Source organism: Lampetra planeri, chromosome 19 (genome assembly GCF_965212315.1).
Source record: "Lampetra planeri chromosome 19, kcLamPlan1.2.h2, whole genome shotgun sequence".
Classification (NCBI taxonomy): Eukaryota; Metazoa; Chordata; class Hyperoartia; order Petromyzontiformes; family Petromyzontidae; genus Lampetra; species Lampetra planeri.
In genome coordinates, this window is record NC_136125.1 from 7102564 (window position 1) to 7171805 (window position 69242).

The window sequence follows — 69242 nt, forward strand, 5'->3', positions numbered from 1 at the left end:
GAGGATGAGGAACAGGTGTGATGAGGGGGAGGATGAGGAACAGGTGTGATGAGAGGGAGGGTGAGGAGCAGGTGTGATGAGAGGGAGGGTGAGGAACAGGTGGGGTGAGACGGAGGGTGAGGATGAGGTGTGATGAGTGGGAGGAACAGGTGTGATGAGAGAGAGAGGATGAGGAGCAGGAGAATAAGGCATTCGCTGTATTTTCCCAAGATATAAAAAAGTCTAAATATGGCCCCGATGACGTCTGACATCCAAAGGAACGCGCCTCGTTACGGGGATTACCCTCGGGATGCAAATCCTGGGGCACGCTTCGTCTTCTGAGTCAATGTCGCGTTGATTCAGCAGAGAGCTTACGGCGGCCACTGAACGGTGGATCGTAAAGTTGAAAGAGAGAACGCAAACAAAGGAACGCCTTTACGATTCCTCAACGCCCACCTCGAGTCGCGTGACGCGTGCAACTGGCGACTCGTGGCGCTCACTGTGTGGGCCAATTGGCATCCAGGGGGGGGCAGGGGGGGAAATTTCAAAGTTAATCGTTACCGAAATGCAAATTCTGACCTCGTGCCTCCCGTGTGGGGAGGCGGGGAGCGTGAGGAGGACGAAAAGTATGAGACGAAGAGGTGAGGAGGAGGAGGGGGAGGGGGAGGAGGAGGGGGAGGGGGAGGAGGAGGGGGAGGGTGAGGGGGCGTGATGTCTCTAATGCCACGGATTACGAAGACCAAGGAACAACACGTGCAATGATGACATCTGACAAGTGCGCTTAAGAAAGGGTGGACGTGCGCACGCTCTGAATTCCACTGAAAAACAGAGGCACGCGTGGATTGAGAAAGAGAGAGACACGCGTGGATTGGAGGCATCGTATTGACCGGGCAGATCTGTCAGCGGCCTTTGGGCAGGACCGGTCCCTAGACGGTGACGGTGGCCAATGGTCGAGACTCACGACGGAGTAGCAGCCAAAGGAGGCAACGCGCCCGAGAGGATGTCCACCGCATATATAAATATATCGATGAGACCATCTCGTGTGCAGACGGGTCCGAGATGGATTGTTGCGTTGTCAAAACCGTGCGTAAAGGCGACGGCGTGGGGGTGGTGGGGGGGGAGGCGTTCACCCAGCAGTGGATAGACCATGGCAGCCGATTTATTGGAGGTGGTGGTGATGCAATGCGCGTGATTGTGTTACGCCACAGGTGGCGGAGAGACGGGGTCTGTCACGCGGGCGGAGACGCCAAGGGCGACCCCAGCCTCTCCCTCTGCCCGAGGCGGATTCCTCCTCGGGGCTGAGCCGCGGTGACTGCGCCCTCATTCCGTTTGCGTGGGGGTCACAATGCGTGGGGGGGGGGGGTCACAATGCGTGGGGTGGGGGGGTCACTCACCCCCCCCCTCTGCGTGGGAAGGGGGAATTTGATGATGATGATGATGATGACTCTCCATCATCAGCACATGCTTCTACTGCTGCTGCTGTGATCTCACTCCCGTGGCGACATCAGCTGAGCACGGGGCTGGGCTCTTTACGCATTACGCAACATTCGTGATCCATCAGCAGGCATGCTGTGTCCACCACTGGAATAAACACTCCCATGACGCTGCAGGTAATGCTTACGGAAGCTTCACCCTGATCCAGAAATGTTGATGCTAATAAATGATTAACAACAAAGATAACGAGATACCGATGACGACGATGCCGACAACAATCGCTGCTGGCCAAGATAATTATTATTATTATAATAATGATGATGCTGATTATACTGCTGCTGATATGACGATCATGCAAATTCGCCACTGGGCATGCGCGACGTCACAACACGAGGGAATTTCGACCTCGCGTCACCCTCCATCACCGCTGCCAGCTCTGCCACTCATCTCCGCGGAAGCGGACAACATTCTGGGATCTCGCCAGCTCTCTCGTTTGTTTATAGCAAGGCTCGCGACCGCCTCGTTGCATCACGATTCTCGCTCCGTGGCTCCCCCAACTCCCCGCCATACGGGAGTCTCCGCAGCTCGGTCGGCTTTTGTTCTTTGTGTCTTCGATCTTAAGAGTGAGTTGTCGTTCATTGAAGGCGTCGGTCGCGGCTGAACGCTCGCCTTGCGGTGACGATTGCTGAGTCGATATTTCAGATGCCACTTTTAGTCCACGCTGCTTTGAGGTGTATCGCATTCAATGGAAAGGCTTGGCAGTATAAACAAACCATCATTATCATCGTATGTTGATGATAATTATGATGACGATAATATGCTGGTAATGATCATTATGTATGTATGTTGAACTTCTTTCGCACCGTATGTAGCCAACAGTGCTAACTGGAGGTGCGGGGGAAGGACAACAAACTAACGCACGCAAAAAAGGAGTTTAAAATCTAGATTCAAGAGTGCATAGTTCAAGTGGCTTCTTAATAACGGAGGGAACTACGTTCCAGACGGCCCTTCCTGTTGATGAAGGTTGAGCAACACATGTTATTGATCACGGGTTGATGACACTGTAAAAGAGGAGTTGGAGACGACCCAACCACCGCGTCTCAATATTCACGGCCCACTCTGACGAGCAGAGGGAACAGGCCCCAACGGGAGGTTGTCCGTAAAGCGGAGACGGAGCCGTGAATTGTGATCTGTGCAGGAACGGGGAAGAGTTGGTATCATCGATACGGACTCGGAAAAATCGGTTTGTCGAAAATTGCCATCCCTGATTTTTTATTTTACGCATTCGGATTTTGACTTCCAACGTTTTTGCTGCCTTGTTTAAATTAAAGTCATTCGAATGATCATCTCTCGTGGTGTGTTTCCATGTATTGTCGCAATATTAACGACGACGATGCATGACGGTTGGTGAATAACGATTGAGCTATGGATATGCGAACAGATGACGGCGAATACATTCGTCTAGAGACTTAAATGGTTAAATTCCTGACAATTTCACAACATTTGTGAAAGTGCATGTATATATATGATGACCGCTTGTATGTCAAATGTAGTCTATTTTTGTATCAAGGCAGGGTATGACATTACCTCGAAGCCTCCGGGCAGAATGGGTGTTGTAACAGGTGGATATTAAGTCCGCACTTTCCTGTGACACCTTTTCAAACCAAGGCAGGGTAATGGGCACCACCGTGACGCCTCCAGGTAGGATGAGAGTTTCTCAACATCCTGTGGGCGATTCGCGGGACCTCTTCGTTACCCCCCTCCTCCCCAACGCCCCAAGTGCTGACTTCCACAATAAAGGTTATGCTGCGTTAGAGAGCGTCAACATAAATGTGTTTGAACGCTGAATTCCTTGCGACGCGGGTAGCCACCAGCGCCGACTGCGATTGATGGATGTGTTTCAGGGAGGGCGAGGGGGTTAGTTGCCGTCGTTGTTGTTGTTGTTGCGTGGCTGTGTGTTAAGTATAAAACATGTTTCCCATAAACGTGAATTTCAATAGGGGGCAAAACAACGATTGCCTCGTGGTGACGAATCGTCGGCGAATGATGCGGAAAACTCCGGCAGCAAAAAAAACAATCAAATTTTTCGCACTTCACGTTCGAAGCGGACCGCGAACCTCAAATGATTTGCGCCGCCCTCCGTGATCACCCCCCCCCCCGCCCCCCCTCTCCTTCGTGATCCGTGGATCAAAATAAATCACCCGAGAACCCGGCAGCGAGTGCAGTTGATGCGAACGCTGCCGTCCGCCGGTTCGGGGCCGGGGAAGGCGAAACGCGCTCCGCACCTGGCAGGGACGCCGAGTTAGCTTTGCCGGTCGCAGCCACCGTCGGTGACGGATATCTGAATCGACAAAGCGTAGGAATGCCTCAATTGAGCAGTGTAATGACACAGGAATTAAAACGATTGCCTTAATTAACAAGAACGCCACCGGGCAAACTCCACGCACCGTGGCGCGCCACTCCCAATCCACATTCGATCGGCCGACTCCACCTCGGCGGAGTATCCCAGCATCGAGTGAACAACCCTTTATCAAACACGCCGCGGGCACCTCTCACCCACACGCCCACCCAGCCACCCAGCCACCCAGCCACCAGTCCAGCCACCCGTCCAGCCACCCAGCCACCCGCCCAGCTACCCAGTCACCCACCCAGCCACCCACCCAGCCACCCAGCCACCCACCCAGCCAGCCACCCAGCCACTCACCCAGCCACTCACCCACCCAGCCACCCACCCAGCTACCCAGTCACCCACCCAGCCACCCACCCAGCCACCCAGCAACCCGCCCAGCCACCCACCCAGCCACCCACCCAGCCACCCAGCCAGCCACCCAGCCACCCACCCAGCCACCCACCCAGCCACCCAGCCACCCAGCCACCCACCCAGCTACCCAGTCACCCAGCCACCCGCCCAGCCACCCAGCCACCCACCCAGCCACCTACCCAGCCACCCAGCCACCCACCCAGCCACCCACCCAGCTACCCAGTCACCCACCCAGCCACCCACCCACCCGCCCAGCCACCCAGCCACCGACCCAGCCACCCACCCAGCCACCCAGCCACCCACCCAGCCACCCACCCAACCACCCGCCCAGCCACCCAGCCACCCACCCAGCCACCTACCCAGCCACCCACCCAGCCACCCACCCAGCCACCCAGCCACCCACCCAGCCACCCACCCAGCTACCCAGTCACCCACCCAGCCACCCAGCCACCCACCCAGCCACCCACCCAGCCACCTACCCAGCCACCCAGCCACCCACCCAGCCACCCACCCAGTCACCCACCCACCCAGCCACCCACCCAGCCACCCACCCAGCCACCCAGCCACCCACCCAGCCACCCAGCCACCCACCCAGCCACCCACCCAGCCACCTACCCAGCCACCCAGCCACCCACCCAGCCACCCACCCAGCCACCGGCCCAGCCACCCAGCCAGCCACCCACCCCCACCCAGCCACCCACCCAGCCACCCACCCAGCCACCCGCCCAGCCACCCAGCCACCCGCCCAGCCACCCACCCAGCCAGCCACCCACCCACCCAGCCACCCTCCCAGCCACCCAGCCACCGGCCAAGCCACCCACCCAGCCACCCAGCCAGCCACCCAGCCACCCACCCAGCCACCCAGCCACCGGCCAAGCCACCCAGCCAGCCACCCACCCCCACCCAGCCACCCACCCAGCCACCCACCCAGCCACCCAGCCACCCACCCAGCCACCCACCCAGCCACCCAGCCACCCAGCCAGCCACTCACCCAGCCACCGGCCCAGCCACCCAGCCAGCCACCCACCCCCACCCAGCCACCCACCCAGCCACCCAGCCACCCACCCAGCCAGCCACCCCCACCCAGCCACCCACCCCCACCCACCCAGCCACCCAGCCAGCCACCCACCCAGCCACCCAGCCAGCCACCCACCCAGCCACCCCCACCCACCCAGCCACCCAGCCAGCCACCCACCCCCACCCAGCCACCCACCCAGCCACCCAGCCAGCCACCCCCACCCACCCAGCCAGCCACCCAGCCAGCCACCCACCCCCACCCACCCAGCCACCCAGCCAGCCACCCAGCCACCCAGCCACCCCCACCCACCCAGCCACCCACCCAGCCACCCACCCCCACCCAGCCAGCCACCCAGCCAGACACCCAGCCAGCCACCCAGCCACCCACCCCCACCCAGCCAGCCACCCAGCCAGCCACCCAGCCAGCCACCCAGCCACCCACCCCCACCCAGCCAGCCACCCAGCCAGCCACCCAGCCAGCCACCCACCCAGCCACCCAGCCACCCAGCCACCCAGCGCCTCCAACCCTCGTCAATCTCCAAATGATCTCTAGGGTCGACCCATCCCATTTACCCCCCCCCCCCGTCCACCCTTTCCCACACCAGCATCATCTTAGATCGCGTAGGTATAAATGTGTCGTGACCTTCCACCACCCAACACAGTCAATTAGTAAGGGATTTGTCACGTAAACAAAAGGCAAAATAGTTACTACTTCAGCCCACCGGTGTGTTGGAGAGTAAATCCACAACATTTATAATTTTAGTACTTACTGATTGGATGTGTCGGGTGGTGGAGGGGATACGCCACATTTATTACCTACGCGATCTAACCCAAAAACCTTAATTATGAATAATATTGGTCGCAAAAGCCTACGTGTTAAACTGGAGAAGGGTCATTGCCCGAAACGCCGCCTATAATTTATTTGTCCGATGTTTAGGCCACGGTGTTATTGAGACGGGTCGTGTTGAGTTTGTTGTTGTTGTTGTTGTTAATTGTGCACAACTGCCTTAAAAGGGAATATATCATCGGCGAGGTTTCGAGCAACGAAGTGAATTCACTGCGGGTAGCCCGTCGCCGTGAGTCGGAGTGATCGAGTATGCGAGGAAAGGTCGCAGACGATGGAAAGAAATGCGAACGCGCAGTTGATGCGGGAGAGGGCGCCAGCTCATGATGACAGGCATCTTCAGGATCGTAAAGCTGATTCGGAATTATGAGACGCACCACAACTCCCCCCTCCCTCCCAAAAAAAGTGTGCTCAATAAAGTTATTATACAAATCTGGTCACTCACAAACACACGCAGCAACCGGATTATAAGACGCACCTCCAAATTTGTGCCCCGGTGTCAATAAAGTTATCATACAAATCTGGTCACTCACAAAGACACGCAGCTACCGGATTATAAGACGCACCTCCAAATTTGTGCCCCAGCATCAATAAAGTTATTTTACAAACCTCTTCACTCACACAGCTACCCGATTATAAGACGCATCCACCCACAAACGTGTGCTTTGAATGACATGGGGGGAAAAGTGCGTCTTATACTCGCCGATTTGAAAAACGCCATTGCCCTCTGTGGAGTGGTGGGCATAGTGCAGTTCATTTGCACGATCTGGGTTTCATTGCCGGGCCACGGCTAACACCAGTGGCGAGTGCTACCTGGCCAGGTCCCGAGGATGTCTTCCCCGTCACTGGATTGGAAACCCATTTCTGTGCAACTGCTTTTGTGCGTGTACCGTATCTCGTCGTTCTGTACCCGCACCTCTGAGGAGCACAGGTGGCTAACGTCCGGTGAGCAAACAAGTTCAAGGTACGGTACCGTACGTACACGGACCGAGGTGGTGAAGTATGGACAATTGGTGGAGCAATTCTAAGGGCCGACGCGACGATGGGAGAGAGGGGCGATAATCCTGCAGAGGATTATAAGTCACAGAAATTCTAAGTCGTCTTGTGTCAATCGCCCCGTGATTATGAATACGACTGTCATCATCATCATGCAAAGGGTTTATATATGATGTCGGGCATATGTCAGTGTAGTTGGGCTGGACACCAGATGATAACTTAAAAGCCACGTTTATTATTTTTCAGTGAACAACATCACGGCATGGGCATAAAAACGCACGTATCTTACAAATTAAATTAATACATTTTTACAAAGCGCAACCTTGTCTCACTTCGGCCGTCCTCGCCCTCCACATTGGCGACCCGACAAAGGATCGATTCACGATTATTCAACAGCTACGTACGCCAAATCGGAGTGCGCTCACGCAGCCATGCGACCTATTCGCCTTTCCGCGAGGGCTGCGGCGACCGACGGACGAACGCGTGGGTGCTCGCGGTGGCATTCCAAGGCAAATGGGTTTTGGTGGATCCACGCAAAGAGTCGATGCTCCCCAAGCCCCGCTGGGCCACGCGCAGAGGGAGGCCACGACAGTGGCATTAGAGGAAGAGGGTTCACGAAGCCGTCTGTGCAACGCTCTCTCTCTCTCTCGCATGCCAAACGCACAAGGTGCCTCTCTCGTTTGTGCAACTTGCGAGTTCATATCACGAAGCAAAGGCACAGCCCTGCAATTGTTCACACCCACGTCACTGCTGGAGGAAGAGGCCTCCACTAGAGGGAGCTCAACAAATCAGAGCCCCCTCTCTCCCCCCCCCCCCCCACTCTAGGAGAGGGTACCTTGGCCTACTCTTCCACGTTGGCCAGACATCTTGGAGGAAGCAAGAGTAGCCACATTTCACCACACGAGAACGATGCTGATCGCTTCACTCTGGGAGTCAATACGGTAATGAATTAGAATGCATGCGAGTGTCAGGTAAGGCAACGTGAGTCTATGTAGTTATGCAATGGAAAGCGTACGATTGCACTAATACAATGCGAGAGTCAATGCAAGTTTAACCGACGCAGTGCCATGGAATTCAATGCAATGTGAATCGATGCAATGTGAATCGATGCAATCTGAATCGATGCTATGTGAATCGACGCAATGCGAATCGACGCCGGGCGGTTGGTGTCCAGTTCTCGGTGGTCAAGCGACCCCGCTGGGTCACGCCACCTCCGACGCTCCGTCCTCCTGGGAGCCCGCGACACCCGGGTTCGAGTCCTGGTTGAGAACCTCGCGATCCTCCTCTTTCTCGTCGTCGTCGAAGCCGACGTTTGTGAAACCGCCCCTGGGCGCGGGCTGCAGTCGAGCACGCACCTCCTCAAACATCGTGAGCACCTGCACAAAGATAAAGACAAAAGGGTCCCCCCCTCAGTGTAGTCTACATAGAATGTTGGGTCAAGTGCTCTCGGTGAGCACTTTGGAAGGCCGTCACAGCGCACGAAGGGGGTGGTGGGTGGACGCCCGACGGGATTTGTCTCGCCAGTGCTGATGTTTACAGGTATTAATCTTTAAGGCCGAGTCGACCTAGGGGATGTGCAAGATCGGGCGAGAAATTCGCTTGGCTGCGAGCGGGGTATCGAGATCGAGTCACCGGGTTCGTGGCACGGTGCGCTAACCGCTGCGCCACCACTCCCCACACACAGGCACAGAGTGACATCGTCAGTAACAATATTCTATTTTATCATCATCATCATCATCATCCGCGATCAATCCGCTGCTGAATGAAGGCCTTCTCAAGCCGTTGCCATGTCTCACGTTTCACGCGATGCAATGATCGGTCGAGGCATTGCCTCGTGGCCTTCGAGCATTGCGGGAGAAATCTGCGGCAGCCGCGCGCACCGAGTAGACATCCGCGGAAGCCGCGGTGTGCTCACCTTAGACTTGGGCACGAGGCCGACTCTGAAGAACTTGATGGCGCCCTCCTCGATCTTGGTGCAGTCCACCACGGTGGAGGCGATGTTCTCCGGGGAGGGGCCATCGCACAGCACCCCGTCCACCTGCATGATCGACATCATCGTCGTCATCAGCATCTATTCAATCAAGAAAGTCTACCCGTACCGCCGGTACCGCCACCATAATCATCAACATCACCGAGTAAGTCAAGGGAGACTACCACTACAACCATCGTCATCATCGTCAAGACTGCCACCATCACCGTTGTCATTATGGGAGCCTACCACGACCATCACCCCCCCCCACCCCCCCACCACCCCTTCCACCACCACCCCCACCGCCCCCCCACCGCCACCCCACCCCCCGCCCCGTACCTGTGCCCCCAGCTTGGCGTACACCTGGTTGTGATGAGTCGTGTCCGCTTCCCCCGTGGGGTTCGCTGACGTCACCGCGATGGGGCCCACCTGGGGGAGGGGGGAGGGGGCACGGGACCCGCGTTAGTGGGGGGAGGGGATCGGAGGGAGCGAATTTGGGGATCAGGGGGTTAGAGTGGGGAGGGGGGTGCGGTGGATGGGAGAGGGTGGGGGGAGCACGCAGGGAGAATGAGGGGGGGGGCAGAGCAGAAGGAGCAGGGGATGGGGGGGGGTAGGGACGAGGCAGGGAGGGCGTGGGGTGGCAGAGTGGGAGGCAAGGATCAGGGGAAAGGGATCCGGAGTGAGTGAGAGACGGAGGGAGTGAGGAGAGGATGACAACAGGGAAAGAGGGGATTTGGGGAGCAGGGAGGCAGGTTTGGGATCAGGGGGAGCAAGCGAGGGAGGGAGGGGTGGGGGGGGGCTGTCACCAGGTCGATGAGCTGCGTGGTGACCGTGCAGTCCGGGTAGCGCACCGCGATGCTGTCCGGAGTGCCGATGAGCGACGCGGCGTCGCCCATGCCCAGGCTGTCCACCCACTCCCCTGCTCGGCGACAAAAACAAAGACCCCCCGCGTAGCCTTAGCGGACTCTTGGGGCAAGTGCCGCTAGCGAGCGGCGACTGCAAAGGCCGCTCCGCTGCTGGGAGACGCGCACGCAGTGGCGTCCACGGAGGAGATGGAGCGGCGAGGGCGGCTCGCGTGATAGGCGCTGCGCGGATCGTCGCATCGCGAGAATGCGACAGACGATGACAGCGGTGGTTAGATCGTGCCTGCTGATGAGTATGCCGCAGCTGATGATGGTTGTGCCGATGATGACGGTGATGCTGATGACGGTTATGATGATGCTGCTGGTGACGGTGACGCCGCTGGAGGTGGTGATGATGATGATGATGAGGTTTCTGCGCACGCAGAGCCGTACCCCTCTTGATGACGAGGCTGACGGACGAGGGCCACGCGGCCTCCATGAGGCCCCAGAGCAGCGGCGAGAAGAGGTGGCGCACCGGCTCCAGCTGCCGCGTGCCCGAGATCCACAGCGACATGGGCCGGTGCTCCGCCTGCTTCTTGCTCCTGCCGAGGGACGGGGGGCGAGGTGAGGCGAGATGAGGGAGGAATGGAAGCCACAAGGTGGTGCACTACTCGCTCCGAGAGTCCCCAAAGGTGGTTGTTCGTCTTGTGTCGCGATGCGCTCAACTCTCTGTCTCAACTCTCTCTCTGTCTCAACTCTCTCTCTCTCTGTCTGTCTCAACTCTCTCGATCTCTCTCCCATAACCTCTGCTCCTTCTCTCTGCCTCTCCTGACTCTCCCTCTACTCTCCATTTTCCTCTTTCTCCCATCTCCACTCTCCACTCTCTCCTCTCTCTATGCCCCCCTCTACCCCCCCCCCCACCCCCATGCCGCGTGTCTCCCCGCACCTGTACGCCTTCCTCACGGCCTCGGGGCGGTTGCACGCGGCCACGAGCACGTACACGGTGTCCGTGGGCACCCCGCACGTGCCCCCGTTCTTCATGATCTCTGCGGGGGGGGGGGGGGGGGCAGTGGTCAGGGTCACAGCGCGAAGGGCAGGTCAGTAGTAGAACGGGCAGCGCGAACGTGCAGAGAGAATGTGTCATCGTCGGAATCTTTATTTAGACTGCACGAGGAATCCGATGAGCTGTGAAGCTCTTTCTCACAGATGTCCAGTATGGGCGGGTCAGCAAGTTACGACATCATCCTGACCACTATCATCAGAATTATCAGGATGATAATCAGGATGGTGATCATCATCCTGTCACTTTCGTGATCATCATCCTGATCATCAGAATGATCACAATCACCATCATGGTGTTATGCGCACAGTGGCAGTGATCACGGTGTCGCTCACATCTCCTCCCATGCCCATCCCTCCCTCGCATCCCCCACTACCCCTCCCCCCCCCGGTCCATTACCTGCGATCTGCTGCACGGAGGAGGCCTTGCGCGACGGCAGGTGCGGGCAGGAGGCGTGCGCCGCGCCCGCGGGGCCCCCCAGCTGCATCCAGGGCTTGCCCGCGGGCAGCGCAAAGCGGTGCAGCGTCTGCGCGGAGAGCGACGCCGCGAAGCAGTAGCAGCTGACGAGGCCGAAGATGACGGTGACGGCCTCGTCGTAGCGGCGCGGCAGCGCGCCGAGCGCCTCGAGCAGGAAGCTCACCATGATGAGCTCGAAGCAGAGCGCCGACGCGAACCACATCTTGCTGAGGAAGACGGCGCCCAGCGCCACGAACAGGTTGAGCACCATGAAGCAGATGACCCCCGCCGAGAGGTCGAAGCCGCGCTCGCCCGCGGCGGCGAGGCCCGCGTAGCGCGTCACCCCCCAGATGAGCCACATGAGGCTGTAGAAGACGAACGCCGTGCTCTCGAGCGTCTTGCCGCGCGAGAACGAGATGGCGCCCGCCGCGAACTGCAGCAGCCCGCCCGCCACCACCACCCAGGGCAGCACCAGCGTGCTCAGGGGCCCCGCCGCCGGGTCCGCCGGCGCCGCCAGGGTCATGCCGAAGGCGGCCAGGGCGTTGCACGCGTGGCCCAGCGACTCGGCGTCGGTGTAGCGTGAGTAGCCGAGCACGGGCGCCGCCGAGTCGTCGGCCCCGGCGAAGAGGTCCGGGCGGACGCCGATGCGGAACAGCGCCCTGGTGAGCAGGCCCTGGCCCTCGGGCAGCCGGTGCCGACCGCCCGCGAGGTTGAAGAGGCGCACGAAGAAGAAGGCGAGGGCGGCGAGGAAGACGGCGACGGCGGCGCGCAGCGACGCGACCCCCAGGAAGCCGATCGAGTCGGAGGCGACGGCCACGCAGGAGGCGGCGAGCACCAGGCCCACTGCCACCTCGGCCAGGCTGCGGTCGGCGGCGGCGAGGGACGCGACGAGGAAGAGCGCGGCGAGGACGACGGGAGCCGGGGGCGGCAGCAGGGAGACGGAGCCGCCCAGGACGCCGCCCTCGCCGTGCCACGCCCAGAGGCCCAGCTGCAGGCCGGCGCCGCTGCTGACGAGCGACGCGAAGGCGAAGAAGACGCCGCCGAGCGCGTCGTTGGAGCGGAACGAGAGCACCGAGACGAGCAGCTGCAGGGCGAAGGCGGCGCCCAGCCACGGCACCTGCCCCCCGCTCAGCTGCGCCGTGATGCCCAGCGCCCTGCAGCCCAGGACGCTGGCCGCGAGCGCGCACGCCGCGTACCCGGCCACCGCCGTCTCGTTGGCGTCTCCCGGGACGCGCTTCCTCCTCGCCGCGGCCTCTCCGCCGCGGGCCCCCTGCTTGTTGGAGCCGGCCGTGCCGGGCAGGCCCAGCGCGCCCCTGCTCAGGTAGTGCGCGATGCGGCCCGCGCCGTAGTAGAGGCCCACCAGGGCCACCACGAGGTAGCTGGCGGCCACCCCGGAGGAGCCGAATCCCGGCGCGGCGGCGGGGCCCGCGTAGAGGAGCGCGATGCGGTGCGAGAGCGCGAAGGCCACGGCGCCCGACATCGCGGCGAGCAGCGTGGGGCCCTTGACGAGGCCCACGAAGCAGAGGAGCAGACAGGCCGGGGCGAAGGCCACGAGGCCCGGCGCCAGGGCCAGCCGCGTGCTGTGCTCGTCGTCGCCGATCGCCCCCTGGCCCATGAGCACCATGATGACCCCCTGGCCGGCCCAGAGCGCCGAGAGGATGAGGCAGAAGTTCACGAAGACCGACGCCTCGCACTGGAGCCTGCGGATGGCTGTGGGGGTTGGGGGGGGAATAGGAGCGGATGAGAATAGCGCAAGGGCAGCGCGGCGATAACGAGGCGAGCACGGGCAGAATGTGAGTAGTGCAGATGGAGGGCAGCACAGACAAGAAGCACACGTGTTAACAGCACGGTGCCATCACCGCACACACCGAGTTTTTAAAGTGCGGGCTATCTGACCTATTGGAGGTGGTGGGGAGATGTGGAGGGGAGGGGGAATGAATAGCAAGTTTCGATGTTATTTACTAGCAGTCCACACGTCCTTTGGACATGAAAGTCCGTCTGTCCATCTCTGCGCCCTCTATCTCAGCCAGCCAGCCAGCCAGCGAGCAAAACTTTCGTCTAGTATATTATGGGTATGACAATCCCCACAATGGCGCGCATGATGAGACTATGCGGTGACCATTGTCTATAGGTAGATGGGTGTAACGCACAGTTGAAAAAGAAAAAGAACAGGCTTCATGGCAAACATTACAGGAGGTGTTAAAATGTTCAAACACACCCATTGCAAAGCGTCAAGTCTGCATGAACGACACGTGCGTGTGATAAGACACGCAATCAAACGTGCTCTGACAATGTACGCGTTTGTCCTTGAAACGGATTGACCTAGACCAGCCTCCATTATGGCCTTGTCTCACCAGTGTTAGACCAGAGGACGCCGAAAGGCGAACAGCACAAGGGCAATGCCAATAGGAAAGCACCAACAGCTCGGATTGAGCAGTTACATCTATGGGACCCATTTTTAAATCCTTTATATTAAGTTCACTTGCTTGCTTGCTTGCGCGCTTATGACCGTGCAAATCTTTCGGTCGTTTTTTAACCCACTTCCCGTGATCCAATCGAGCTGACATTTTGCACACAGACTCGTTGTGCGTGACAATTTATTTTCGTGAAAAAATTTTTCAAAAATTTTACACTTTTTATTTTTTCCTAAAAAGTGTAAAATTTTTGAATTATTTTTTTTCACTTTTTAGGAAAAAATAAATTATATTTAATTACCAATTGCTTAATGGTGGCAGGCAATCATCTGACCCATAGGTGGCAGCCATCTCAAGCCAGAGGACGAGAGGACTCTAGCCGCCACGCATATAAAGGATTTATAGTAAAAAAACGTTGTTTTTACGGGTTAATTTTTTGCCGATATCGTGATGATGGAGTGACGCTGCAGTGGAGGTGGTTAGACACCAGGTGGCATCGCCTAACACGTTTCTTGCCACAATTTTAGAGGTGTAAAAAAAATACTGCGCTTTCTTTATTTTTTTCACGAATAAATTGTTGTTTATTTATGAAAAAATATATACTTCACCACGCTGGTCAGTGTCGGTTTGTTAAGTGGGGGGTTTGGGGGGGGGGTATGGATTGAATGGGACAGACGCTGCTGATATTAGTGGTGACTTGTGGCTTTCACAGCGCAGTGCGCCGATCACCACGCCACCGTCCATCCAATTGTTTTAAATGACTTGTGAACATTGGCTCTCAAACCCCCCTCTCCAAAAAACAAAAATCCCCCGTGTAGCCTTTACAGACTGCTGAGGCAAGCGCTGTAAGCGAGCAGCACTTGTAAAGGCCGGTACGGCGCAAGACGGGGTGGGGTGGCCAGCACCACGCCCGGCCGACTTTGTCCAGACGCAAAAAAAGAACAAAGCTCCCACGTGTAGCCTTTACAGACTGTTGGGGCAAGCGCTGTAAGCGAGCATCACGTATGAAGGCCGGGTACGGCACACGACGGGGTGGGTGGCCAGCACCACGCCGCACGGATTTTAGTGGCGAGGGTCAGGGCCTGGCGGGTTGAGGGGGTGGTGGAGGGGTAAGGGGGGACTGCTCCCCCACCCCAGACCACTTAGGAGCTTCGCCTGCCCGGCACCCTTCCTAATGACGCTGCTGTGAAGAAGGGGACCCCCCCCCCCCACAGTGAAAGCCAATAGGAGTTGAGATTGAGGCTCCGCGGGCGTGGCAAGGGCAAAATGTAAACGAAAGCCATGTAAATATAACGTGTCTAGATCTACAAGTAATATTTAAAAATACTTTTTTTAAAACACGCTTCAATGAAATGTACCCGACTCGTAATGGGCAGAACTCCACGACTCCAGGAAGTGGCCCCGAGGCTTACCATAACGTAAGGGGCCGTGGTGATTTACAGCCAACGTTAGTTGAGCGTGGCCAATTAGACCCAAGCCGAAACATTAAATATAAAATGAATGTTTAAAAATACTTTTTTTGGATATAATATAGTATTGTCATCAGTATGACATAAGTATACCAAGTTTGCAGTCGATACCACATTGGGAAGTGGGTTAAAATTGAGTTACAAGATTTGAGAATACGACAACAACAACAGAGTGAGTTAAATAAAAGCGTCTAAAATGATCTAAATCCTCCCGTAAATCACGTGACTTGTGTGCCCCCCCCCCCACTCAGAATCGCTCCCCTCTCCCCGCCGCCCACTGTGAAAACAGACGCCGCTCCGTGAAGCAGCAGTAGCAGCAGTGTAGTCGAGGCCCCGATGTAGCCTCCTCCTCCCTATCCTCATCTCTCCTGACCCACTGCTCCTCTCATTTCCCATCCTATTCCTGTCCAATCTCATTCTTCTGTCTTCTCCGTCCCATTCCTTCTCTCCGTTTCCACGGATTACAACTTCCTGTGACCCGACTGCCCTTCCCGTGGTGAGATTTCGGTAGCGCAACCGATTGCTGCTCGGGTGTGGAACAGACTTTGGTCTCCCCCCCCCGTCACCCCCCAACGGCAGCCCTCGCCCGCAGTGCGGAGGAGGAGGATGAGTGGGAGGAGGATGGAGGAGTGGGGAGGAGGAGGAGTGGGATGGAGGAGTGGGGAGGAGGAGGAGTGGGAAGGAGGAGTGGGAGGAGGAGGAGTGGGAGGAGGAGAGAGGAGTGGGAGGAGGAGTGGGAGGAGTGGGATGAGTGGGAGGAGGAGGCGAACCTGCGAATGCGAGGAGTGCGGAGACGACGAGCAGCAGCAGGCCCAGCGCCGTGGGCTCGAAGCGGCCCGGGGCGTAGCTCTCGATGGCGAGCAGCAGGGACCCTGCGGTGGGGGTGGTGGGGGGGATGGTGGTGGGGGGTGGTGGGGGGTGGTGGGGGGTGGTGCGGGGTGGGGTTGGTGGTGGGTAAGTGGGGTGATGAGGGATGGTGGGGGGGGAGATGGGGGGGGGGAGAGATGGTGGGGGGTAGGGGGAGATGGTGGAGGGTTGGTGGTAGGTGGGTATGGTGGTGGTGGGAGAACGTGGGGAGGGAGAACGTGAGGGTTGGTGGGGGGATGGTGGGGGGTGTTGGTGGGGGGGGATGGTGGGGGGGGATGGTGGGGGGGTGGTGGGGGGGTGGCGGTGGGGGAGAACGTGGGGGTGGTGGGGGTTGGGGGGGACGCCAGACACGCGGTGAGAGACGCCCACCCACACACTCCGCCAGTCGCCGGCATTCGCGGACTGCCGGGCTGAGCGCCGCCAGCCATCACCGGACACCGATGCTGCTGCTCCTGCTGCTGCAGGTTTACACTTTTCCGCTTCTCTTCGTTAGCAAGGGCGGCACGGCGCACGAGCTGGAGGCGTCGGTGTGACCAAGCACCACGCGTTCACGGCCGCCTTTGTCTCCCCAGTGCCGGTGTTTAGTACACACCGCAACGGCAAAACACACAAAGACAGAGATCGCCCGTATAGCTATAAGCGATTGTTGGGGTGTGGGGGGGGCAAGCGCTGTGAGCGAAGGACATAGGGAGGCCGACACGGCACACGAGGGAGTGATGTGGCCAGCACCACATCCGGCCACGTCTGTCTCCCAGTGGTGATGTTTAACACCGCCGAACCGGGTACTCGTTTTAGGCCGAGTCGACCTAGGAGAGGCCCAGGTAGGTTCAACTATTCGCCACGGTTTATTGGTGGCGAGCCGTAATCGAACTCGGGTCGTCAGGTTCGCGGCCGCAGTGCGCCAACCACGACACCACCGCTCTCCGTAACAGAAGTTGTTGTGGGTTAGATCGCGTAAACACAAATGTATCGTTAACGATAATTATAATAAATTTTGGTCGCGAAAGCCTAAGTGTTAAACCACCGCTCTCCAACCACCACCACCAAGCACCGCAACCATCAACAACAACAGCAGCAGCAGCAGCTTCTTACCTGCCGAGATGGACATGATTCCGACAGAGTTGTGCAGTTTTGGAGCCATCCTCTCCGCCTTCTGATCGCTCGCCGCACTCATAACTTCCTAAACGAGTTTATCGATACGATCTTATAATGAAGCCCGTGTCTTGTTGGTTTTCACGAATTACTCGTGAAAGAGCGTGTCCCCTGTGCCGCGTGTTTAAACCCTGTGCGATGAAAGTTCGCGGCGCTCTAGTTGAGCCGAGCGAGACGGCGGCTTGGTCAGCGGCGTGCGGAATGCGAGTAACTGATTCTCTCTCTTCGTGAGCAGCACCCCGAAGCCTCCGCCTCTATTTCTACACAGAGGAGGGCGGGGGCGTGGAGGGAGGTAGAGAGTGGGGGTGGGAAGGAGGTAGAGAGTGGGGCAGGGAGTGTGGGTGGGAGGGAGGACAGGAAGGAAGAGGAAGAAAGAAATGGAAGTTGGTGGTTGGAGGGAGGTGGTGTGGGCGGCGGTGGTGGAGGTGGGAGGAGGAAGCGGTGGGGGTGATGGCGGAGGGGAGAACGGTGGGGGGAGGGAGCAGTGAGTGGAGGTGTGTGACCTACGTCAGAGGTGAATAAGTCGATGGGCTCTGATGTCACCACCAGCCCAACCCCCCACCCACCACTCTCCTCCACTCCTTGCTCGCGTCCGCGTGCGAGGAATGTCCCGTGGGATTTCCCACGTGGGAATTCCTCGAGGGTCTTACTTTGTGCTGATTTATTTGTGTATTCGTGATGTCTCGGTGATGCGTCGTGGCGTGGAGCGGTGGTGCCGCGGACTGGCGCGCTCACGTGAAAATGATGAATGAACCCGGCCACCAGAGTTTGATTCGTGGCCACGGCTAACACAGTGGCGAGTGACTACTGAACCGGCCCTGACGCCCTCCCCCCCCTCCCCCACTTCATTGTCCCGCACTGACCCAGCGAGGTGAAGTATGGTCAAGTAACCGCCCACGGACTTGTACGGCGTGAGGAGGCCATCATCCAGAAGTGGATTGACAATGTGCCCTAATGATTAACAATAGAACGTATCAAGGACAACGTTCTCTTTCACAATATGTGCGTAAAGTATCAATAATAGTAACGTTGCCCGAAACGTCGCGTATTATACACGTTTTATTGATATTGAGGTCACACACAGTGTTGCTATTAATGACGAATATGTTGAGATTTTATATATATTGGTGGGGGGTGTTAATTGTGCTCGTGCATCTGACTGCCAACATAAGTAATTTCATTATCACCAGCATCAGCATCACCAGCATCATCACCACCAGCATCATCATCAGCAGCAGCAGCATCACCATCATCATCAGCAGCATCACCATCATCATCACCAGCATCATCATCAGCATCACCAGCATCATCATCACCAGCATCATCATCAGCATCACCAGCATCATCATCACCAGCATCATCATCATCAGCAGCATCACCATCATCATCACCAGCATCATCATCAGCATCACCAGCATCATCATCACCAGCATCATCATCAGCAGCAGCATCACCATCATCATCACCAGCATCATCATCACCAGCATCATCATCACCAGCATCATCATCAGCAGCAGCATCACCAGCACCAGCATCATCATCAGCAGCAGCATCGCCAGATCATCACAGCACTGGCTGAGTTCAGTCGGTTACTGCTCGTGGCCACTGACGCTGCACATTGCCGGGCTGGAACTGAACTCGGCTCGCTGCTAACCATTGCGCCACCGCTCTTCACACAGCCACGGACTTCACAGTCCTTTGGAGAAATGCTGCGTACAACAGACCGACGTTTCGCGCGAGAACCCTTCAGCAGCGCACATAGAGGGCAGAGAGGATCGACCGGCTTGACTGACTTTGGGGACCTGGGCTCAAACGTTCACGTTGTTGAGACATATTGAGCAATGAACGGTCTTGAATCGGCATGGCAGTTCTGCAGCACATCGTCAGATATTTGAGAGACATCATGAGCAAAACAAATCACCGAATAGCCTGACCGCTGGCTTGACGGACACGCGGCATGAGATGCGTCAACTGTGTATTTGGAGTTTGCATTCTCTCGCTCTCTCTCTCTCTTCCCGTGGACGTGCGGATTTTTCTCCGGGTTCTCTGGCTTTTCCGTCCACGTTTAGAATCAAAATTTGCTTGAAGTATTTGGCTGCTATCAATGTCCACGTGATAAGCCACTTTCGTTGAGCTATCATTTGTGGCCAGGGCGCTTCTGAAAAGAAGCAAAGTTGGTGGTTGGAGGTAAGTAACACAAACATAGTTTAGTTGTATTTGTATATATTTGAAGTGATGTATTTACCTTCCCGATACTTTCCACCCCTATCGTGTTTTTTTTCTCTCTCTCTCTCTCACCTATTGTTTGTTGTTGTAACGTTCTGACTTGCCCCGCGACTGGACATCCGTGAAAGAAAAAAGACAAAGAAGAGCTTCATAGCTCATCGGATTCTTCCTCCCAGCACAGTTTCAGATTATCCCAGTAGCAAAAGTAGCTACACATGCTACGGGCCCGCACTTCCAAGGGCCCCGCGCTAAATGCTTTCAAGCTATAAATTCCAGTTCAGTGATTCCGCACTTTCCCTATTACTATAGTACTATACCGCCTTCAACTTTTTTGAACGACTGGGTGTTTAAGGTTAGCGATTTTATCTGGCCGTATAGCAAATTTAAAAATACAATTACTTTACTGTGCAAGTTAAAATTTAGTTTTAATATTTCAAACACATGCCACAGGCCACGCGCGAGTTTAATCCGGCACTGCTCCCAGCCTAAATATTCCGATGATTCCGATTCTCGCGCGCGCGCGCCGGCGGTTTGGCCTCAGTCGACCCGCGGGCCACGCGGGGCTGGTGACGTCACAGCGCTCATCAGGAGACGCGTCACCGCCTCTGCCGGCCGGACGAACGCGGAAGAATCTCTCGTTAACTCGCTCGGCTCGGCGATCGGGCTTCAACTGAACCTACGTTCAGCGATAGTTAGCAGCAGTTGCTGTTGTTGTTTTTTTGTTGCTTGTTGCTGCAACTGTTGTTGCTGCAACTGTTGTTAACGTAGCGAGCCAGGGTGTTGAGCGGAGAGCGAGAGAAGCGATGTTCGCGCTCAGGGTGGCCGCCTCTGCCTGCCTGCGTGTGCGCGGCGTGCAGGTTGGAACACACCAGCGACAACTCCACGCTGCCTCTCTCTCTCTCCACTTGTGTCTGTCTCTCTGCTGTGTCCTTCTTGCTGTGTCTCTCTGCCGTGTCTCCGCTCTCTCCACGCTGACTCTCTGGTCTCCACCGTCTCTCTGCTGTGTCCTTCTTGCTGTGTCTCTCTGCCGTGTCTCCGCTCTCTCCACGCTGACTCTCTGGTCTCCACCGTCTCTCTGCTGTGTCCTTCTTGCTGTGTCTCTCTGCCGTGTCTCCGCTCTCTCCACGCTGACTCTCTGGTCTCCGCCGTCTCTCTGCTGTGTCCTTCTTGCTGTGTCTCTCTGCCGTGTCTCCGCTCTCTCCACGCTGACTCTCTGGTCTCCGCCGTCTCTCTGCTGTGTCCTTCTTGCTGTGTCTCTCTGCCGTGTCTCCGCTCTCTCCACGCTGACTCTCTGGTCTCCGCCGTCTCTCTGCTGTGTCCTTCTTGCTGTGTCTCTCTGCCGTGTCTCCGCTCTCTCCACGCTGACTCTCTGGTCTCCGCCGTCTCTCTGCTGTGTCCTTCTTGCTGTGTCTCTCTGCCGTGTCTCCGCTCTCTCCACGCTGACTCTCTGGTCTCCACCGTCTCTCTGCTGTGTCCTTCTTGCTGTGTCTCTCTGCCGTGTCTCCGCTCTCTCCACGCTGACTCTCTGGTCTCCACCGTCTCTCTGCTGTGTCCTTCTTGCTGTGTCTCTCTGCCGTGTCTCCGCTCTCTCCACGCTGACTCTCTGGTCTCCGCCGTCTCTCTGCTGTGTCCTTCTTGCTGTGTCTCTCTGCCGTGTCTCCGCTCTCTCCACGCTGACTCTCTGGTCTCCGCCGTCTCTCTGCTGTGTCCTTCTTGCTGTGTCTCTCTGCCGTGTCTCCGCTCTCTCCACGCTGACTCTCTGGTCTCCGCCGTCTCTCTGCTGTGTCCTTCTTGCTGTGTCTCTCTGCCGTGTCTCCGCTCTCTCCACGCTGACTCTCTGGTCTCCGCCGTCTCTCTGCTGTGTCCTTCTTGCTGTGTCTCTCTGCCGTGTCTCCGCTCTCTCCACGCTGACTCTCTGGTCTCCGCCGTCTCTCTGCTGTGTCCTTCTTGCTGTGTCTCTCTGCCGTGTCTCCGCTCTCTCCACGCTGACTCTCTGGTCTCCGCCGTCTCTCTGCTGTGTCCTTCTTGCTGTGTCTCTCTGCCGTGTCTCCGCTCTCTCCACGCTGACTCTCTGGTCTCCGCCGTCTCTCTGCTGTGTCCTTCTTGCTGTGTCTCTCTGCCGTGTCTCCGCTCTCTCCACGCTGACTCTCTGGTCTCCGCCGTCTCTCTGCTGTGTCCTTCTTGCTGTGTCTCTCTGCCGTGTCTCCGCTCTCTCCACGCTGACTCTCTGGTCTCCGCCGTCTCTCTGCTGTGTCCTTCTTGCTGTGTCTCTCTGCCGTGTCTCCGCTCTCTCCACGCTGACTCTCTGGTCTCCGCCGTCTCTCTGCTGTGTCCTTCTTGCTGTGTCTCTCTGCCGTGTCTCCGCTCTCTCCACGCTGACTCTCTGGTCTCCGCCGTCTCTCTGCTGTGTCCTTCTTGCTGTGTCTCTCTGCCGTGTCTCCGCTCTCTCCACGCTGACTCTCTGGTCTCCGCCGTCTCTCTGCTGTGTCCTTCTTGCTGTGTCTCTCTGCCGTGTCTCCGCTCTCTCCACGCTGACTCTCTGGTCTCCGCCGTCTCTCTGCTGTGTCCTTCTTGCTGTGTCTCTCTGCCGTGTCTCCGCTCTCTCCACGCTGACTCTCTGGTCTCCGCCGTCTCTCTGCTGTGTCCTTCTTGCTGTGTCTCTCTGCCGTGTCTCCGCTCTCTCCACGCTGACTCTCTGGTCTCCGCCGTCTCTCTGCTGTGTCCTTCTTGCTGTGTCTCTCTGCCGTGTCTCCGCTCTCTCCACGCTGACTCTCTGGTCTCCGCCGTCTCTCTGCTGTGTCCTTCTTGCTGTGTCTCTCTGCCGTGTCTCCGCTCTCTCCACGCTGACTCTCTGGTCTCCGCCGTCTCTCTGCTGTGTCCTTCTTGCTGTGTCTCTCTGCCGTGTCTCCGCTCTCTCCACGCTGACTCTCTGGTCTCCGCCGTCTCTCTGCTGTGTCCTTCTTGCTGTGTCTCTCTGCCGTGTCTCCGCTCTCTCCACGCTGACTCTCTGGTCTCCGCCGTCTCTCTGCTGTGTCCTTCTTGCTGTGTCTCTCTGCCGTGTCTCCGCTCTCTCCACGCTGACTCTCTGGTCTCCGCCGTCTCTCTGCTGTGTCCTTCTTGCTGTGTCTCTCTGCCGTGTCTCCGCTCTCTCCACGCTGACTCTCTGGTCTCCGCCGTCTCTCTGCTGTGTCCTTCTTGCTGTGTCTCTCTGCCGTGTCTCCGCTCTCTCCACGCTGACTCTCTGGTCTCCGCCGTCTCTCTGCTGTGTCCTTCTTGCTGTGTCTCTCTGCCGTGTCTCCGCTCTCTCCACGCTGACTCTCTGGTCTCCGCCGTCTCTCTGCTGTGTCCTTCTTGCTGTGTCTCTCTGCCGTGTCTCCGCTCTCTCCACGCTGACTCTCTGGTCTCCGCCGTCTCTCTGCTGTGTCCTTCTTGCTGTGTCTCTCTGCCGTGTCTCCGCTCTCTCCACGCTGACTCTCTGGTCTCCGCCGTCTCTCTGCTGTGTCCTTCTTGCTGTGTCTCTCTGCCGTGTCTCCGCTCTCTCCACGCTGACTCTCTGGTCTCCGCCGTCTCTCTGCTGTGTCCTTCTTGCTGTGTCTCTCTGCCGTGTCTCCGCTCTCTCCACGCTGACTCTCTGGTCTCCGCCGTCTCTCTGCTGTGTCCTTCTTGCTGTGTCTCTCTGCCGTGTCTCCGCTCTCTCCACGCTGACTCTCTGGTCTCCGCCGTCTCTCTGCTGTGTCCTTCTTGCTGTGTCTCTCTGCCGTGTCTCCGCTCTCTCCACGCTGACTCTCTGGTCTCCGCCGTCTCTCTGCTGTGTCCTTCTTGCTGTGTCTCTCTGCCGTGTCTCCGCTCTCTCCACGCTGACTCTCTGGTCTCCGCCGTCTCTCTGCTGTGTCCTTCTTGCTGTGTCTCTCTGCCGTGTCTCCGCTCTCTCCACGCTGACTCTCTGGTCTCCGCCGTCTCTCTGCTGTGTCCTTCTTGCTGTGTCTCTCTGCCGTGTCTCCGCTCTCTCCACGCTGACTCTCTGGTCTCCGCCGTCTCTCTGCTGTGTCCTTCTTGCTGTGTCTCTCTGCCGTGTCTCCGCTCTCTCCACGCTGACTCTCTGGTCTCCGCCGTCTCTCTGCTGTGTCCTTCTTGCTGTGTCTCTCTGCCGTGTCTCCGCTCTCTCCACGCTGACTCTCTGGTCTCCGCCGTCTCTGCTGCCGCTGTATCCGCTGCATCTCCCATCTGTGCCTCTCTTTCGTCTCTCCCCCGTGTCTCTTCGCTGTCTCTCACGCTCTCTCTGCTGTGTCGCTCAGCTAATTATTTCCCTGTGTCTCTTTCGCTGTCTCTCTCCCCTGTGTCCCTCTGCTAACTCTCCACCGTGTCTCCGCGCCGTGCCTCCCCGCTCTGTCTACCTGCAAGTCCGTGTCTCCGCCCGTGTCCGTGTATTCTACAGACCGTGCGTGAAGTATATGGGCCTTTGTGTGTGTGTGTCGGCACGGTGAGGTTCTAACCGAGCCTGTGTTGCGTCTCTTCGCCGCGTGTCCCTTGCCCCGTGTCCCCACTCAATCGGGCACAGGTAGAGTTCACGGGGTCACCAGGTAGAGTTCACGGGGTCACCAGGTAGAGTTCACGGGGGTCACCAGGTAGAGTCAAGGGGTCATCAGGTAGAGTCAAGGGGGTCACCAGGTAGAGTCAAGAGGTCACCAGGTAGAGTCAAGGGGTCACCAGGTCGAGTCAAGGGGTCACCAGGTAGAGTCAAGGGGTCACCAGGCTGCGCTCTCTGAAGGGTGTCGAGAGGGTTTGGTGTTGGTGGTGGTGACTGTGTTGGCACTTGACCCACGCGTGCCCCCCATTAGCTCGGTTGACTGCGCACGGTGCGAAAGAAGTTCAGCGAACGTACACATCTGTCCGTCTCCCCCACACCTCCACGTGTCCACCCCCTCTCCGCCCACCCCCGTGTCTCAGGCTGTCTCGGCGCCGTGTCTCCTGGCGGCTCGCCACCGTCTCTGCTCGGCCTCGTCCTCCTCCTCCTCCGCGCCCTTCGCTATCGACCGTCTGGACCACCTCGTGCTGACCGTGCGGAGCCTCGAGCACACCATCGCCTTCTACACGCGCGTGCTGGGCATGCACGAGGTCACGTTCAAGGTGCGTGCGCGTCTGTGTGTCTTGTGTGCGCGTGCACCTAGCCTGGCACAAGCGGTGTGGTGTGGCCGTTAGCGCGCCGTGCTACGAACCGTCAACGCCAGCGACGATTTTTTGAACCGGTCCTGGGCCTGCCCTAGATCGACTCGGCCTCAAATGAGTACCTGGTGCGGTGTGTAGTCAACATTGTGCCGTCGTCAGCGACGAATATTTAAACCGGTTCTGGTGGGGAGGGGAGTGGGAGGACGAAATTCAGCATTGGATCGATCATGCTCGATGATGATGATGGGAGTGGGGGGGGGCTAGGCGATAGGCTATGAAGGTGGGGGGGGTATTTAACTGGTGGGTGGGGGGGGCAGAGGGGGTGCCGTGGTGGCGAGATGTTAACTACCTCGCCTGGCATACAGGAGGTCATGGGGGTTCGATCCCGACCCTGACGCCTGCTGCTGTATATTTGGATGCTGTACATTTTTACAATCTTGATTTTTTCAAATCAAGATTGTACATTTGGAGTATACGTGTCTCTCTCTGCCCGTGGTCGTGTTGCATTTTCTCCCCTCCACATTCAGAGCCGGAACATGCGTTGCTGAAAATTGCCGCGGCTGCTGTGAATGTCCACATGATACGCCAGTTCGTTGAGCTATCATCTGTGATAGCCAGCTATGTAGCTCAGTGTGGCCTCACCTGGTAAAATAAACAAAAAATTGTTGGACTAGTTTTGAGTCGTGTTGGGGCGCCCATGCTATGCGGTGGAGGAGGCAAGTGGCTTGATGGAGGCGTTGTTGAGTGGGGTCGAGTGATAACTCGATTGCTCCCGATGGCGGCGGCGGTGCAGGGAGGTCGCAAGGCGCTGGGCTTCGGGAAGCACAAGTTCAACCTCCACGAGGCGGGGAATGAGTTCGAGCCCAAGGCCAGGCTCCCGACTCCCGGCTCCATCGACCTGTGCCTCATCACGCACGCGCCCATCGGCAGCGTCGTGCGGCACCTGCAGGTAACCACGGCAACGTCTTCCTCCTCGTCGCCGTCGTCGTCGTGTTCGTCAACTTCGTCATCGTTTTCTTGGTTCTTTCGGTAAAGTCACATAGAAAGGAAATAATAAAAATAAAACATATTAAAATAATTCTCACGACGTTTCGGCCACAACGCAAGCAGCCGTCCTCAGGTGAAAAGAACAGGTTGGTCGGAAAGACAGCGTCTGAAAGACCTGTTCTTTTCACCTGAGGACGGCTGCTTGCGTTGTGGCCGAAACGTCGTGAGAATTGTATTTTATTATGGTTTATTTTTATTATTTTATTATTTCCCTTCTACGTGACTTTACCGAAATAACCAAGAAGATGAATCCCTGCAGTCACGAAAGCTTTAAATAGAAAATAAAAATTCGTCATCGTTGTTTGAGTTTGTTGTCTTTCCGCTGCACCTCCGATTAGTGCGGTTGGCTGCGTGCGAAAGAAGTTCAACGTACATACGTGCATACGCATTGTCATTCCCGTAATAATCATCATCGTCGTCGTTATTGTTGTCATGACATTTTATAATAATTTTCAACATTATCGTTAATGTCAACTTCATTATCATCACCATCATCATCACATTCAACGTCAGCATCATTTCATGCAGCACCTTCAAGTAACACTACCTGTATCATAACACAGGTGTCGTGGCTCAACTCACTGAGATGACCTGCATATCACCAAAGCGCGTCGTCCCCACGTGTCTATCGCGCACACGCGTGTAATGCGCAGGAGTGTAATGCACACGCACACACACCCACCCACACACGCGCACACACCCACACACCCACCCACACACCCACACACGCACACACCCGTACACCCACACACACACACACCCACACACCCACACACACACCCACACACACACACACCCACACACCCACACACACCCACACACACACCCACACACACACCCACACACACACCCACACACCCACACACACCCACACACACACCCACACACACCCACACACACCCACACACACCCACACACACACCCACACGCGTGCCACGCGCAGGAGTGTAACGTGCCGGTGGAGGAGGGCCCCGTGATGCGGACGGGAGCCACGGGCCCCATCGTGTCCGTCTACTTCCGCGACCCCGACCACAACCTCATCGAGGTCTCCAACTACGATCACAGCGACCCCGACTCGTCCGCCTCGTCCACCTCGTCGGCCTGACACGCCACGCTCTCCACACTCTCCACGCTCCTCGCCGCGCTCTCCGACCGTGTCCCCACAACCGCGTCGACCCCCCCGCCTCCGGCCATGACCTTCGTCGAATTTGTCCGATGCACGATGCCGAGATTGATTTTTTTCGCACCTCTAATTCACGCTCACGACGATTTGTTTGTCTTGTGTTCTGCAATACGATTCCGTTAACTTGTGTGTGTGTGTGTTCGCCTTCCCCAATCTACGTGCTCGTCTTTCTGTTCATCACAACCACGCAAGCTATCGGACCACCGTGTGGAATCATTGGAAAATTTGTTTGTAAAAAATAAATGCAATTGAAAGTGGATGTGTTCACGCGGTTCTGTTGGTGTTAACCACCCCACCCCCTCGTGTGCCGTGCCGGCTTTCAAAGATGCCCGCTAACAGCACTTGCCCCAACAGCCTGTTAAGGCTGCACAGGAGATTTTTGTCTTTGTCATCCCTGTGTGGAGGAGTGACGCAGTGGTTAGCGCACGGCGCTACAAACCCGGCGACCCGAGTTCGATTCCCACTCGCAGCCAATAACGAACATCTGAACCATTGCTGGGCTCCCCCCTAGGTTGACTCCGTCTTCAATGAGCGACTGGTGCTGTGTGTTGACATCAGCACTGAGGATACAAAGGCCGTGGTGCCAGCCGCACCATCCCCTCGTGCACTGTTCTGGCATTAATACTGCCTCGCAGCACTTGCCCCAACAGCCTGTTGAGGCTACACGGGGGATCTTTGTCGTTTATTTTCATAAAGGCTCCCCCAGCCTCACATAGCCTTCCTCTAACAGACACAGTCTCGTACAGTACGTATTCTACTTCAGTTATAACACACACTATACACTACACGACTGTACGTGGTCTAGTGCGTTCCACATATGGATTATATATAATACACAGCGGTTTCATTACAGCAACAACACATGCACGTGTTCCGTGTGTGTGTACAAACAACTCGGCATTTTATGCAAATTAAAACCACCAGTTCCAGAAGAACTGTCTTGTCAGTCGAGAGAAAATGTACGGATGTGTTTGAATGTGTTTTTTGTGTGTGTGTGTGGTGCATCTCCAACGTGGAGTTGAACACGTGGCGTTCAGCCTCGCCAAAATCCCGGCCGTACACCTCAACCTGCCAGATGAGGTCGACGGCACTGTATGCATCAGCTGTCCTCGCCCAACCGGTCGGTAGAACGCGCCGGCTCCACACTGCGTCACTTTAACCACTCGCGCGCCTCCCCCACTCCTCCCAGATCTTACACAAGCAGTGACGCAGTGTGTGTGTCCTCCGATTTCTAGTTAGCGCCATCGCCGTAACCTCCGATTATCACGGTCGGTTTTAGTACGGTGCGAAAGACGTTACAACATCAGTGCGTAAGTTTAACACGTAGGCTTTCGCGACCAATATCATCCATAATAGAGGTTTTTTTTATTGGGGTTAGATCGCGTAAATACATAAATGTGTCGTTAAAACCCGCCACCACCCGACACAGCCAACTTGTAAGGGTTGTAACGTGAACAGAACATGCCAATTCGTCACTAGTACGACATTTCGCCAGTAATTACAACTCGCTTCATCAGGCGACAGACATTTGTAACCGTTCATTTGCAGCGCTGCAAATGCACAAATCAACAGGGCATAGAATACCAAAAGCAAATAAAATAACACGAGAGTTGAAACTGCCCAAGTAATTAAAACGACACGTACGTAACCTTATTTTACTTCGTTTTTTTGTCGCTTCGGTTGATCCAGGCCACTCTTACAAACGAAACTCAATCCTGCCCTCTTGAGCTATCACCAGCTGGTCACATCACATACGAGAATGAATTTGCAACGTCACTCAGTCACTCAACCATCCATGCAACCAGCCACTCACTCGGCCACTCCCTCACTGCAACTCGCTGACTCTTGCAAATGAGCCTCATCCTCACTATTCTCTTGAATCCTCACCAGGTTAAACACAATCAAATGAACCAGTATATATATACACTCTAATATATGTGTAGTGTCATAGCGCCGGCTGGTGGACGGCAGCGGCAGCTGTGGTGGACAGACAGCACACACGCCGGTGAGCGTGAGCACGGGATGTGTTGGCAGGGCGGAGGAACTGGGGCAAGGGTCACCGAGTACCCCATCTGGAGGCGCCTGGAACCTGCTGGAACCTGCTGGCGGGTTCGAGAAGGGAGGCGCGGTCAGGGCGGAGCCAGGCGGCGCTGGGAGCATAAAAGGAGCCGAGAGTGGGGGGCTCGGGGCTACCGTGTCTGGGAGTGAACTCGTCTCGTCGTCGCTGCTGTCTCCGCTAGACACTGCGCTGCTGGAAGTTGTTGGCTGTCTCAGTCGGCGCCGTCAGTGTTAGACGGCTCGTGTTGTGTCAGAGGTCGCAATCGGGTACCCGATACCCGTACCCTACCCGATACCCTCTTAATGTAAAATCAGAGAGCCGAAAATAACAACTAACATCGGAAGGTGGTAGGATGGGAACATCACAGCCAGTTATGACTTAAACTGATTGATGATGCTCTTCCAATGATTGCTCAGTTTATACCAATCTTCTCGATTGAAGTTGTGTCTGTATACGTGGATGGCTTCATGAACGAATCTTTGTTGATGGCCAGTGGGTTTGCAAAGTACCTTCGTCTTAGAGAACTCAAGCTTTAAGTCACCGTTCAAGGGAAGTAAAGCGGGACCGGGCAGGAACGCGTCATGGCTCGACGGGACGATGTCCGCTCCGTGGTCGAGACGGACAACGGAGTGGCGGCGAAAGGACGGAGCCACACGACCAGCTCGCGTTGCAGGTGCCTGGATTTGAATCTTTGTGTCGCGGGACTGCGGGAGATGGCGACCGCTTCAAGTTCATGTATTAGGTGTATAGCCCTGTGAGCCATTCGGCTCTTGAATCGGGTGCAACCGCAACAAACAAAAAACTAAAACATGAACAAAAAACATCTTAAAGTGAATATGTGACTGAGTGCAAACAGAAAATCCAAGAAAAGACAGCAACACATTGCAGAAAGAGCACCGTACACCAACGCTGTGTGCAAAAATCCCAGTGGGATGCAAGTCAAACAACCAACAATAACCACAAGACAACTTAGATTAGGGCCATCAGTCTAACTCTGTACTACAACAAACAAACATGGCTAAACCAATACACTTTTCGAAATCACCAAAATAAAGCCATGAAAGCAATGAAACAGTTATCATAGCCACTGTGACGGAATTTTCACAATAAATGGCATAAACATGTAATACCAAAACCCTGCAGCCATAGCTGGCTGCATGAGTCACTCCACAACAGCAGGAGCATCAATCGGAGTATTATAATTTTTCAATGCACCTTTAAGATCAGCACACTAAATCAAAACACAGATCATACTTTGTAGCGATCATCCGGAGCGAAACATTGTATTTTAAGCCACTAAATTGCAGTGGCAGTATGCGGAGGCGTTCAATCCAGCAGCTGGTAGATCACGGCCAATGATGGTGCTTGATGATGATCATGATAATCAATACCGGGTGGGGTCGAGCAGGACCCTAACACGTGTTTCCGAGGTCGAGTTTAATCTGGCTGCGTTACCTGGTGATGTGTCACCATGGAGATAAGCACAGTCAAACACAACCATCCCTGGATGAATTGGCTGACCAATGATTCAAAAGACAAACAACAACCCTGCATAGTTCTTCTTGGTTCTTTCGGTAAAGTCAAGTAGAAGAGAAATAATAAAATAATAAAAATAAAACATAATAAAATAATTCTCACGACGTTTTCGGCCACAACGCAAGCAGCCGTCCTCAGGTGAAGAACAGGTCTGTCGGGAAGACAGCGTCTGAATGAAACACCCCAGGCTTGGAGCGTATATTTAAGCTGGGTTGGAGAGGGAAGAGCGCCTTAACAAAATAATTTGCATATCAAGAGGAATTTAGCATATTTATGGGAAATGCAGATATGGGATTAGTACTACTTGTGAAATGCGTAGGAGGTGGGCGGGGGATTTCAAAGTCATATTATGCCCCTGCATAGCCTTCAACAGCCCCTTGGGGAAGTGCTGTTAGCGAGTAGCACCTGTGGAGGCCGACACACGCGATGGGGTGGGTGGCCAGCACCCTGCACAACCGCCTTTGTCTCCCGAATGGCGATGTTTACACACCACTCATTTGAGGCTGAGTCGACCTAGGGGAGGCCCAGGACCGGTTCAGACAATCGTCACTGCTGGTGTTGGTGGCCGTGAGCGGGAATTGAACTCGGGTCGCCAGGTTCGTAGCGCAGCGCGCTAACCACGACATTACCTCTCCCCCACATATCTACTCACGCATCCACCTACCCACCGCATCACTTACCTGCTCACCAACCCCACTCACTGACGCACCCACTCAGCGCCTTCACGTGAATATATCGGGCAAGGCGAAGGTGAAACTTGCACCGAGGATGCGGGTCGATGGCGCGGACACTGGGCGATGCGTGGGTCGTTCTCAAGGTGCACGTGACACCGCCAAACGTGCGGAATGGAATTGGCCAAATTTCCCAAGGTAGCAGGACCCTATATTGTTGGTTCTTTCGGTAAAGTCACGTAGATAGAAAACAAATAATGACATTTTTTTTTTACATTTTTTTAATTTTCTTAATTTTTTTTATTCACGAAAGTTTGAAGTCAAAATTTAGCAGGACCCTCTTGAGTCTCGAGAGATTCAGAGTAAGGTATGCGTGGATATAAATGAAGGGTAAGTGTGCATGCATCTGTAACTTCTTTCGCACCCTACCTAACCAACCCTGCTCATCGGAGGCTGCGTGTTATTCTGGCGGTGATTCAGCTGTCGATAAAATTAGTACTAATTTTTTCGTGTGGAAAATCAATAGAGCTTGTGCTATGTTATTACTCGTCCTCCTCCCCGCCATAGGAATGTAGAATGCCCACTACTGGCGAGCAAGCACCTCGTTGCCCAGTGGGGAGGGACATCGCTTCGACCCCGACCACTCTGAACAGAAGGGATGTGGGGTGGGCATGTGGGGGGGGGGGGATAACTAACGTGGAAGATAAACCGGTAAATAGACAGATGATACCGGTTCAATGTACAATATAGCCTCGGTACTTTAATAATTTATCCGCCTCCCGGTCGGCGAGGGATGATTTGCATGACGGTGTTTTTACTGGGGACCGTTGCTGACTTCCTTCAGCCCCTGCGGATCAATGACGGGAATTCCCCGGAGTGACGTCAGAATCCCCCCCCTCCCCCTTCGCACCCCCCCACCACCACCACCCCTGGGGCCGCGTCTCCCCCGGATCCCGCAGTCACCCCCAGCAACAGGCGGAACTCGCCCATCTCCCTCCCATCTCCCTCCCCCTCCCTCCCGTCTCCCTCCCCCTCCCTCCCGTCTCCCTCTCATCTCCCTCCCATCTTTCTCTCATCTACCTCCCATCTTCTATCTCCCTCTCATCTCCCTCCCACCCCCCTCCCGTCTCCCTCCCGTCTCCCTCCCATCCCCCTCCCATCTCCCTCCCATCTCCCTCCCCTCCCTCCCATCCCCCTCCCATCTCCCTCTCATCTCCCTCCCATCTCCCTCCCCCTCCCTCTCATATCCCTCTCATCTCCCTCTCATCTCCCTCCCATCTCCCTCTCATCTCCCTCCCATCACTCTTCCGTGTTCCTCGTGTATTATCTCCCGTCTCGTTGCGCCCCTCTCTCACATCTCCTCTTTGCTTTCACTTCCTCCCCTCCAACCCTCTCATCCCTGCTCTTCCATCGCCACCATTATCTCAATACCCTCTCGTCTCCATTATCTTAGCCTCGCCCTCTCATCTTCTCTTTGCTATAATTTCCTCTCCTCTCATCTCTGTATCTCCTTCCCATATTCCTTCCCTTTCTCTACCTCCCTATCCCCTCTCCTCCTCCTCTCACCCTCTAATCATATCTCCTCTCGCTCTCCTCCCATTCTCATCTCTCCGTCCTCTCATCTCTCTCCGACACCTCCTCTCCCGTCTCTCTCATCTCCACTTTCACGCCCTCTCTCTCGTGCTCGCCCACACAACTGTCTCATCTTCTCTCCCCGCCCTCTCCCTCCTCCCCTCTCAGCTTCCCGCACCGCTCGCCGCCCTTCCCTGCCCTCTCCCCACCTCCTCACTCCACCCACCACCCCCCACGTTTCGTGATGCAACCTCCCCCTTTTCCCCGCCTTCTTTCTCTCCCCGTCGCTATAAAAGCAGCGACGCGCACGGTTTCGACTTTATCCACTCCAGCCTCAGCCGCACAAGCAGCAGCAGCAGCATCAGCAGCAGCATCAGCAGCATCATCAGCATCAGCAGCAGAGATGGGGAAGCGCGTGGCTGTGTTGCTGGCGGGGTGCGGGGCCTATGACGGAAGCGAAATCCACGAAGCGTCCGCGGCGCTCGTTCACCTGAGCAGAGCGGGAGCCGAGGTGAGAGTCTAGTTACACGTGTGTGTGTGTACACGTGTGTGTGTGTACACGTGTGTGTGTGTGTGTACACGTGTGTGTGTGTGTACACGTGTGTACACGTGCGTGTGTGTGGTGTAGCTGGGAGCGGTAGTGTAGCGATTAGCGCGCTGCGCTACGACCCCCGCTCACGGCCAACACCAGTGACGATTATCTGAACCGGTTCTGGGCCTCCCCTATGTCGACTCGGCCTCTAATGAGTACCTGGTACGGTGTGTAAACATCGCCACTGGGGAGACAAAGGCGGTCGGGCGTGGTGTTGACCACCCACCCCCTCGTGTGCCGTGCCGGCCTTCTTAGGTTGCTCGCTAACAGCACTTGCCCCAACAGTCTTAAGGCTATAGGGTGCAGGGGTCTTTGTCTTTGTGCACGCGCGAGTGGGGAGCGGTGTCGCAGTGGTTAGCGCACTGCGGACTGAGGCGCTTCCTCATCTACCCCGACCATATTGATTACGTTCGATTCCCGGCCACGACTAACATCAGTGGCCAGTCCGAGATACGAATAGAACGAGTACACCTCCATGGAACACGTACACGTCATGGAACAAGTGCGCGCGCGCGTGTGTGTGTGTACACGTGACCGTACTCGCTCTCCGTAGGTGACGGCACCCCCCCCCCCCTCGTCGTACCCTGCCCCCCACCGTGCGCCGATCCATCCCGTACCCCCCCCGTACCCCCCCTACCCTCCCCATGCCGCTTCCCGTGCACCCCACCTCTCCCCTTGTGCCCCCCCCCCATCAGTAACTCCCCTTGTGCCCCCCCCATCAGTAACTCCCCTTGTGCCCCCCCCCATCAGTACCTTTCCGTGTGCCCCCCAACCTCCGGTACCTCCCCGTGACCCCCTCCCCCCTTTTTCCTCCACAGGTAACCACACTCCATCAGCTGCCGTTCTAATTTATTTTCTATCGCCCCCCCCCGTGCCACCCCCCCCCCCCCCCCCGTGCCCCCCTGGTGCAGGTGACGGTGTTCGCCCCGGACGTGGCGCAGCACCACGTGGTGGACCACGCGAGCGGCGAGGCGCAGAGCGGGGAGACGGAGCGGAACGTGCTGCGCGAGAGCTCGCGGATCGCACGCGGCGCCGCGCGCGACCTGGCGCAGCTCCGCGTTGCTGACTTCGACGCGCTGCTCGTGCCCGGTAAACAACAACAACAACCACCACAGTAAACAACAACAACAACCACCACCATCACAGTAATAAACAACCACCACCATCACAGTAATAAACAACCACCACCATCACAGTAATAAACAACCACCACCATCACAGTAATAAACAACCACCACCATCACAGTAATAAACAACCACAACAACCACCATCACAGTAATAAACAACCACAACAACCACCACCACAGTAATAAACAACCACAACAACCACCACCACAGTAATACACAACAACAACAACCACCACCACAGTAATAAACAACAACAACAACCACCACGGTAATAAACAACAACAACAACCACCACCACAGTGATAAACAAGGTCGAGAGGCAACAGTAGCAGCAGCGCCCACTCGCTCTCTCCTCTCGACCTGCTCGTAGCTACAGCGGCACTTGCGCTACACGCACCTGATGATTGCTGAACAAGTCCCAGTTTGCGGAGCGCGTTCATTCACGTTAACATAGAGACGACGTTTCGGGTATGGCGCCTCATTAATTGCATGCACATCGCACCGAAGATCGAAGAATAATACTAGTCACGTAGGTAAACAAATAAAATGAAAAGTTAATAAAAGTAATAATGGAAACAAAATAAAATAATAAATCACGACGTTTCGGAGGCAACACAAGTCTCCGTCATCAGGTGGGACCGTCACAGCTACCCCCCCTCTCATACCCCCCCGCCCCCCCTCTCATACCCCCCCCTCATACCCCCCCCTCTCATATTCCCCCTCTCATACCCCCCCTCTCATACCCCCCCCTCTCATACCCTCCCCCCCTCTCATACCCCCCCCGCCCCCCTCTCCAGGTGGGTTCGGCGTGGCCAAGAACTTGAGCTCGTGGGCCTCCGAGGGCGCGAGCTGCTCGCTGCTGCCGGGCGTGGAGGCGGCGCTGCGCGCCTTCAGGGAGGCGGACAAACCCGTGGCGCTGTGCTGCATCGCCCCCGTGCTCGCCGCGAGGCTCTTCCCGGGATGCGAGCTCACGGTCGGGGGCGACAGCGAGCAGGGGGGCAGGTGAGAGGGGCGGGGGAGGGGTGGGGCGCGGGGGAGTGGGGGGGTGGAGAGTACAGGGGACAGGTGAGGGGGAGATGAGAGGGGCGGAGTGTGGGGTGGGGGGGGAGGGAAGGGATGGAGGTGGGGGTGAGAGGGGCTGGTGCAGGTGAGGAGGGTATTGTGATAGCAACGGCTTTGAGCGGCATTCACCCAGCATATAAGTCTATGTGAACAAACATGTGCCAGTAGACGTGTACACACACACACACGTGTACACACGCGTGTCCCCCCCGTCTCACCGCGTCTCCCACCCCCGCGTGCGCCAGGTTCCCCTACGCGGGCACGGCCGCCGCCATCCGCGAGCTGGGCTGCACGCACGTGTGCACGGACGTGGGCGAGGCACACGTGGACGCCAAGCTGAAGATCGTGACCACGAGCGCCTTCATGTGCGCTACGGCGCCCATCCACCACGTGCACGACGGCGTCGGCGTCATGGTGCGGGAGATGCTCAAGCTCGCGTGAGCGGGCGGGCGAGGGGCAAGGGGAGGGGGGCGGGGGTCAGAAGGTGGGGGTGCTGGTGACCCCCCCCCAGCCCCCCCAAATCTTCTTCCGCTGACCCAGATCCTCTCCGATCCTGGTCACGGCTGTGTTTAGTGTTGCTGCTATTGTTGTTGCTGTCTGTGTCTTTGCTTCTCATGAATAAAGTTTATTGCGCTGCACTGAAGGTCGTAACCGTGTCTGTGTGTGTGTGCGCCTGAGCGCGCGCGGCTCCTCGCTGTGGCGATCGCAGCCAGAGGCCTCCAGGGGATGGAGTGGGTCACGTGACATGCATTACCATCCCACTCGCAAGAATATATCACAAAAGCCCAAAGGCGTTGCGTTTGTCCGTTAACGATATTATAAGAGGCTTTCAGAGAGTCTGAATTAGAAATGTATAGCCACCCACCCCCACCACCATATATTAAGGACAGATCATGCTTGCATGTGGTCATGCAACCAAAACTGTGCATCGTGTCGTAGTAGTCAACCCACAGAGACTCAGAGATGCGTAGAGACACGTAACGATGCTGTACACAGGAATATATATTAGAGACGTGCGACTGTTGCACTTTGTTTTGATGTAATTTTGTTGTTGTCATATTGATGACCCGGGCCCCTCGAGGTAACGCGACTCATCTCACCTGGTTAAACAATACATGGGAGACTGGAAGCCATGTCATGTTGTGTTGTCCATTGTGTAGTTTTGCTTCGAGCTACGACTCCTATCTCACAGAGAGTCAAATTGGGACCTTTTTGGGCAGCATCCCATTTTGTAGCTGCTCACCCGAGCTATAAACGCTCTTACGGTGGCATTTCCTTTGTATAGTTCGACTTTTGGCGTTCTCTCATCTGACACTGGTGAGATTAGGCCCGAGAGAAGGCCAATCAGTTTCAAAGACGATGCCCATTTATTAATGATCCGAGCCATGTTTGTACTGTGTGTGGTTAATACAGGTAGGAACAACAGTTCCACACTGCCCACCAGGGATTATTTGTCTGTCGTGCATAGCCCCTCCCAAACATGTACGCTCCCAGATTGGTTGAAGTGCGTCACGTGACCGCGAGATTTCTGTCGTGCACGAATGCGCTTACAACCAAGTTCCTACCTGCCCACTCCGAAGGAACGTGTTGCAGTCACTTGATTCCTTGCAAAAGGTTTCTATTTGACGTTTGAACTTCTTAACGCAACTCCTGTTGTATTGCCATAAAGGGTAAAACCAAATCTTATTTTTTTTCATAGACAGAGAGAGAGAGAGTCCTAACCCACAAACAGGCACCGAACATCGGGACCGCCCCGGGGTTTTGCTTGTCTTGAACCAATGCAGCTGCATGGGCGGATGCGCTCCCAGGAGGCCGTGTGGGGGCTGATGGGGATGTGGATGAGGTTCGTTCGTTTGTTTTGTTACGTGGAAGGACTGACGTGGGAAGGATGCGTACATTGCATATTTATGTTACGAATTAAACAATATATAAACACATTCCTGCGGAGGGAGCTGGTAGGAACGTTGGGTTGCTCGGTCAATGGCCAGGGTCAACGGCGGCGTGGTGTATTCCGCACATATTGCCGACTTTGAGGGCGTGCACAAGCCGGCGTGAGTGGGTTAAACGTTGAGTTTTATAAGGGCACCACGGGGTGACCAGCCCCTCCCCACCCAGCCCCACCCTCCCCACCCAGCCCCACCCTCCCCTCCCCACCCAGCCCCTCCCCACCCAGCCCCTCCCCATCCTCCCCTCTCCACCCAGCCCCACCCCACCCATTTTTGGATGCACGACGGACGGACGGACACAATAATCCCCTGTGGGCTGGTGTAACCAGGAGGTTCCTACCAGTATATTTGTGTAATGCTGCTGCGTTGGCAGTGGTGCACACTCACAATGAACGCAAAACGCAACACGTTTGTCAGTAACACTGCCTAAAAAATAACACAATCGTCACCATGTCGGGTAATGGCTCTGTGCTATGATGATGATGATGATAAAGAAGAAGATGAGAAAATAGCGTAACGAGCGTGGGAGGAGAGAGGTGGGGGTGCCTTGCCCCTCACACCCCCCCCCCCCGACCAAAGCTACGAGTTCGGGGCCCCCTTGACAACAACCACGAGATTTGTTCTCAACAGCAGTGGAAAAGAACAGCGACGCTTATTTAAAACGCGGTTGTAAATGTTGGAGAGCGTGAGCGTAACGATGCGGATGAGGCAAGAGGAGGCGCGATTTAATGAATAGCCTCTTCGCTGCGAGACAAATCAAAGATTGGGGTGCCCCACCCTGATCGATTGTTGCACCACCTGAGCTGATGATGGAGTTACCACGCCACTGTTACGAAGAGATCCCTACACGGCCAGTGGAGTGAGCCATGATCCCAGGTCGAGAGGCAGTGGGACCCGTGCCCACCTCAACCTCACCCAGGCGAACACCAACACTGTCGTTGAGGACGATGATGACGATGATGACGATGGTGATGGTACACAGTGTCAATTCATCGTGTTTGTATGGAGTTTCAGAACGTCTGGTTCTATTGGGATCTTCAACTCCTTCCGTCTATAGACATTCTTCTATCAGAAGGTGTTGAATAATATTTGGGTATTTCGGTAAAGTCACGTAGATAGGTTCAAAGAAAATAACATACATCTTTTTAGTTATTTTTTGTTATTTTATTTGAACCTATCTACGTGATCAAGTAAATTACTTGATACAGCAGTCGTGCTGTGACGGTTCCACCTGAAGACGGAAGCTTGTGTTGCCTCCGAAACGTCGTGATTTTTATTTTATTTTTATTTTACTTTTATAAATTTTAATTTTAATTTTTTACCTACGTGACTTTACCGAAAAAACCCAAGAATATGAATCCTTGCAATCACGAAAGCTTCAAATCTAGAACTTTCTACGTGACTTTACCGAAAGACACAAATGATTTGAGCAAGTGTCGAGTGAAGCCACCTCAACCAATCCTCCCTTCGTCGTGACTCAGGACGAATCCACTCTCTGCCTACGAGTTGTCGACACGAGGTGTGGAGGCGAGGAGGTGGTTGAGGTCAGATATGATGGAGGGAACTTGAGCCATGCTCAATTTCCTTGTGGATCAGTTTCCGATTACCAGCGACTCCTATTATCCGCGGGCCTGTTTATCCAGATTGTTCGCGGTTAACCGCGATTTTACCAACAATTCGTAGCGACGCGGCTTCCGATTTCTCGCGATTTTTCGTCGCGGATAACGGCGAGGGGTCACGCCTGAAATTCATTCTGTAATCCGCGGGGTTAAACCGAGATAGTTTTTTTGCGGGGGGTTTGTTACTTCGCGGAATAGGAGGCGTGAGGTCGCGTAGTCAAATTATTGTATTTTTTCATTTGCTACGCAGCCGGATAATACGACGAATCGCTAACCTTAAACACCCACTCGTTCATAAAAGTTGAAGGCAGTATAGTACTATAGTAATAGAGCAAGTGCAGAGTCACTGAACCAGAATTGCTAGCTTGAAAGCATTTAGCGCGGGGCCCTTGAAAGTGCGGTGCCCGTAGCACGCGTAGCTACTTTTGCTACTGGGATAATCCCGCACTGCCTCCGCCGTGTCTCCGCTGATAAGAGGAGCGTCTTTTGTATATGCGGTGAGTCGACCAAGTCACGATTTGTTTTCATCAAATATTTTATTATCATAAAATCATGAATTATACACCGCTCACGATGACACGTTTATACACACCCACACCAATAAAATCCTCTTTTCACAATTCAAATATCATGAGCAAAAACACAGTAAAAAAAATTTGTACCCATCTCGTTATTATTTACCTACTATTTTAAATATAGAACAAACGAACTTTTTGCTCTTGTACGCTCATTTGGTGTTCGTCTACGCCAGTTGCGGTTCGCGGATGTAGCTTAACCAAACTTCGCCACACAGGAGACGAGTGCGAGAAGAGCAAAGGACGCTGGGGACACAGCAGTCGAGACCGGGCCAAGGTTTTTAATTAAATGCTGCCGGGTATGACATTGGTCCGACAGGCCGATGGAGCTCGATATGATTTATAGTGAAACTGCACGATTGTGTCCGCTCTCTCTCTCTCTTGCAAAGAACACATCTATACATTGCGGTCCACTTGGCGTGAACTCAGCCAACAGCTGAGATACCAGCATCTGTGCCCAGGCCGGAAATTCCCCACAACCTGCCCGAAACGCGGGACCCGCCCGCCAGACCATATGCACGCTACAGTATATGTATACTGTATGCTGCAGTATATGTAGACTGTAGCTGTATACTTCAGTTATTTGAAATACTGCAGTTGATTGCCTCTCGCTCTCCATATTTTTGACAAATAAATTACAGAAATGCACGTGAGTGCATTGAAGATAAATCCTCACCACCTGAGCCCCCCCCATCACCCCTTCCAGTGCAGGAGGCGTCAAGCAGCTCCACCCCCCCCCCCTCTCCCCATCCCCTCCCTCCCCTCTCCCCATCCCCTCCCCTCTCCCCACCACCCTCCCTGCCCCCCTCCCCACCCCCCCTCCCTGCCCCTCTCCCCACCCCCCCTCCCCACCCCCCGCTCTTCTCAGTGCAGGAGGCGTCAAGCAGCTCCCCCCCCTCTCCCCACCCCCCTGCCCCCCTCCCCACCCCCCTCCCTGCCCCCCTCCCCACCCCTCCCCCCCTCAGTGCAGGAGGCGGCAGATCTCGGAGGCGTCGCTCAGCTCCTCCACCCCCTCCAGCAGCGCGGCAGCGGCCGCCGCCCTCGCGTCGCCGACGCCGCCCCCGGCCGCGTTCCGCGCGAACTTCCCCAGCAGCGCCTCGCGGCCCAGCGGCCGCCGCCAGTGGCCGAGGAAGGAGTCGCAGCGCGCGGACACCTCGAGGCCGCTCACCGAGGCGCTCGCCTCGGCGTACATGAGGGCGAAGCTCGGCACGTTGTCCCGCGGGTGCTCGAGGCGCGTCCGCTCGAGCAGGGAGCGCAGCGCGGGGCGGGAGCGCGCGGGGGCCTCGAAGGAGGCGCGCGTCACGGCGCCGTCCAGGAGCGCCGAGCAGCCCACGAACTGCGGGGAGAGGAGGGGAGGAGGGAGAGGGGGGGGTGAGTGTGGAGATGGGGGGGGGGTGTAGAGGGGGGGGGGGGGTGAGCCCGGGGGTGGGGGAGGCAGAGAGCCCAGGGAGACGAGGAGGTTGAGCGGGAGACGCGTGCAGGTGTTGCTGTTGAGTGTACAGGTGAGTGTACAGGTGAGTGTGCTGGCGAACTTGCGGATGAGTGAGCGCCCAGGTGAGAACACAGGCGAGTGAATGCAAGGGTGAGTGTACAGGTGAGTGAGTGAGTGTACAGGTGAGTGTACAGGTGAGTGGCGGCTGGTCCGCACCTGGAAGGAGTGGCGCGCCTCGTGCTCGTCCGCGGGGAAGGCGCGATCCACGTAGGCGCTGCGCGGCACGTGCAGCACGAGGCTCTCGATGAGCGCCGTGTCCACGTGGCCCCCGCTCACCGAGGCGATTCGCTCCCGCAGCGCGCACGCCGCGTCCGCCACCCAGTGCGTGCCCAGGTGCGCGGGGAAGCGCTGTGGGGGGAAAGGGCGGTGGAGGGGGCACGTGAGGTCGCGAGGTCATGGGGGCGATGGGGTCAACCAGTCCCATGCAATACTGCAGACGTCTGCGTGCGTGTGATGACAGTAGGTGCTCGCTAACAGCACTTGCCCCCACAGTCTGTTCAGGCTATGCGGGGGATCTTTGTCGTTGTTACGGCAGTGGGGAACACAGGTGGTGCATCCGCCAATTGTCTCAGCTGAGAGGTTCAATCCGTGCATCGGGGTTGGTGAGACGCGCGCATTTACAGTGGGCCATCTCTAAATGGATCTCCCCGTGTCCACCTCCGCCTGTCAAGAGCGTTCCTTGCGACCCCCCAGCACGACGCTCACCCCCCTCACCCCCGCTCCCCCCACCCGCGCCCCTCACCTTGAAAGCGACGTCCTGCTGCTCCAGCAGGAGGGGGGCCCCCCCGCAGGGGTCCAGCGGGGTGCGCGGGGTCTCGTAGTCGGGGTAGAAGGCCCCGAAGCCCCTCTCGGCGAGGTCGAACATCGCCTCGTTGGCGTGGAGCCCCGAGGCCGCGAGCGCCGCCGCCTCGAGCCCCATGCGCGCCGCGTGGCCCGCGTGCAGCGGCTTGGCCTGGGTGGCCGCGTTCGCCAGCGGGGCACCCGCGAACGACGCCGCGATGGCGAGGGCGTGCAGGCACCGCGCCGGCTCCAGCCCCAGCAGCCGCGCGCAGCCCGCGGCCGCGCCGATCGTGCCCACCACGGTGGGGGGGTGGAACCTGGAGCAGGGGAGGGGTGGAGGGTGAGTGTGGGTGTCGCTGTGTGAAGCTCACTGTGTGGCTGCTTGTTTGTGTCTCCCGTGTGCCTGTATCTGTGTGTCTGTCCCAATGTGTCTGGCTCAATGCCACCCACTCCCTCGCGTGCCGTGCCGGACTTCATATTAGCTCTAGATTTGAAGCTTTCGTGACTGCAAGGATTCATACTCTTAGTTCTTTCGGTAAAGTCACGTAGGTGAAAAATGAAATTAAAATTAATAAAAATAAAATATTATCTCGCCAACAGCACTTGCCCCCAAGGTCTGTTCAAGGCTATACGGGGGATCTATGTCTTTGTCTCAATCTCTGTGCGTCCGTCTGTGAGTGTGCGCGCGCATCTCTGTGCCGGGTCCGTTTGACGCTTTACGCGTCTGGCCGCCCTCTCGCCCGTCCGCCTTTGCCTCCCCACCCACCCACCCACCTCTTGGGGATGTCGTTGGCCTCGCGCGAGCAGCGCAGCAGGCGGCCCTGCACCTCGACGCCCACGAGGAACGCGAGCAGCAGCTGCAGCCCCGAGGGCTTCTGCCCCGCGGGCGCCGCCTCGGCCGCGGCGAGGAGCGCGGGGAGCAGGGAGCCCGACGGGTGCGTGGCGGGGTGCCACGTGTCGTCAAAGTCCATCGCGTGGATCTGGCCACGGGCAGGAGGCAAACGAGGTGTCATCGTCAGTCGTCAGCAGGAGCAGCAGCAGAAGCATCATCGTCATCATCAGGAGCAGTAATATCACGTTCATCGTCATCATCATCATCGTGGCGGAGAATCATCACAACCCATGGTCTGCGCATGCCACGTGGCGTGCACGAGGTTTCATCATCATTCTCATCGTCATTATAATCATCATGATGCTCATTAGCATCATCATCATCGTATGTTTTTACTAATCATTCTACTAATAATCATCATCACCACGATTAATAAGCAACATAATCAGCACGCTCATATTTATTCTAATCACCACAGTCATCAACATTCAAATAATCATTATCATGCCACTCACCGAGACCCCGTTGACGAAAGCCGCTGCCGAGGCTGAGAGTCGGACCCCGCTGGACCCCCACGCCGTGCAGGGGCCCCCTGCCGAGAGGAGCTGCGGGCGGAGGGTTGGAGGGGAGGGGGTGACAGGGAGGTCGATGTCAGCGATAGGAGCCACAGATCGAGGCGATTGCTCGAATTTGCATTCATTCCTCCCTCGATTGTTTACCATTGTGCTGCAGCCATCGCGTGCTAACGAGCCTCAGTCAATTAATTCCACTAGAGATGTCGTGGCAGATACCAGGGCACCACGATCGCGCATCACACGACCCCCCCCCCCCCCCGGGTCCCCGTGTCCCTGCGCCGCACTCACCTCCCCGTGTCTCCGCGCGATTTGCGCCACCTCGGTGCGGGCGCCCAGGAGCCCCACGCCGACGGCGTCGAGCATCATGCGGGAGGCGCGGCTCCGAGCCACGGGGCTCGCGTGCTCGGGGCCCAGCCCGGCCGTGAGCTGCGCCAGCGACTGCGAGAAGCTGCCCTTGGGCTTCTCCCGTCGCCGCTGTTGTTGCTGCTGCTGGAAATCTTCCTCCGGCTGCTGCTGCTGGAGCTGAGGTTTCTCTGCGGGAGCGAACACGCGGACTGGGCTCAGCGCCACGGATTCCGGATTCGTGAACGGAGGCGATGACGTCGCGGGGCTAGTGTCGTTATCGTTGGGAGTTGTGGGGACTCGGGGTGTGAATGGAGTTGGGGTGGAGTTGAGGTGGAGTTGGGGTAGAGTTGGAGTGAAGTTGGGGTGGAGTTTTGACGTATTTGGGGTGGACTTGAGGTGGAGTTGGGGTGGAGTTTTGGTGGAGTTGAGGTGGAATTGGGATGGAGTTGAGGGTGGAGTTTTGGTGGAGTTGAGGTGTAGTTGAGAATGGAGTTTTGGTGGAGTTGAGGTGGAGTTGAGGAGTTTAGGGTGGAGTTGGGGGGGGGAGTTTAGGGTGGAGTTGAGGGTGGAGTTGAGGGTGGAGTTGAGGGTGGAGTTGAGGGTGGAGTTGAGGGTGGAGTTGAGGTGGAGTTGTGGGGGGAGTTGAGGGTGGAGTTGAGGGCGGCATTTCGTGGGTCTCACCTCTGAGCGGGGCTCCACTGCCCCCGGTCGCGCTGTGGAGACCCCTGCAGCTGGGACCCCGCAGAAGGATGAAGGGGGCCCTCGACAGGGGTCGCGTCTGTGGGGAGGGGGAGAGGAGGGGGGAGAGGAGGGAGAGAGAGAGAGGTAGGCGGGAGAGTGGAACGAGATGGCAGACGGAGGAGAGAGCGAAAAGTTTCAGATTGCGAGCGTGGTTCGAGAGGTAATGGAGAACAGGAGAGAGAGGGAGGAAGGGGAAGACGAGCAGCGGGAACGGAGAGGCAAGGAGAAGTGAGAGCAGGAGGAGGAGGAAGTGACCGTGAGGGAGATGAGAGAGAGAGAGAGCGGGGAAGATGACGAGAGAGTTGGGAGAGAGGCAGGGGGAGGAGAGAGGATTGACACAGAGAGTTTATTCCTTCATATCCACTCATTGTCTCTGTCTGAATAATATATTTTGTCGGAATAATCGCTTGAAACACATACCAACGAATTCACTTAATACGACATTTAATGCGAACAATATTGCACATGCTAACACACATACCTGTTCGCATTTAATAACACGAGATTCAAATCTACTACCGCATGCGTGTTGATGATGTCGTGCAATTAAATATTTTCTCATAAATTATCATCGCAGTGTTTTGGAACTACACACACAATGCGTGCGTGCGCGTGTGCGTCCGCGTGCGTGTGGCGCGTGTGTGATGTAAGAATGTTTTTGCGCGGTTTGCGGTGTGAACACGGACGGGGTAGGCGGCTTGGGCAGTCGCTGCAGCGCTATCGCCACTGCGCCACGGCTCCACCCACGATAGCGTTTTGCCGGCAAAGCAATCCGCTGGTTTATTTACATTATTTGTAATTCTTTTTTACGAAATTCATGACGGAAAATGAACAAGGATTGCTTTTCAGACGCAATAATCATTTAATATTTGTGACTGTGGAATATCTATTAAATTATTAAATTGTCTACAAAAAGTATAGTCTATAAAATAATAGACTGTATACAAATTATAGACTGTATTTAATAATTACAGTCTATAATGTATAAAAAAATATTATATATATACAAAATACAGTCTATAAAAATTATAGACTGTATTTAGTAATTACAGTCTATAATTTATTAAAAAAATATCTATATATAAAATACAGTCCATAAAAATTATAGACTGTATTTAATAATTACAGTATATAACTTAAAAAATAATATAAAATACAGTCTATAAAGATTATAGACTGTATTTCAAAAAAGTATAGACTGTATTTACTATGTTTTATAGGCTATGTACAATTATAGACTATGTCTGCGTGACAGTTACAGGCTGTATAAATATACCTCTCTCTATATATAACAGTTATTACAGACTCTTGTATGTGTATTTAAAAAAAATACACAAACACCGAGACGGTGTCTTGCCCCAGCAATCTCACGCAGCACCCTCTCGTGAACGAGTCTTGAGACCCGGCGAGGTGCATGAGTAGAGCGAGGGGGCTTGGAGCGCGCTCGCCGCCGATCTCACCTGTTTAGCGGAGAGGAGCAGCGCCGAGGAGGTCATGGTGAGCCGAGTGGGACTTGAGTAGCGACGAGGAGAGGCGGAGGAGGGCGTCGAGTTGGAGTCTTGAGGTCCACAAATCGTCGATGTCCTCTGTCTTGGAGTTCGCCCCTTATGTACCCGCGTCTCTGCGACCCCCCCTCCACTCACGTGACTAAAATTGAGAATTAAGAGGGGGGTGAGGATGTGAAAGGAAGGATGTGCAAATGCAGAAAGGGGGGGTATGGTGGGTGGAGGTGGAGCAATCACAGCATCGTCATCATCGGCAGCATCACAACCACCATAAAAAAAACAAATTCATTGATCAGCAGTCCGGAAATTTGTGAGAGTGTTTGGGAAATCCCGGCCGAAGCAGCTCGCCCATTGGCTGGGAGATTAGGAAGAAACTGGGTCTTGTCGCCCGCCCGCCCACCTCACCCTCCACCCACGCCACTTTCCATCCCACGCACTCTCGTGACGGACACATCGGGGGTTGGGCAAGAGTCCCCACGCAGCGGAGGGTGGAATTAGTTGTTGTCCAAGAGTGACGTAATTCGTCACCTCAGAAAAAGGAAGTTTGGGGGAGGGGAGGAAGAATGCGAGGAGGGGGGAGGGGTGACAGGGATTGGGTGCGGGGGGGGGGGAAGGCAGGTGAGAGGTCTCACCTCCACCTCCTCCCCCCTCCCCGAGATAAAGAGACTCTCCGTCGAGTCCTCTAGGGTAGCAGAGACGCGAGAGTCTGAAACGTTCCGCTTCGCGTCCCGCACACTCCGCGGACCTCGTGTCGCGCCTCTGCTCCTCTCCTCCGTCTGTCTCGCTTCTCGTCGCGCTATCTCGTCTCGCGTCGCGTCTCTCCGTGTCGAGGCGTCTCTCTGCGTCGAGACGACCCGCGCCTCTGTTGCGTCTCGCGTCTCTGTGTCTCGTGTCGGTCGCGTCTCTGCGCGGCGTCTCTGTGTCGCGTCTCGTGTCGCGCCTCGTGTCGCGTCTCGTGTCGCGTCTCTGTGTCGCGTCTCGTGTCGCGTCTCGTGTCGCGTCTCGTGTCGCGTCTCGTGTCGCGTCTCCTGTCGCGTCTCGTGTCGCGTCTCGTGTCGCGTCTCTGTGTCGCGTCTCGTGTCGCGCCTCGTGTCGCGTCTCGTGTCGCGTCTCGTGTCGCGTCTCGTGTCGCGTCTCGTGTCGCGTCTCGTGTCGCGTCTCGTGTCGCGTCTCAGTGCCGCGTCTCTGTGTCGCGTCTCGTGTCGCGTCTCTGTGTCGCGTCTCGTGTCGCGTCTCTGTGCGTGTCGCGTGTCGCGTCTCCGCGTCGCGATGTCCGGCACGGGGGGTGAGAGCCAGGGTTTCGCCGCCCTGCTCTACAGCGAGCCCGGCGTGCTCGGCCTCCTCGCCAACGCCGTGAGCGCGCTGCTCGTGGCCATGCACAACTTCTCGACGCACCGCGCTGCCGCGCACCTCTCGCCCACCAACAACATCCTGTCCGGTACGGGGGGCGGGGGGTGACGGCGACGATGACAATGAAAGTGGTTTTGATGATGAGCATAATGACAATGGTGACGTTGGTGGTTTTGATTGATAACGATGGTCGTGGAGATGGGTTTACAACGGTGATGATGATGGTGTTTGTGAAAGTGGTTTAAATGATGATGATGATGATGGAGAAGGTTGAATGACAATGATCGTGTGGATTGTTTTATGTATGATGATGACGATGAGAATGAAGGTGGTTTTGATGATGAGCATAATGACAGCGGTGGTTTCATGACAATGATGACGTTGGTGGTTTTGATTGATTATGATGGTCGTGGAGGTGGGTTTGACGACGGTGATGATGATGTTGATGATGGCGGTTGTGGAAGTGAATTTGATGATGATTATTATGATTGTAGAGGTAGTTTAATGAGAGTTATGATCGTGAAGGTGTTGGGTGGTTTTGATGATGATGACAATCGCCGAGGTTGGTATGACGATGGTGATGCAGACGGCCTTGATGATTTTGATGATTATGGTTTGATGTGGCGTCGGTTTTACCATTTGATGGTGTATGTGGTTATAACGATCATGATGATGATGGTTTATCAAATTGAATGACGATAGATCGATGGTAGCAGAGGAATTCGGTCAAATTATATTGATAAGGACGACGGTGATGGAAATGGATTTGATGATGACAAAATAATTGTTTTTGTGGTTTTTATTATGACAATGATGATACAGTCGATAATGATATGAAATATGTTTAATTTCTATGATGATGATGGTGAACGGTCGTGGTGGAAGCAGTCCAATTGATAGTATTGGTGACCATATTGTTAATAATAATCCTTGCGATGTTGTTGTTAATGATGAAGGCAGCTCCATTACTCGTCACTCTCATCGACTTGCGTCACCCCCTACCACAATCACCAACCACTGCGCACTCCACGCGCCTCCCTCCCACTCTGACTCCTCTCCCCTCTCTACGCCCCTCTCCAACCTTCGCCCCCCTTCCCACCCGCACACCTCCAGGCGTGCACCTGGTCCTCATCGGCGGCGTGACCCAGCTGGTGGCCGGCCTCCTGACCTTCCGCAAGTTCGACCACCTGGGCGGCACGGCCTTCCTGGCCTTCGCCGCCCTCTGGAGCGGCTTCGGAGCTTCGCGAATCATCTCCGGGGCCGTGACCCTCGCCGCCGCCGTCAACTCGACGGCCGACAACCTCACGGCCTTCGCGGTCGTCGAGCCCGCCACGGCTCCCGACGCGTTCGTCTCGGACACGGCGGTGGCGAGCCTCGTGGCGTACATCTGCGTGTCGGCCATCCTCGCCTTCTGCTCCGCCACGGCCAACTACATCATGCCGCCCGTGTTCGGCGCCATCACCGCCGTGCTGGTGTTCGAGGCCGTGCTGGCCGCGTACCCGCTGGGCTGGGCGGCCCCCGTGGCGGGCTCCCTCGAGTTGGTCATCCTCGCCGCGGGCCTCTACGGCTCCGTGGCGCTGCTGCTCAAGGGCATCACGCAGCGCTACGTGCTCCCGGGCTTCGGCAACGCGCTCTTTAACGTCCTGCTGCTGGGCGCGGGCAAGGCGGCGAGCGGCGGTGGCGGCGGTGGGGGCGGTGGCGGCGCGGGTGGCAACGAGCGCAAGAAGAACACCAAGTACGCCGAGCCCATGGCGCTCTGCTGTCTCTGCGACGCCGTCGCCGCCGTGATCCTCGCCTTCTACTGCTTCGGGTTCCCGCACACGTTCACGGCGGGCGCGCTCTGGCTCAGCGTCAACTCCGCGCCGCAGCTGCTCGCCGCCTACTACGCGTTCCTGCGCGAGGACGCGTACCACGGGGCCAAGTCGGTGCTGCGCTGCGTCTTCTGGCTGGTGCACGCGTGGCAAGAATTCGTGGTGTCCACCGAGCAGGTCGCCCTCGCCTCGGCTGCCGCGGGCGAGCTCGACTCGGCGCGACTGGCGATGGTGGGCGACTGGTTCCTGCTGGTGGCGGCGGTCGTGCTGCTACTCGTGTCGCTGGACAGAGACGTCCTGGAGACCGCCGAGAACTCGTCCTTCGCGCTGCTCGCCGTGGCGGCCATCCCGCAGATCCCGGCGAGGGCGCGCTACGCGTTCCTGGGCGCCGCGTGCTGCGTGCACGCCGCCGTGAACCTGTACGCGACGTTCGCCCGGCTCATCAACTCCATCGCCGAGAAGCCGCTCGTCCCCATCGGAGCCGTGCCCCTCGCCTCGCAGCGCCTGCGGGCCTTCCTGGGCGCGCTCCGAAGGTCCTGCTGCAGCAGCGGAAGCAGCAGCAACAATGAGGCGGGCAGCAACCAGCCCGGCCCCTCCATGGCGCAGCTGTCAGACGCCGCGTTCTACCTGTGCAACGGCGTGGCCGCGATGTCCGCGCTGCACTCGACGGAGCCGCTCCGCGCTCGCCTCTCCCTGCCCTGGGTGCTGCTGCCCGGCGCTCTGCTGCAGCTGTTCGTGGCCCGGGTTGGACTCCTGCACGCGGCGTCCGGCGGATCCGTGATGCCCTTCTGCTACGCGGCCTTCTGGGCTGTGTGGGCTTGGCTGCGGCTGGCGGGTGAGCGGTGGTGGTTGCTTTTTTTTTATGTATTTATTTTTTAATGATAGGATTTGGGCGTCTGTTTTGACCGCTAAGGCAATGCTCAGGTTACGATGATGACAGTGATGTGATTACTGTGACGTGGTAGTTGAATGATGATGATTTGGTTTGTTTGCAGGTTTCTCCCTGAACATTTCTCCAGACGATGACACGGGGTTCACGGCAGGGGCAATCGCTGGTCTCATCATCAACATGTTCCTGATATTACTGGGTGAGTGAGTGACACTGGGTCAGTGACACTGGGTGAGTGAGTGGAACGCAGTGAGTGAGTGACACTGAGTGAGTGACACTGGATCAGTGACACTGGGTGAGTGAGTGACACTGAGTGAGTGAGTGACACTGAGTGAGTGAATGACACTGGATCAGTGACACTGGGTGAGTGAGTGGAACGCAGTGAGTGAGTGACACTGAGTGAGTGAGTGACTGGGTGAGTGACTGGATGAATGACACTGGGTGAGTGACAGTGAGTGGATGACAGTGGGTGAGTGACTGGATGAATGACACTGGGTGAGTGACGACAATTGCCGCTCACACAGTCCCCCCTCTCCCCATGCCCCCGTCACCCCCTCGTCCGCCACAGCCGCGTACGGGAACCTCGTCCTCCTCTTCCACACGCTCGTCATGCAGATCCTCGTCATCTGCCTCCTCCTCTTCACACTCGAGAGCCTCCCCCAGCCACTGGAGGGTGAGGACGACGAAGATGATGACCACAGCACGACATCCATCAACGCATCACTGACCTGTCACTCACCACTGATCACCATTAATCATCGCTGACCACCCCCCACTCTCCCCCCCTCCCTCCCCCCCAGACGTGATGCTGGCGCTGCTGGCGCTCAGCTGTGCGTACGGGGCACTCGCCTCGGTGTCGAACTGCGTCTTCGAGAGGCAGCTGCTGCCCCTGGGACGCGCCCTGCTGCGGGTGAGCGGGACGTCACGGGGAGACACGGGGACAGAGGGACACGTGGACACGGGGAGACACGGGGACAGAGGGACACGGGGAGACACGGGGAGACACGGGGACACGTGGACACGGGGAGACACGGGGACAGAGGGTCACGGGGAGACACGGGGGGGGGGCATGGAGACATGGGGAGACACGGGGCGGGGGGGGCATGGAGACACGGGGAGACACGAGGCCAAGGGGATAAAGCGACGCAGAGAGTCAGAGACACCGCAGAGCGCTCTCCGTCCGCGCGTCTTCACGGAGACGCGCCGCCCCCTGCTGGCAGCGCCCGCTGCGCGTGTCGCCTCTGCAGGAAATGCAACGCACGCACGCGTGAGTGCAACTGTGGAGATGAATCACTCCTGGGCAGGGTAGGTAACTCGGGGGTTCCTCACCTGTGCTGATTTATTCATCGGTAGCTCATTGAGTCTCTGTCCACATGCTTCCTCCCGGTCTCTCTCTCTGACTCTGACTCTGTCTCCCACGCTCTTGTAACCCTCCCCCCCCCGCATCTCCCCCTCCTCCAGGCCCCCGCCAGCCGCAGCTCGCAGACCCCCGCGGCCCCCCCGTGCGTGACCCCCGTGTCGCGGCGCACGAGCGGCCTGCGCGAGATCGCGGCCCTGCTGGGGGGAGGCGCCGTGTGCGGCGTCCCCACGGACACCGTGTACGCGCTCGCCGCCTCGTGCCGACACCCGGGGGCCATCCAGCGCATCTACGCCATCAAGGTACTCGCGGGGGGGCGGGGCTACTCGCGGGGGGGGGGGGGGGGTACTCGTAGAACGAGGCTTGCTAACGGCACCTACCGCCGTCTCGGTTTCGAGGTCAGGGGTTAGCAAACCGGAAAATGGAGAGAATTTAAATTTGTTTAGAATTCGGCACAACAACAAAAGGCAACTCAGTGTCGATCGAGCCGCTGGTTGCCCAGCCCCTGTCCTAGATACTCGCACAGGGCTCGCGTCGTGCTCCTGTGGTGCTCGCAGCACTCCCTGGGTACCCGCGCTGGACGAGATCACTCCCCCACAGTCGAACTTTAGGGGGCGAGGGGAGGGGTGGAGAGGGGGTGGGGGGGTCCTGCACTGATGACCCGCGAGCAAAGATGATTAAATGGTTCTCTGTTCTGTTTGCCCTTCCTGCACCCCCCCCCCGCCCTGCACCCCTCCCCCCGCACCCCCCCCTGCACCCCCCCTGCACCCCCCCCGCCCTGCACCCCCCCCCCGCACCCCCCCCCCCCTGCACCCACCCCCTACACCCCCCCCCCGCCCTGCAGGACCGGCCCCAGGAGAAGCCCGTGTGCATCTGCATCTCGAGCCTGGAGCAGCTCGCGTCCGTGCGCCCCCCGTTCAGCCCCCTGCTCTGGGAGTTCATGAGCGGCGTCTACCCGGGGGGCATCAGCTGCATCGTGCCCAAGGGGGACTGGCTCCTGCGCCTCGGTAACCTGCACTGCCGATGAGCCTCGCGACGCGCGGTGCCGGTGGCCGGTGGTGCTGGTGCTGCTAGTTATGATGATAATGATGGTAGAATATGGATCGTTACCGGTGATAATGATGATGGTGGTGGTCATGATGGAGGTGGCTTTGATGGTGATGTTCATGATGACGATGATGATAGTGGCAGCAGTGGTGTTGAGTCTGATAACGCTGCTGCTGCTGTCCTTGTTGCTGTACTGACCTCCTCCTCCCCCCTACCTCCGTGTGCCCAGGTGTGGGGGAAGCATACGACCTGGTGGGCACAGCGGACAGCATCATGATCCGCGTGCCAGACAGCACCGTGACGTCACACCTCGTGTCCATGACCGGGCCTCTCGCCATCACCTCGGCCAACCCGAGCGGGGAGCCCGATAGCACCCACCACGACATGGTGATCGGGTGAGCAGTACAGCAACAAGGACGCAGCAGCCCCAACCATTACCACCACCACCACAACACACACACACTCAGTGACAGCACCCACCACGACATGGTGGTCCGGTGAGCAGTACAGCAACAAGGACGCAGCAGCCCCAACCATTACCACCACCACCACAACACACACACACTCAGTGACAGCACCCACCACGACATGGTGGTCCGGTGAGCAGTACAGCAACAAGGACGCAGCAGCCACAACTACCTCCACCACCACCACCACCACAACACACACTCACGGCGGCAGCACCAGCCGGAGTGGGTATGTGCCGCGCTCGCTCCGCTCCGTGGTGAGAGTCTCTCTCGTTGCCCCCGCAGGCGCCTGGGCGACAAGCTGGACGGGGTTCTGTGCGACGGAGACTCCAACGAGACGGTGGCCTCCACCGTGGTCAACTGCCTCGACATCGACGGGGGTGAGCGGCTGGCGTGCGCTTGTCCGCGTGCGAGCGTCTGCATCGAGCCGCCGTTGGCGGCACTGCGCACCCGTGCGCCGTGCCGACACAAACGGGCGATCGTTGACGAATTTGCCCCGGACAGCCTGTTCAAAGGCTCCATGGGGGATCTTTGTGTGTGTGTGTGTACCGCTCGAGCGGTAGTTTAACGTCCTGCGTTTACGAACCTGGTGACCTGAGTTCGACATCCCGGCCACTGATGGCGAGCGATAATCTGAACCGGCCCTGGGATTCCTCTAAGGTTGTTTCAGCCTTGAAAAAGAATAACGTGAATCTGGCTGCAGGTGTATAAAGACGTCGGCGCTTGGGCAGTAGTCAATAGCCACGCTGCCAGGCACCGTCCCGGCCTCACCAACAGCACCTGCGCCGGAAACTCGCGTTGTGGCAATCCGGGAGATCGTTATCCTCGTGTCACTGTGGAATCCAACACAATAACGTGGATTCGCATCGCATAATGCAGTGGTTCTTCTTCTTCGTAACCTGGGGGTGCACGCTACACTCCCTGGGGGTGCGAGATGCCCTTTCTGGGGGGGGTGCGAGACGCGGCCAGATAATTCCAGAAGGTGAAGCATCGAACCGCAAATTAAGTACAACTATTTTGTTTTATCAAACCTATGTATTGATTAAGATTATACATTTTTACGATTGAGAACCAATCGTAAAAATAGGTAGCATCGGTTAAGAACCACTGGCTTAGTGAAATATTAATGTGCGCACGCCTGCCCTCTGTATCTGCTGGCGGTACAAGAAGAGGAGTAGGCCTATTTATGTTTACTTACGTTGAGCAAGCAAAGCGGTCGTGATAGGCAGAGCAGATGAAAAAGGTGTGGAGCCTGGGGTTTGAGCAAGGGCTGGTGGTTAGCAAGGTCGGCTACGTACGGTGTGAAAGAAGTTCAACATACATACTTACAACTTATTGCAGGAAGTTACAGTGCTGCTGTTGATGCTGCTGCTGATGATGATTTTAATACTGCTGCTGATGATGGTGAGGATGCTGCTGATAATGACTTTAATGCTACTGCTGCTGCTACTACTGATTATGATGATGTTACTGGCTGATCATTATGACTTTAATGTTCCTGCTGCTGATGATCAATGTGTCCATGCACACTGAAGATAACATCTTAAAGGGATAAATAAAATACATCTGTGGTTGTGAAAAAAAAACGACGGAGGGAGGAGAGGGTCCATCTGACGGTTCCCCTTCGTCTGCTTTCTTCGCAGAGGGGATCCGCATCCTGCGTGAAGGCTGCGTCCCTGCGGCCAAGGTCCACCAAATCTTCGAGCGAGTGAAGGCGCAGAGAGATTGAGGATGGCAGGAGTGAAGACCGGGAGTGCAGATGGATGCACAATGACGGGGGGGGGGGGGGGGGAGGTGGTGCATCGCGAATCATCTGAGTTGAAGATGAACACAAACTAATCCTGCGTTGGCACTCAACTTCTGGAGTTAAATTTCGATTTCGAAACGTCGTGAGAATTATTTTATTATGTTTCATTTTTATTATTTTATTATTTCCCTTCTACGTGACTTTACCGAAAGAACCAAGAAGATGAATCTGGAGTTAAAGCAATTTATTCAGGGGTTGGGGGGGTGGGGGTAGACGTCGAGGGCTGTGTCATGTTTAAACGTAGGCCAGCTGCTAATGTGCCCGCGTGGATGGGCAGTGACCGCACAATGAAAGTTTGACTTGCGATGTTTGGCAACTGGAATTGTCGGGCGCGTACTGGGAGAGTACGTGGTAGAAAATGGGCAGAGTTACACTGCAAGGTACTTACAGAAGATAATTAGTGTATATATGTTTGTACATAGCCTCTTATCAAATCGCTATTTAATACCGTTAAGGCTCGATAAACTGTTATAGTCTGAGTCTCAAACTGCTGTTCAATGCGCAAAAAAAACGAAACTTGAACTCGCGAAACTCGCGTCTCGCCGTGCGCGTTGAACGCGACCCGGTTCGCGTTATAACCTTCGGGCGCTAGAGACCGCTACAATCACTACGATGTAAAAAAAAACTTTTAAATTATGAAATAGTCGCTACTCCGTTTACATGAATTCCCAGCTGCTTATGTGTGTGGATGGTGGCACCGACCCCATGCAAATGACTAAACGATGGTGGTTGTTCTCACGATTAGCTGTCAATGGTAATGATCATTTGATGATGACGATGTTGGTTATGATGTGGTGAGGATGACGATGGTGATGATTGTTGTATGTGTGCGTGTTGAACTTCTTTCGCGCCGTACGCAACCGACCATGCTAATCGCAGGCGTACGGGAAACACAACAAACTAAACGCAACAAAAACTACAGTTCTAAAGAAGTGAGTTTTAAATCTAGGATTTAAAAGTGCCTACCTCCAGTTGTCTTCCTAACATCGGGAGGAAGAGCGTTGTGATGATGAATTGTTGACGATTGTGATAGACAGGATGTTGGTAAATAATGTGGTGGCGGTGATAATGGTGATGGTTATAATGGTGCTCGTTATTGATGAATGATGAGAGTGGTGATGATGATGTTGAGGATGACGATGATGATGAATCAAGGACTCAGGGAACGATAATTGCGCAATTTTCCCAGTGCAATAATGATCATGGGATGCTCAAAACATGATGTTCGTTGCGTTGTTGTTGTGCAGCAAGGGGCGCATGTCGTGATCGCTATTTATTCTGTGCTGTACAATGGTGTTGTGTTGTTGTGCCTATGGGCGGTGCTGGATCACCAACAAATACAACGCATTTTACCAAAAACACCATCGCCTCGTCCACTTGTTTCGCTTCAAACGCACGGCATACGGCACACAGACGAGACAAACATGACCCCCAGTGTAGCATTAGAATACGTTGGGGGCGTGGGGGGGGTGCAAGTGCTCGCAAGCGTAATGTGAGAGCAAGTGGGCACAAGAAAACACAGAACAAAACACAAGGTTCTAGGTACTCGTGGAAGTTAGACACGCGAGTCGATTGCACGATCAAACCCGCAACACACAGAAAGGTGAACAAACAAATAAAAGATGACGTGAAAAAATAAGAATATGCTTCATCCTTTCTGGCAATAAAACAGGAGATGTTATAGCTGTTCAAACACCAAATATTAACGTTTTTTGCAAGGGATCAATTTACTGCATTGACCACACACGGTACTTGTCATGGTGAACACGCGAACAAACTCGCTCTGATTATCTAAAAACATAAAAGGGAAATTTGTGAATATGTGTGTTTGTTCGAAATGTTTAGCATACTTCCCGACATGCAACAAACTTGAAATTTGGTATGTGGGTAGCTTCCAGACTGTACACAACGCAAAAAGTATAAGAATAGACTTTAGAATTTGGGGGGGAGGGGGGGGCAATAATGGATAGATTTTGCATGGCAAGTGAGCGGTGACGTCACATCTGTGATGTCACCCGCCTGCGGCAGCGTGACGCAGTGTGCCTGCTGACGTCACGCAGTGTGCCTGGTGACGTCACGCATCCCCCCACCCTCCGCGTAGGCCGTGTATTAATCCAAAGAAAATAATCCAAGTCCCGGGCGAAGCCGGGTAGTTAAGCTGGTAATTATACTGGTAGGAACGAAGTGAACCAGCCTACAATAGATTATATCGTCCGTCCGTGTAGCAACATCACCCCCTACTGCAAACACTTGGCAGGACCCTACAAAAACCTTTAGACTCAGTGACGCTTTCCTGGCTAAACAAGTGTAACATTCCCTTATAATTCCCTGAGATAGCTTTTAATGAAAACATTTAAATTAAAAATTAACTCACAGCGGCCTAAAGCCTACAGCTAGGCCTAAAGCCTAGAACTAGGCCTCAAACTCTCCCTTCGTATCGTCCGATTAGGTGTAGCAACATCGTCCCCTACTGCAAACACTTGGCAGGACCCTACAAAAACCTTTAGACTCCGTGAGGCTTTCCTGGCTAATCAAGTGTAATAATACATTATGTTTATATTCTTTGGTTATTCGTTCCTACCAGCCCACCCCGCAGGGACCTGTTATCTATGGCATTGTCTTTGAAACTGATTGGTCTACACTAGAGCCATCCTTCTCTAGGGCCTTGTCTCACCAGTGTCAGACCAAAGACTCGATTCCTCGCAGAAGGTTTCTATTTGGTGTTTGAACATATTAACTCCTATTCTTGATTCTTTATTTCCCTTCTACGTTACTTTAACGAAAGAACCAAGAATATGAATCCCTGCAGTCACGAAAGCTTTACATCGAAATATTAACTCTTGCTTTATTGCCAGAAAGGGTAAAATCAATCCTTATTTTTTTTATACTTCGATACTGGCAGAAAAGTCCCAAACAAAAACCACTCGGCCTTTTGCACGTTATTAGAAGTAACAAGTATAACCCGTAAAAACAAAGTTTTTCACTATAAATCCTTTATATGCGTGGCGGTTAGAGTCCTCTCGTCCTCTGGCTTGAGATGGCTGCCACCTATGGGTCAGATGATTGCATGGCAGCATTAAGCAATTGGTAATTAAATATAATATTTTCGTCCTAAAAAGTGTAAAATTTTGGAAAAAATTTTTCACGAACATTAATTGTCACGCACAACGAGTCTGTGTGGAAAATGTCAGCTCGATTGGATCACGGGAAGTGGGTTAAAAAACGACCGAAAGATTTGCACGGTCCTAAGCAAGCAAGTGAACTTAATATAAAGGTTTTAAAAAAAGCAATAGTTCCAGAAGAACTGCCTTCTGGTTCTCCTTGTTGTCTTTGGTGACCATCAATGAAATTTGAACAAATAATAATAATAGTTACAGAAATTGTCGAGCCTTTCATAACACTTTCTTTGGGTCTTTCGGTAAAGCCACGTAGATAGAAAAATAATAAAAAAATAAAAAATATCACGACGTTTCGATCGCAACACAAGCCATCGTCATCAGGTGACGAACGCAACACAAGCAATCGTCATCAGGTGACGGTTGCTTGTGTTGCGATCGAAACGTCGTGATATATTTTTTTTAAAAATATTTTTATATCTACGTGGCTTTACCGAAAGGCCCAAATAATATGAATTCCTGCAGTCACGACAGCTTTAAGTCAACACTTTCATAACATATCAAAGCTGTTTATATCAATGACAATGGGGGGGGGGGGGGGGGTAACAAGTGGCAGAATTAAAATAGAAATAATCTTCTGATAGAAGAATGTCTATAGACGGAAGAAGTTGAAGATGAATGTCTATAGACGGAAGGAGTTGAAGATCCCAATGGAACCAGACGTTCTGAAACAGCCTTTGGCAGAGAGTTCCACAGTCCAGGTGGCACGGGAGCGAAGGCCCAGAAATGTCCAACGGCCGAGTGCCATTCCCCTGAATGTATCTGGCAGATGTTCATGCGTCTTGCCAATGCGTAACACGGGGTGTATTCCCCTGAATGTATCTGGCAGATGTTCATGCGTCTTGCCAATGCATAACACGTGGGGTATTCCCCTGAATGTATCTGGCAGATGTCCATGCGTCTTGCCAATGCATAACACGTGGCGTATTCTCCTGAATGTGTCTGCCAGATGTTACCACTCTGCCAGCCTGCCAAGCTGCTATTGATCTGTTATTGGTAGGCAGGATGAGTAATCGTACCTGCTATTGTATGAGAAGGTAGGATAATTAATGAAGTTGTCTGCATAACGTTAGTGGGAATTCCCTGCTGAGTGGGGTTTATTGGGGCTCACGCCCTGATAAGGACAATCACGGCGACAGACAGACAGAGTGGCGCATCTACACCCCGACCAGGTATAAGGGCTGAAGATGCGGAACAAATAGTCCATTAAAATGGGAGTATTGAGATGGAGATCTCTGCCTACAATGGCAGTGTTTAGGTAGATACCTCTGCCTACAATGGGAATGTCCAGATAGAGATCTGTTCTACGGCGCCTGAGGAATAAACGCGCCTTGATGTCATCAGCTCTATGTTTAGGAGGCGAGATGAGTGAGCGTAATTTGGTGGGGTGGGAAAGTATGGAGGAATTTTGACGACTTCGCCTTCTCCTCGTGTGTGTGGAGAAATTCCCAGGCGCACTCCCCCCACCCCCGTTCTATCCCCAAATCCCGCCCCTCCAGTGAGGAAATCGTTTATTGCACGAGCAATTCAGCCCGCGTATTATAACGAGTGCCCTTGTTGTTGTTAAATATATGTTGTTTATTTCAGCAGGAAGGGCCCAATCAGCGGCTCGGTTCTACGTTCAAGAGAGTGCTACACGACACGGCCCCAGGTCTCAGTGACGATCCACGGTGACGTGCCGCTTGCGATACGAACAGCGATCGCTTTACACGTTAGAGGAAGTGGATAGCAACCGGTGCGAAAATGTAAAATAAATAAAAAAATTACGACATTCTTTTACGAACTAAAAATAACGGGGAATGCCATTCATGTGTCTATTTATTTACCTATTTACTTGTTATTTCATACCGTGTCAATCATATGGTTTACCCGTATCCTTGTGCGGGGAAATTGAGTTTTCAGGTCCATACGGGGAACAACCGTTTCCGTACGGGCAAAAGAAAACCTTTGTCTCTTTGTGTTTCTCCCTTACGATGGGACTTTGTCGGATGAGCATTGAGATTTATAATGGCACGGGGTGACCAATAAGGCCTGAATTGGTCAGATACGGGGTTGACAGCTATGTAATGTATTGATAACAACACACCACGCCCAATTACCGGGAACTTTAAGTGCGATCCAGAGACTCGGGGAACCACGCTTTTCTTTCCCGTCTGTGGAGGAAATGACCACGTGGATGTCCTGGGGTCCCGTGCGACTTGCACGGGCATGAGACGGATACCCTCGCGGTCACTGTGTGCCGAGGGGTGCTGCCGTGGCGAGGTGTTAACTCTCTCGCTTGTTCTGTCAACCCCTTATCAGTGCCCTATACCTGATTACAGACCAATTCAGAACTTATTGGTCAACCCGTGGCCATTATAAATCTCAACGTTCATCTTACAAAGTCCCATCGCAAGGGAGAAACGCAAACACGTAGACAAAACGTTCTTTTGTATAACTAAATTTCCCTGCACAAGAATACGGGTAAACCGTATGGGTTGACAGGCAGGCGTCACGGTGTCAGATTAACGCGGTTTTAGTTTGAAGGCGTAGGGGGTGACTCACACGGTGTGGGCACCCCCCACACCGCCCTGCTTCCGAACGAGCCGATTTCCATGGGACGGCCACCCTGCGATGACTACAGTACAGTACTTGTGATAAAAATAATAACATAATGCGTTTTATTTATACAGACAGTCCCGAGTTACGGAAGCCCCGACTTACGGAAATCCGACTTCACGGCAATGCGCCCATAAGTCATGTGAAAAATGCAATACAGGACTGTATGCGTAAATGTTTGCATTAGTTGCGTAAGCACAAATAATGCATTTTATTTATACAGGCAGTCCCAGAGTTACGGAAGACCTGACTTACGGAAACTCGACTTTACGGCAACGCTCCCATAAATAATGTAACAAAGATTCTATACAGTACTGCATGCGTGTGTGCCTATGTACGCCTCTCTCTCTATGTATCTCTGTGATATCTGTCTCTACTTATATGTCTGTCTATATGTCTCTGGTTCTGTGTTTTATCTCTCTCTCAAATTTAGCATTCTCAGGAAGAACGTAGTCAACCAGGTAGGGTGTTGACTGTTATGTTATCCGACTCTCTGTTGTATTACATTACATTTCTAAGTATACTAGATTTGTGTTTATATTTCATTTATACCTGATGATGATTGCTTGTGTTGCAATCGAAACGTCGTATGCTAGTATTTAATTTATTATTTTCTCTTTATACGTGACTTTACCGAAAGAACCAAAGAGTAATTCCTGCAGTCACGAAAGATCCAAATTAAGTTTGCGTAAACGTTTTAATTAGTTGCGTAAGCGCAAGTAGTGCAGCGAGCGCGGTGAGGTTGCGGATGAATTCAGCGGAGCCGGGCATCAGGCGGGGCCGCGTATCCCCCAAGGCGATGTTGTCCTGCCGAGCACTTTGAGTTACGCTGTTGCATTGTTACCCTGAGCGGACTCCACCCGCTAGCCACGCCGTCTGTTTTCCTTCGTAGCATTATGCAAATTCATCTTCTTGGTTCTTTCGGTAAAGTCACGTAGAAGGGAAATAATACAATAATACAAATAAAACATAATAAAATAATTCTCACGACGTTTCGGCCACAACGCAAGCAGCCGTCCTCAGGTGAAGAACAGGTCGAAACTTATGCAAATTGTTTGTTTCCTACGCTTCGTGGTACTCAAAAACAATTGTACCAGTACAGAATATGTTCAATTAGTTTAACTGTGGGTAGCGTTAGGGTCGATATTCGATCGAATGAAAGATAATCATAGGAAGCGCAGAGCGTACGTGCAGCGATACGATACAGGTAGCTCTAGAAATATATACACACGCGTAGTATTCTAACTTAAATAGCCTAAATTTCGATTTAAAGCTTTCGTGACTGCAGGTATTCATCTTCTTGGTTATTTCGGTAAAGTCACGTAGAAGGGACGTTGTCTTTCCGACAGCCCTGTTCTTCACCTGAGGACGGCTGCTTGCGTTGTGGCCGAAACGTCGTGAGAATTGTATTTTATTATGTTTTATTTTATTTTATTATTTCCCTTCTACGTGACTTTACCGAAAGAACCAAGAAGTTAAATAGCCTATTTCAGGAAAGGCTGACAAATACCCTATCAGGAATATGATGCTGATAAGGCTGCTGGTGCTGCGGATGCGTGTATGTAGCCAACCGTACAATTCGGAAGCGCTAGGGCTGGACAACACACTTTACACAAATGATGATTATAATGAGTTGTATGGAAATGCTGAGGATGCGGCTCTGCCACCCTCATCACGCGCGTGGTGAGCGACGGCGCAGCGGTCGAGTGAACTGCGCAAATAAACCCGGCGACCCGAGTTGGATTCCCCAACCACGGCCAAACATCAGGGGCAGAGTGATGATATCTGTAGCGGTCCCAGGGGTTGGATCAAAATAATCCCAGCATCGTCACCCTTTGATGACCACAAACTTCACCGACCCGTCCTTACGAGCGTGGTGAAGCGTGGTGAAGCATCGTGAAGCGTGGTGAAGCATCGTGAGACGTGGTGAAGGAACTATCGGTGACTGGCAGGCCGTGTGGGCGGCTGGGGAGAGGGTGGAGCGTGGCGGAGGCATTCATCCAGCAGTGGATTGACAAGTGAATGTGAACCACGGATTTACAATAAGTGATGCTTGAACTTTATTACATTTTAAAAGCACGACCCATCATTACACAATGGTGGTGACCTCTCGCGACATTTAACAAAATAATTACAAGGAAGGGGAGAGTCCTCAAGCCCCGGGTGGTGGTGGTGGTGGATTTAATGACCTCAGCATTACTACCTGTCGCGTGTGCTTTCCATCAACCCGCGCTCGGAATGCATCACCCCACCTTGCCCACCTCGTCCACATCGCCCGCCTTGTCCACGTCGCCCGCGGGCAGAATGTGTTCACCTTCGTCGACTTTCGTCGACATTTGCGCAACTTATTTGGCTGCAATCGGTTAAACCCCGGGGGGGGAGGTGGGGGCGGTGGTGGGGTGGTGGATAATCGCGGGTCAACCTGGTCATGTCCATTGATCCGCCTAAATGAATCCACTGCTGGGTGATGACCATACCCGCCACGGGAGGGGTTTTTGTCGCGGCGGCGGCGGCTGCTTGGACAATAATTCACCCACGCGGCGGTAAAAATCTCGATCGGATTTTACTTGGAATCTCAGAATAACGGGAATGATAGGCAAAGTGTTCTGGTGGCGGCGGGTTTGACGACACATTCATATTTACGCGATCTAACACACACACAACACAAGCCTGTATTGTGAACAATGTTCTGCTAGTTGAACACGGAGGCTTTCGCGACCAATATCATCCTCGATTATAGATGTTCTGTTATTTGATATTCCACCAAAACGTGAGTCTCAATGCGCGCTTTCAAGAAGTTGCTGCTACGTTTGAGATGTGTGTCCAATATTATTTGTTTTCATTCCAGGGAGTGTTTCTCTTCCGTGTGGCGGAAAACCACAGTGATCAGAGAAAGCCCAAGCCCGCGTTCGAGAATATGACATTACAAAGCCTGCATACGGTGACTCACGATTTTACTTGTTGTACTGCCATCTCGTGGCCAAATCGAAACACACCGGTTTAAGAGGATTTCCAAAGCTAAACTAAACTTTAATCTTCTTGGTTCTTTCGGTAAAGTCACGTAGAATGGAAATAATAAAATAATAAAAATAAAACATAATAAAATCATTCTCACGACGTTTCGGCCACAACGCAAGCAGCCGTCCTGAGGTGAAGAACAGGTCTGTCAGAAAGACAGCGTCTGAAGACACATCTGGAAGATGGGCAACAACAGGGACATTAAAAGCGTGTCGTTTGTAAAAATGGAAGGAACCGGAAAGAGAAGAAGGTCTAACATAGAATGGCTTAACGACGATAAAAGAACTTTATAGCTCATCGGATTCCTCTGGTATAAATACATATTCTGATTCTGAAGTGCCAAGAATGTATCATCATTATCAATCATCGTCGGCATCAGCGTGATCATCATCGTCACCACGTGTCGTGTGTGATGCAATATTCAGCGATGCCATCCGCCCAACCGACAAACCCAATCCAATCAAGTTGTCCTCCATGGCCAAATATGCAAATTAATTTATTTGCGTTTGCAGCAAAACCGGAATATAAAAAATCAAGGGGGAATTTTAGACAATGGTTGTCCATCGTCATCGTCGTCATCATCATCAGGTGTTGACAGAAGCTCGCGTGAAGGAGCTTCACGATTGCCGCCGTCATCAAATACACCAACATATTTTCATCTCATTATCGTCATCATTAACATCATCATCATGAGCATGGGTTGGCCTTCGTATGGATCATGGCTGATGATGATGATGATGACGATGATGAACGTGCGTGATCAATGAAGAGCCCATCCCTGTGCACAGCTGATGCCGCCACGAGGTATCATTCCAGCAGCAGCTGTATAATTTGCTGATGATGATGATGGCGAATCATCTTCCTCAATATGTGTGACCTCTCGATTTAAAGCTTTCGTGACTGCAGGGATTCATCTTCTTGGTTCTTTAGGTAAAGTCACGTAGAAGGGAAGTAATAAAATAATAATAATAAAACATAATAAAATAAAAAGAAAACATAATAAAATAAAATAATTATTTTATTATGTTTTTTGCCAGTTTCGAAATGATGAAAAAAGAAGAATAGGCGTTAACCTTTTATTTGGCACTTGAAAATCTTAAAACCTGTTTTATTGCTATTCCTACCTTTGTCATCATCAGCAGCAAGAAAATGAGTGACCCCCCCCCCCCACGCATTATGACCCCGACGCGAATGGAATGAGCCGCAGTCACCGCGGCTCAACCCCGATGAGGAATCGGCGTCGGGCAGAGGGACGCGCTGGTGTCGCCCTTCGCGTCTCCGCCCGCGTGCCGGACCCCTCTGCCTCCCCTCCGGTCACTATCCAACGGCTGATTAGCGAATGGACGTTAAGCCATTATTGCAAATAAATGTTGCGTGAATTTTAATTCGTTTTACTCAATGACGCGTAACAATTCAGCGGCGATGGCATCTCGACAAAAAATGTTTTTTACGAAATACGACAAACAAGGCGGTGGTGGCGGCTTTATATTTAAATTTTTGCATCCATCCCGTTCAGCTGTACTCAACCTTTCCGCCACCCACACTGGAATGCATCACCCACCTAGCCCACCTAGCCCACCTCGCCCACCTCGCCCACCTCGCCCACTTCGCCCACCTCGCCCACCTCGCCCACCTAGCCCACCTCGCCCACCTAGCCCACCTCGCCCACCCTGGCCCTCCTCGTCCATCTGCCCGCCGGCAGGAATTTTTTTTGTTACCTCCCCGGCCGTCGTCAAATTCCGCACGACTCATTTGCCCGCAATCGGATTACCCCCCCCCCCCCCCCGGCTGAATCGCGTGTCAAGATTTGCATTTGGCACCGGCGACGCATTCCGGCAATGAGCGACGCCGTAGACAGGTTGCCTGGAGGCGTGGCGTCATCTCTAGCGCCGTACGAAATTACTCCACTGCTGCGTGGCGGTTGTTTTGGCCATACTTCACCGTGCCGGTCAATGCGGGGGTGATGACTCCCACGGATCGTGACCCCCCCCCACCCCATCAGCACCCCCCCCACCCCACGCACCGCCACACGCTGCCCGTTTGCTGTGGTGGCCCTAGAGTTGGGGATAGATTTTGTTTTTTTTTGTTAATCCCGACTTAAAAAACACACACATCTTTGTAAGAAAATGCTTTCTTCTAGTAAGCTTCGTCCCTTTCATGCGCGGAGTCGTGAAACAACTTTTGTCCTCCCCGCTCCTGCACCTCCGATTAGCGCGGTTGGCTACGTAGAGGTTCAACATACCGTACGCGCGTACGAGGTTTCTCTTCCTCCTCGTCCACCTCCTCCGCATTATTTACGCAGAGCGCGCGACTGGACATGCGACGCGAAGTTGTTCATTCCTGTGGTGTTGAGGGAGGGCATGCGGGACCAATGTCAAGTTATGTATTAACAAGACGGCCGTTACCAGATAAACGACCGTGGCCAGTGCTGTTAGCGAGCACCTATTGCGGCCGGCAAAGCGCACAAGAGGGGGTGAGTGGGTGACGCTGCAGCCACCTTTGACTCCCCACGAGTGCCGATGTTTAAACACCGCACCAGGAACTCAACATCGGAGAGACGGTGGCCTATGCCAAGAGGTCACTCGCCACGAGTGATGTCAGCCTGCGCTAAGAACCCGACAAACTCGAGTTCGATTCGCGAGCCACGGCGATCAGCAGCGGCGAGTGGTCTGGTCCCACGCATCGCTTCTTCATCACCCCGCATTGACGGGCGTGGTGAAGTATGGTCAACCCCCCCCCCCCCCTGCCATGATGTCCGACACGGTGCGGAGATGTCTTCGTCCAGCGGTAGATTTTTTTATAATTATTATTGTAACTCTACTTATTCGTATATTTGTTTTCACTTGTGTATTCTTAAATACTGCATGTGTAATTGTTTTATTGTTTTAGTGATAGTTTAAGAAAGTTTACGTTCTCTCTGGTTACCTTGGTGAAAAAGTTGGTCTCAAACTTTGCCCCAATCCAGGCCAGTTGGCTCACAACTGAATCATTAACAACAACGGACAACAATAATTAGCATTACAAAGTCACTGAGCCAAGTAAGGCTGCGCATTACGACATCGCGATGGGCGACTGCTGCAATGCGTAAGGGACAACAACGTGCAAAGCCAGCCTGAGCAGGCGCTCGCAAACAGCGCGTGGCCACTCACAGTCCCCACGCCGAGAGACACGGGGGGTGTCAAGAGTGGTCCAGATCTCTTGTGACCCCCCTCCCCTCCTAATACATTTTTTTTCCATGATTATTATTTTTTTGGAAACATGAACCTTACTTCTTAAAAAAATGTTATAAAGAATTAAATGAGGATGGGGGGTGACAATACATCTGCAAGTTGTGTGTATATATTCACAGTCGGCTTCATCCATTGCAGCGTTTCCCTCGCTCTATGCGAGCTCAGTTTGTGCCATTTCGCGCCTCACCTATTTCAACCCAAAATTCACAACCAAGGTGGTGGGGGGAGGGGGAGGGGGGCACTAGTGGGGAATTCCACAACCGGGCGGGTGGGTTGGAGTCGGGAGGGTGGCAATGCCTAACACCAACACGTCACACAAGAATGAGTGCTTAGAGAGCATGCGTGGACTGCTACGTGATGCCACGCGCATCCATCATTCACGAACGTCGGAGACTACGTGAACACGATTTGCATGAATTTTGATAAGGGGCTTTGTTCGTGGGGGGTGGTGGTGTGGGTGGGGGTCTCCTGGTTTTTCCCTTGCGGTAGCTGCCGAGAAGTGATTCCGTTGAAGTGCAATTTACTTCGCCAGCACGGCCCATAAAAAAAACGACATCTACGTGGTGAGCTCATAGCTCGGTGCGTTACCTGCACAGCGTTCTGTTCGCTGGCGCGACCTTCGAATTATATTATTTGTCGTCGAGTAAAAAAAAGTACAATTATGATGATGATGACAGCTGATGGATTGACTCATAACAACATCCAATAGTCAGAGATGTACAATAGTGGCGTCTGGTTGACAATAGTGAGTGTCTGCTTGGGAAATGGTGAGTGTTTGGTTGAAATTGGTGAGTGTCTGCTTGAAAGCAGTGTCAGGTTGAGAGTGGTGAGTGTCTGGTTGAGAGTGGGTGGTGAGTGTCTGCTCGGAAAGCGGTGAGTGTGAGCTCGCGGGGTTGTGGTGAGTGTCTGAAAGAATGTCCAGTGTTTATTTGGAATGATGTTGCAATGGTAAGCAAACACCCAGGTCGGCCTGAGAGTAAACCAACCCTAAAGTTCCCATCTCATCTAGAATTCCCAAGTGGAATTCCCGTGACGTCACGCAGACGCAAGCGGCAGACTCTTTGTCGAGACGTGTCGCTGGCACACAACCTTTGACCCCTGTTAGTAACACACACATAACAAAGGGTTTTATCGGTTCATGCCTATTTTCCGTTGAAGCGGTGGTGGAAATTCCGTATTCCTATGGAAATGACCAGTCTCTTCATAGGACAACTGCTCTCAGTACTTATTATTTTCACACAAAGTGGTACCTATTTCAGCCACCACCCACCGGCCTGAAGGATGATGGGCTGAATCGTGGCTCTGTAATGTGTGAATCCGACTCTGAATATAAACACAATGAGCCCCCTCTCCCTCCGTTCCTAGCCATGCGGACTGTGGGTGGCCAGGCACGGTTAACGAGCGCCTATTAAGTTACATTCGTCTCTGTGCATATTTTATTTCCTCTATTCTTTGCAACAGTCGCCCATTACGATGCTGGGTGTGCGGAATTTTGTGCAGTAGCGTCGGGGTTTGCGCGCTGCGCTACGCTACGAGCCCGGCCACCCGAGTTCGATTCCCTCTCAGGGCCAACACCGGTAACGATTACATTGAACCACCCCTGGGCCTTCCCTAGGTAGACTCAGCCTCAAATGAGTACCTGATGCGGTGTGTAAACATGGCCACTTGGGGAGACAAAGGCGGCCTGGCGTGGTGCTGGCCGCCCAAACCCCTCGTGTGCAGCTCGGGCCTTCATAGGTGCTCGCTAACAGCACTTGCCCCAACAGTCTGTTAAGGTTGTACGGGGGATCTTTGTCCGTGTCTACCGCTGCCCTACCCACCCACCCCCAACCAGCCCACGGGTTTGTTTCATCCAAACGCTGGAGTGTGAATGGTGCGCGTAAACCCCCTTGCTCGCAGGGGCGCGACCCCGTGGATTCGGAGTGGAATTTCCCGTTCGCCTGATCCAGGTGATCAAGTAGAAACAAAAACAACCAACCAGAGAAGCGAGCGACCTCTGACCTTAAAAGAGCTTTATAGCTCATCGGATTCCTCCAGTTCACATGGATATGCTGATGCCTTCCTGCCGAGCGAGAAGCGGAGGTGGCGGGCTGTGGGTAAGATGCTACATGAGTTAATAGATGAAGGCGCAGCCCCTGCAATTGCTTGCTCCACGCCACTGCTGTCAATCATAGAAGAGAAGGAAAAACCCTCATCACGAAACAGGAGAGAGCGTGCAGGCTGGGGACAAATAGACACAAGGACACGCATGGGGAACGACTCACATCCGTATGCCTTGCGTAATTGCAATAACAGTTTCAACCTTTAACGCTGCCCCCAATACCCACACAACCGTCATACGCCACTTAGTGACGGTGACGTCATCACGGCGCCTGTGCCAGGCCAGGTGCACTTTGAGGCTACGTGAAGCGTCGAATGCTCGCCGAAAGGAGGTCTCGGGACAGAGCCAGGTGCCATGGGTTGGCTGAGTGAGATGACTGGTAGATGCACCAGCTGTACCCCCTACTGTGCCACCACCACCACCACCACCAACACAGTATTCCCTCGTCGCTACCGTAGATTTCAGAACGACTCAGAGG

At 54.6% G+C, this 69242-nt stretch overlaps 5 protein-coding genes and 1 long non-coding RNA gene across 8 annotated transcripts in view; 4 read left to right on the plus strand and 2 right to left on the minus strand.

Annotated features, from left to right (window-relative positions):
* LOC144724017 (uncharacterized) overlaps nt 1–1293 on the plus strand; it is a 19188-nt gene extending 17895 nt beyond the window's left edge. For both annotated transcript variants that reach the window (XR_013586436.1, XR_013586437.1), the window contains one exon: nt 1188–1293. This is a non-coding gene — a long non-coding RNA (uncharacterized LOC144724017). The remainder of the gene's footprint in view (nt 1–1187) is intronic.
* A 5952-nt stretch (nt 1294–7245) lies between these two features.
* On the minus strand, nt 7246–17593 carry LOC144724018 (uncharacterized). The gene is made up of 9 exons (XM_078602841.1): nt 17201–17593; nt 16012–16113; nt 11302–13068; nt 10789–10888; nt 10296–10444; nt 9807–9919; nt 9340–9429; nt 8947–9069; nt 7246–8407 (listed from the first exon to the last, which is right to left on the minus strand). Exons 1-9 carry the CDS (start codon nt 17280–17282, stop codon nt 8234–8236), a joined length of 2700 nt encoding a protein of 899 aa, XP_078458967.1. The 5' UTR covers nt 17283–17593; the 3' UTR covers nt 7246–8233.
* On the plus strand, nt 16488–27139 carry GLOD5 (glyoxalase domain containing 5). Of its 2 annotated transcripts, none has more exons than XM_078602843.1 (4): nt 16488–16572; nt 24434–24613; nt 25446–25601; nt 26643–27139. In XM_078602843.1, the coding sequence occupies exons 1-4, from the start codon at nt 16549–16551 to the stop codon at nt 26802–26804; spliced, it is 522 nt and encodes a 173-aa protein (XP_078458969.1). In that variant the 5' UTR covers nt 16488–16548; the 3' UTR covers nt 26805–27139. The 2 variants fall into 2 exon arrangements, with proteins under 2 accessions (XP_078458969.1, XP_078458968.1); XM_078602842.1 differs by lacking the exon at nt 16488–16572 and adding an exon at nt 20054–20343.
* Nucleotides 27140–33041: 5902 nt separating this feature from the next.
* LOC144724021 (putative glutamine amidotransferase-like class 1 domain-containing protein 3B, mitochondrial) lies at nt 33042–36141 on the plus strand. Its single transcript, XM_078602844.1, has 4 exons — nt 33042–33231; nt 34224–34401; nt 35239–35443; nt 35749–36141. The coding sequence occupies exons 1-4, from the start codon at nt 33124–33126 to the stop codon at nt 35942–35944; spliced, it is 687 nt and encodes a 228-aa protein (XP_078458970.1). The 5' UTR covers nt 33042–33123; the 3' UTR covers nt 35945–36141.
* Nucleotides 36142–40604: 4463 nt separating this feature from the next.
* Nucleotides 40605–46006, minus strand: LOC144724022 (cis-aconitate decarboxylase-like). Its single transcript, XM_078602845.1, has 8 exons — nt 45869–46006; nt 44349–44445; nt 43611–43855; nt 43263–43352; nt 42690–42895; nt 41878–42232; nt 41292–41483; nt 40605–40979 (listed from the first exon to the last, which is right to left on the minus strand). The coding sequence occupies exons 1-8, from the start codon at nt 45902–45904 to the stop codon at nt 40605–40607; spliced, it is 1596 nt and encodes a 531-aa protein (XP_078458971.1). The 5' UTR covers nt 45905–46006.
* Nucleotides 46007–46589: 583 nt separating this feature from the next.
* On the plus strand, nt 46590–54623 carry LOC144724023 (uncharacterized). The gene is made up of 10 exons (XM_078602846.1): nt 46590–47351; nt 48377–49909; nt 50070–50162; nt 50532–50636; nt 50764–50873; nt 51425–51622; nt 52165–52327; nt 52597–52762; nt 53120–53214; nt 54478–54623. The coding sequence occupies exons 1-10, from the start codon at nt 47183–47185 to the stop codon at nt 54561–54563; spliced, it is 2718 nt and encodes a 905-aa protein (XP_078458972.1). The 5' UTR covers nt 46590–47182; the 3' UTR covers nt 54564–54623.
* Nucleotides 54624–69242: the final 14619 nt, after the last annotated feature.

Coding starts and splice junctions, on each gene's coding strand:
- LOC144724018 (XM_078602841.1), bottom strand. CDS start 17,282: ATGAGTGCGGCGAGCGATCAGAAGGCGGAGAGGATGGCTCCAAAACTG. Junction 9,920..10,295: donor CAGCCTCGTCATCAAGAGGG/GTACGGCTCTGC, acceptor GTCGCCGAGCAG/GGGAGTGGGTGGACAGCCTG. Junction 8,408..8,946: donor GCCTCGTGCCCAAGTCTAAG/GTGAGCACACCG, acceptor ATCTTTGTGCAG/GTGCTCACGATGTTTGAGGA.
- GLOD5 (XM_078602842.1), top strand. CDS start 20,290: ATGTTCGCGCTCAGGGTGGCCGCCTCTGCCTGCCTGCGTGTGCGCGGC. Junction 24,614..25,445: donor TGCACGAGGTCACGTTCAAG/GTGCGTGCGCGT, acceptor GCGGCGGTGCAG/GGAGGTCGCAAGGCGCTGGG. Junction 25,602..26,642: donor GCGTCGTGCGGCACCTGCAG/GTAACCACGGCA, acceptor TGCCACGCGCAG/GAGTGTAACGTGCCGGTGGA.
- LOC144724021 (XM_078602844.1), top strand. CDS start 33,124: ATGGGGAAGCGCGTGGCTGTGTTGCTGGCGGGGTGCGGGGCCTATGAC. Junction 33,232..34,223: donor TGAGCAGAGCGGGAGCCGAG/GTGAGAGTCTAG, acceptor CCCCTGGTGCAG/GTGACGGTGTTCGCCCCGGA. Junction 34,402..35,238: donor CGACGCGCTGCTCGTGCCCG/GTAAACAACAAC, acceptor CCCCCTCTCCAG/GTGGGTTCGGCGTGGCCAAG.
- LOC144724022 (XM_078602845.1), bottom strand. CDS start 45,904: ATGACCTCCTCGGCGCTGCTCCTCTCCGCTAAACAG. Junction 43,856..44,348: donor CAGTGGAGCCCCGCTCAGAG/GTGAGACCCACG, acceptor TCGCTCCCGCAG/AGAAACCTCAGCTCCAGCAG. Junction 40,980..41,291: donor AGGCGCGCCACTCCTTCCAG/GTGCGGACCAGC, acceptor CTCTCCCCGCAG/TTCGTGGGCTGCTCGGCGCT.
- LOC144724023 (XM_078602846.1), top strand. CDS start 47,183: ATGTCCGGCACGGGGGGTGAGAGCCAGGGTTTCGCCGCCCTGCTCTAC. Junction 50,637..50,763: donor CCTCCCCCAGCCACTGGAGG/GTGAGGACGACG, acceptor CCTCCCCCCCAG/ACGTGATGCTGGCGCTGCTG. Junction 52,328..52,596: donor GGACTGGCTCCTGCGCCTCG/GTAACCTGCACT, acceptor CCGTGTGCCCAG/GTGTGGGGGAAGCATACGAC.